The sequence below is a fragment of a genome, unplaced genomic scaffold, assembly GCF_019419815.1.
Source record: "Pyrus x bretschneideri cultivar Hongxiangsu unplaced genomic scaffold, Pyrus_bretschneideri_v1 Contig78, whole genome shotgun sequence".
Lineage (NCBI taxonomy): Eukaryota > Viridiplantae > Streptophyta > Magnoliopsida > Rosales > Rosaceae > Pyrus > Pyrus x bretschneideri.
Window position 1 is genome coordinate 869,076 of NW_025999818.1, and position 72,089 is coordinate 941,164.

Here is a 72,089-nt window from a genome sequence, read left to right on the forward strand (position 1 = left end):
CGAAAGTTCCCACGTTTAATACCATTCATCCCTTAATGGAAGAGAATATGGTTCTTCCGTCTTAATTCTATATAACAGATCGAGAGGTATATTAGTATTAGCCATTGGCAGCATATTATTATTAGCTATATAGCAATTACATGATAAGTCAAGTTGTTGCTTCTTTTTATGTGATGGTGATATCATAATATCGACATCTAAGTGTTGGCACTGCTTCGCCCCTACGTACGTGGTCCTGCCAAATTCTACCGTATCATCATTCATTCGTTTTCGATTTTGATCAGACGTACTTAAATCCAAAAGGTTAACAATTTCGAGCTGACGAAGGCCATGACTCAGGCATATTTTCCAAACTTGGATGCTCGTCACCGTATGCATGCATGTTATATACCATACAAAAAATTCCAAAAACCTATTATTTACTGATTGTTTGGTAACTTTTTAGTTTTTTATTTTTTATTTTCGATAGTTTTTTTTTCTGTCAAAGAAAAAGTTGAAATACATTGAAGAAAGAAGGAACGAAGAAGAGTGAGGGAGGGTGTTGCGAGGGAAGAGGAAGAAAAGAGAGAGAATATAAGATGCGTGAACAAATTTATAAAATTGTGAAAAAGAGTTTTTGTTTTGGATTACAAAATATTTTTAATACTAGGATTGAGCTAATAAACATTTTGTACTTTTAAGGAGAGATTATTAATGAAGATAAATTTTAGCAAGTGGTATTGATCTTAGCTGGAAAATTGTTCTTATTTACCGTAGTTGAAGAGGAGAAAATTTTTTTTGTTTACCTATGATATAAAGTGGCTATTACCTATTTATTGATCTAAATCAAATTTATGTGTGTAGTTTTATTTTTATGTATTTAATTAATATGTATACTTTAACTAGAAATTAAGTTGTGACAAGTAAAACCAATTAAGTGGTTGATACTGATGTAATTAACCTAATAGACAGATGCTGGGAGGACCACTTGCCAGCTAGTAGCGTTATTCACTAGGATAAGGTGTGTTATTGATTACAAATACACGTACTGAATGTAGAACCATTGAAGTTCAAGCTTTTGACCACCCCACTAAGTAGTTGTATTCTATAGAAAAAGGTGTTCCCTGACTAATTAAGATACATTCGACCTAACTGCGGTATTAGTAATTCACTACTCCAAAAAATATTTCCGCGACCACATCAAATTGGTTGCGCAAAGTATGGTTGAGGTATTAGTAATAATATAATCTTTGAAACTAACAACTAGTGACAAACCTCAATATCTTTGTTTTATATATCTAGATTATATAGGGCCCCAAGACTAGATTTCGGATATAGTGTAAATGCTTAATCAACTATAATCTTCTTACAATGATCATCAACATCGTAATCTAAACTAAATATTAATGAAATTTTATTGTCAACCAAAATATAATGAAATTACCACTTTAATTTTCTAATCAAAATTGAACGAAAATAAAAATTATGGACAATTCAGTGATTACATGAAAACGAATTTTACTATTTTTTACATGAACATCACAGTCATCTAATAATAACAGTCCTATTTAAAAATTAAAAAAAATTGGCATTTGCAACTGAAGTGATTGGGGCTGGGGATTGGTGGGTATAGTTAGGAGCGATGAGGAGTGGGGATGAACGAGTGGGGGAGGGAGGTGAGGGTGGGGGAGGTGTCTTGGGGTTGCGATATTTTATTTCTTTAAATTTTACAGCTAACATGATTTAAATCCAGACATCCGTTGGAACCATGGTGGCACCGGTAACTATTCAGTTGTTCGCGGTTCCTTGGCACGGTGTGAAACAACGTGGGAAGATGGAGAAGAGAAAGAAGCACGGATCATCTCTCTTTCTTTTCTTTTATTTATTTGTTTATTTTTCTTTTGTTTTTTCTACTGTCATTTCTATTCTACTCATGATAAGTTGCAATAAAACAAAAAACAAACTAATTACACACGTAAAACGTATGTGCTGATTGCTAATTTTTATTTAAAATATGTAGTTTAATTATGAATTAATTATTAAGTGTCAGGCCATCCAATTGTTAAATTATCCAATAATACGATTAGTTGGAGACAAATGAGTTGCACCGTGGGAATGTGGTGTCCATTGCCAAATTATATCTGGAATTTTGTTTGCTTGATTAATTTGACATCCGTCTATTTAATAATCGACGTGGACTGCTATTCTATTTTAGAATGGTTACGGAACCTGATTGAGATAGGGAATATTTAGACACACACATTCTATATATATATATATATATATATATGTATATATATATATGTATATATATTTGCCCTTAGCTCGAGTCCAACTAATAGTACTTAATGTGCAATATATTTGATGCCTATATCCCAACTTTTCAGTTGATACCTTTGAGACATTGCAAGTATGCATCAACATATGACCCCTTATATCAGAGAGTATGAACTAAAGAGAAAAATAATATTGAAGCCGCGCACGTTGAAACTAAACTATTATGAAAACAGCCGCAATGTTGTACTATATCACATTCAACGTTCAAAATTCACTTTTTTGTTGTTGCCTACTTATGTTCCTAGACTATGAAATTGAATAACAGGTCTATATAGAAAAACTAATACAATCCTCAATGGTTCAGATGAACGACAGCATTATATACATATATATAGGCTTTTTATCTAAAGGAATCCTCATTTTTGGTAAAAATGAGGACTAGTTGTAGAGTACATTTGACGTCAAATTTTAACGATCCAAACTGTCTATTTTGTATTTCCCAATTCATAGATCATCTTTGCAAAAATTCAATTTAATCCGAAATCATTTGCCTATTTAATTATCACGGTGAAATTGCATTGTTTCTTATGGAACAAAGTGTTTGTTAATCTCTTTAAACTCAATTAAATGTCTCAAATATTTCCGATTTGGCTAATATTTTGTAAGGATAATTTATGAGATCCAACTTGAAAAATAGACGGTTTGGATCGTTAAAGTTTAATGTGGTGTGGACCCAATAAGTAATCCCCATTTTAAGAAAAAAAATGGGAATCTCTTCCCTTAAAGGCCTTCATAACATATACACAGTTAATAAGTATTCCAAGACACATTTTTAACACCCATTTTGATACACGTTTGGGTCCACTCAAGAGTGTATTTCAATGATCCAACGGTCTAATTTTATGTCTCACCTCAATGATCAAGTTTAGCAAAAATCTCCCAAATCTGAAACCATATGAAGGTTATACTAAATTTAATGTTTGTAGAACCTTATTCTTTCCTCTTTTTTTTTTCACTACAAATAAATGTCTTACTAATTTTGAATTTGTCTAATTTTTTGTAAAAATAATTTATAAATAATGAATTAAAATATTTTCAGATGCTTAAAAATTAAGGAATAAAAGCTACAAAAATGTGTTTAAATATGTGTCTTAGAATTCTATCCTAACCTATATGTATATGTCAAATAAGTGGGCAAGAAGTTGGATCTTTCCCTTTTAAATGAAAATGTAAAGTAGCGTAGCCAACTAGTGCACAGTCTCAAATGTCACCGTGTGAACTTGACTTTAGGTTTGATGCTGCATCGAAACAGGTTACAGAATTATTTGTGGCATGGAAAGGTACTAATCAGCGGATCAGGATTCTCTCCTGATCTAAGAATGAGAATTCTCATGATCAAAAAATGTGGATCATTGGATGAAAATCCAACGGTTATAAACAGGATGATCCCTTTAAAGTTATAATAATTATAACTATTGGATTTTCATCTAACGGCCCACGCTCCTTGATCATGAGGATTCTCATCCTTAGATCAGGAGAGGATTCTGATCCCTAATCAGCGGCTTTGTGAAAGTCACATCATTTTTCTAGGGATCTTAAGACTTTCGTAACCAGAACCGTCCATCATATACCGTGCAATCAGAAATCATTTTAAAATTTAAAATTAAATATAAATAGTACCTAACAGAAACTAATCGCACATGCGATAAATGATCGTTATCACAGAACCCAAAGATTCCAGAAAAAGGAGGCGACGATCCTTTTCCTTTGTGAAATTCTTTTCTTTAAGATGTGAGATATTTTTAATCTAATCTGACATCGGTCAAAGGTCTCCTTGAGTGTTTAACAGAATAACGTTCTTTAGCTGCAAAAGTACATTGGAATATAACCGGTGGCGGATCTAGGAAATAATATTAAATGGATTAGTAAGAATAGCGTGCGCAGTATGCAATTTTTTTTATCAGAAATAACATGCATATCGCTATTTCATCGAGTCTTGGTAGGCCTGGAGTTATTTGGAAATGCATATTGCACACCTGTTAATGCATCATTTGCGAGGGTAACTAACATGTTCCAAGGTTGCTCTTATATGAATGCTTAACAAAGAAACACACTTATCTTGAACACACTAATAATGTTTGATATCATTGCATCATATTAATATGTTTGGAGGGTATGTATGAAGCTAACTCTAATCTTCAATAGGGCATATTACCTAAGATATCTATGAACATTCATCAAAGTTTAGTGGGTCAGCAACCAAGATATCTATGAACGCGAAGTTTGGGAGATCAGCTAACACCCCCACCCCCACCCCAACACCACACCCCCCCCCCCCGGCGCGCGCCCCTCAATGCATCCGCCTTACAAGTGTATTTTTTTTTTCACCCTCTTTTCAAGTAATCACTCTTCACTTTGTAAAGGTATTTGTTTTTTTTTTTTTTTTTTTTGTTTGGCAGCTGATTTAGCTGATTTTTTCACATCTTTTTATATTCTTACACATTTATTTATTTAATTAAAACAAACAAAAATAATAAACATAATTAAAATTACGTATTAGGAGAAAAGTTGTCATTCCCTTTTGCTCATTGTTTAAATACAAGAGAATGATTTTTGCACATCACTTTTTTTCTTTTGCACATATAGACTTATCTTTTTATGTTTACTTGATCTGAAGGCTGAAGGCTGAAAATCAAAAAAAAAAAAAATGGGGTAGAGAAAATGTTCTACTATATTAAACACTCATGTTTTTTTTTTTTTTTTTTTTTGTTCTTAAACTTTTGTTTGTTTTACTCGATTAAACAATCGAAAATGAATATATATTCATTTCCATATATAATTAGATACAAAGTGATAGTTTCCTTTTTTCCATTTTTAAAGTTCATTCCTTTGATCATCTTGCTTTCCAAGCCACGTGCATATGAAAAATCAGGATTCTTCTTCATATCTACCCTACTAGCTAGAATTGTTTGAACCCTTCTTCATCTCTAAAGTTTAGGTGCGTGCCACTAGACTAATTAACAACAAAAAGGTTTAAATTGATAGGCTACATATTATTTAAATGAAAAACCATAATTTTTATGATTAGTTAGATTAGGTGGTTGCTCTCTGGATGCCTTATTGTGTCAAAGATTTCTAAGGAAATATCTCTTGTAATGACTTTGTAATCCTTCAATGCACCTGCCTCGGTTTTTCATGCCCCAAAACCCTCTGCAAAATCTCCCAATTTACGACACTCAAATTATTGGGCATGCATTAGCTAGTTAAAATGTCACATCCCGGCCCGGGGCACACCACTTCCCGGGCCCGCTCTACCACCGTAGCACGATATTGTCCGTTTTGGGCTTATCATTCCCTCATGGTTTTGTTTTTGGGAACTCATGAGCAACTTCCCAGTAGATCACCCATCATGGGAGTGCTTGATTTATTAAGCCAATGTGGTGAGGATATGTAGGGTGATTATTAGGAGCATGTTAAGTTGGGGTTTGATATTCTTCAATATTATTAAGATTTTTCATATTGTACTTGTATTGTAAACGAGGGATTTATATTTGATATTAGGATAGGGAACTATTACTGTCAATCTAAATATTTAATCATGCATTCCTTATAAGAGTATTTTTCTTTCTAATTTAAAAAAAAAAATTAAACTGCATAATTAGATTTTAGAGTACCAATAACAATTACATATCTAACTATTTAACATAATTAAATATCTCCTTTAGGTGACGACACATCCTTCTAGTCAATATAAATGTAATCAGCTAACACTCAGGAGCATCCATTTCAGGATCTTACCATTTTTTATGTGTTCTCATGCTTATCTAAAACTAAAAAGGGAGGATAGATGTATCATCCTGCGTTAGTTTTCTATTTTCTTGTATTTTCTAATGTGTGGGTGCATCAAAGCATTATCAATTAAAGCACATGGTTGTTGTTTGTGTATATATACTGAACTTGAATCAGGTCCTTATCTATCTGCAGTTTGCATGAGTGAAATATGTATATGTAGTATATACATATAATATTATTGTAATTCCTTCCTTTTTGAACAATTAGCTTGATACGTGGATACATCGGCATGCTGTGCATGCATCAATGTATATCAATGTAGTTAGAGCCTAGAAGTACAGATGAAACAATATCAACCAATTAATGACAATTTATATTTGATTTACACAAAATTAAATCCTAATCCTAACAATTGTCGATGTAATGAAGTGTGTTTAACTACTGATGAAGAATTACAATCCCCACTAATCACAAACATGTCAAGTAAAGTGAAACGGAAAAGTCTAAACCCTGATCAGAGTACATATATTAATGTTCAATGGTCAAAAAGTCCATTTCTTTACAACAATATGGTTAACTTTTAATAAAAGGAAACATGCAAAGTAGACATATCGCTACGCAAAATGTACCGCGACAAGCGCCCATTGACCATTGTGCTCTAATATTTTAATTAATTGAAGAAATTCGGAACCAAGTGTCTGGAAGTATGTCGACTTTGAGAAAAATAGGCTTCCTTTGTGTCACGTCATGTAAGACCTTAGTAATAGATATAAACTCATAGTTTCTATATATGTAATTAACTACAAAGTAGTTGAGCCATATACAAAACCAGTCTTAGTTTAGTTGTGTCGACAGTAATATATATATATATATATATATATATATATATATATATATTTATAGGAAGTCTTTAAGGAAAGGATTCTCAATTTTTTATAAAAATGGAAATTAGTTGTGGGGTCCACACCACATCGAACTTTAACAATCCAAACCGTCTATTTTTTAAGTTATACCTCATAGATCATCTTTGCAAAATATTAGCTAAATCGGAAATATTTAATACATCTAATTAGGTTCAAAGAACTGAACGAATACTTTGTTATAAAAGAAATAATGAAATTTGATCTTAATAATTAAATAGGCAAATGATTTCGAATTGAATTGAATTTTTTTAAGGATGATCTTAGAATAGAGACTTACAAAATAGACTGCTCGGATCGTTGAAATTCGATGTAGAGTGGATCTCACACCTAATCTCAATTTTTTTTTTTTCAAAAATAGGAATCCCTTTGCATAAAGGGCCTGTATATTTCTATACGTTTGAGAAGAAATGGAGACATAATTGTTTGAATATATGGAATAAGAAGAGTAAAAATAGGTTGATATTTTTAGTCTAGAAAAAGAGAGAATTAGGCACTACCTAATAACCTGGTTACTCAATTTTCACAAGTTTCCGCATAAACATATTGAAAAAGGAGTGTCAAAATCGAAATCATTATTAATGAAAAAAAAATGAATATTTTTGCTCACCCATTTTATTTATTATCTTTAGATTAGTTTAAATTAAAAGATCTGTAAAGTAGACAAACACAAATAAACTCATAAATAAAATAGTAAATATTTCCACTAATTGAGCGTGATGAGCAAAAATACTTGTTATGTTGACATCATTGGAAAGGAAAATAAATGTTGAGGATAATGTCAGGGAGACTATATTTGTTAACAAAATTTTAGAAATTAAAAGACATTAAAGTTGTTTGGTTTATTATTTAAACGTTGATAAACGTTTTCATTTCTATTACTGATCCATCACTTAATTTATAAATCTTGTGTCCAACTTAACTTAATCTTTGTAACATTATCCAAATGTTGAAAACAAAAGGCTAGAAAGTTACGGGGCTGCTGCCTCATTAAAGGGTAATTACAGAGTCAGCGGTGACGTAATATAAAGGACATGCAGAGGCAGAGATAAACGAAGATGATATTTGGTGGTCAATTATGGCAGTCCATGACCCATGCTACTGCTATTGAGTACTTTCTTCCACGTCTCATCATCCATCGTGTTATGTATTTAAACAATAATATTGCGATGAAAGGACCATGAGAATTTAAGATAAGGAGAGAAAATGAATCATTGATACGGTATTACATTTCATATGGCAGTACAAATGATCGAGTTGCTAATAATAGTTACCTGAATGTGAATGGTGCAGTGTAATTCGTTATGTGCGACTGATGTTAGTACATCTCAATAAAATTTTGCAAATTATTCTATGTATTTAGTTTACACCTTAGATTATTGGATGATTTGTAATAAGTTATTCAATAATGTTAGAGTATATTATGTATGTGTGTGAGATTATAACACTTGGTAGAAGATTAGCTAGGCAGTTAGAGTAGTTGTAATCTTGTATTCTCTATAAATACCTTGTATTGAGATTACTTACTAATAAAGTAATACATCAAAGAATACATTCAACTCTATCTCTCTCTCTCTCTCTCTCTCTCTCTCTCTCTCTCTCTCTCTTTCTTCTCTATGAAGTTTCTTCTTCTTCTCTCTGTTTATACACAAAACTTGTGTTTCTCTCTCTAGCTTAACATGGTATCACGAGCCGCCATGGCTACCGCTTCTTCGATCCTTCACAAGCTTCCGCTCTTGTTAATGATTGCTGCAAAATTACAATGCAATTGCTGAATTGTGCATTGCTTCTTTGATTTCTTCTTCTACAAGATTCTAGGGTTTTGACGCTCTAACATTTTTCTGTTCGGAATTCTTCCTTCGTTGTCTTCATCGTTCTTGCACTCCATGTGTTTGTTAATTCACCGCTGAGAGTTATCTTCTTTTTTTCCAAGATTTTGTAAGTTGGTTTCTTGCACAATGGTTACTGCAAGTCAATTGCAATTGCTCCAATCTCCGATTACTGCACTTATTTCATCGCTTCCTACTTCGGTGAATGTTAAACTTGATGATTCCAATTACCTTAATTGGCACTTTCAAATGCAATTATTACTTGAAAGCAATGGTATCTTGGGATTTATGGATGGTTCTATTCCTTGTCCTGCTCGATATGCATCTCAATCTGATGATTCTGGTCTGGATTTGTCAAATTCGTCTCCTTCTCTTGCTTCTGATGAATATTTGGTCTGGATGATGCATGATAAGGCTCTTATGCAGTTAATCACTGCAACTTTATCTCCAGTAGCTATGTCATGTGATATAGGCAATACTAGTTCTCGAGATCTTTGGACTCGATTAAGGGAACAATTCTCTACTGTTTCTCGAACTAGTATTTTTCAATTAAAAATGAATTTGCAGAACATTAAGAAGGGTACTGATACGGTGGCTCAGTATCTGCAAAAGATGAAAGTTGATAGGAATTATCTCACTATCGCTGGTGTTTCTTTTGTTGATGAAGACATAATGATTTGGCTTTGAATGGATTGCCGGGTGAGTATAATACATTCTAGACTGTTATTTGAGGAAGAGAACAAGTCATTTCTCTTAAAGAATTCAGGTCTCAGTTGCTTGCTGAATCGGCCATTATTGATTCGAGTGCAGCTGCACCATTTTTAGCTGCAATGGTTGCTAATAATTCATCACATGCACCTAAAGGCCAATCTCAATCTTTTTCCAATGGTTCTGGTCAGTCTAATTTTGTTCAAAGTGGTTTCAAGCAATTCAATCAATATAAAAACAAAGGCAAAGGCAAGTTTAATCAAGGTTCCAGAAACTTTAACCCCATATCATTTTATCAACCTCAAACTCTTGTGTTTCCAACTCCTACCCCAGGAGTACTTGGACAAGCTCCACATTCCACTTATGAACCTTCTGCTCCAACATTTGTTACATGTCAGCTATGTAACAGTGAAGGTCACACATCACCATTTTGTGGTTCTACGCCCCTTACCAGACCTCAATGTCATATATATGGCAAAACAAATCATGTAACATGGTTTTGTTTTTACAATGAGAAAGGACCTAACTATATTGGTTCTAGTTCTCACTATTCTTCCATGTCTGGACAGCACTATGGCTCTCATACTGGATAGCACTATGGTTCTTTTTCTTAGAATTGTGGTTCTGCTTATAGTGTGCACCAATTTCCATCACAGCCACCAATGCAGGCTATGCACACTGTGGTTACTCAACCATCACAACCCTCTACATCACAGGCTACCTTTCATATTTGGCTTACTGATTCCGGCGCAACCAATCACATGACAGCAGACTTGAACAACTTGTCATTGGCCTCACCCTATCTATTCAATGAAACAAATCAAACAGCTAATGGTGAAGATTTGAAAGTGTCACATATTGGCAATACTATGCTTAACACTTCTATGCAGCCTATAAAGTTAAATTATGTGTTATATGTTCCCAAATTATCACAGAATTTACTTTCAGTTCACAAGATCTGTCTAGATAATAATTGATATCTTATTTTTATGCTTTTTGCTTCTAGATTCAAGACAAAGCCACATGGAGGATTCTATTCTAAGGGCTATGGAGTAATGAACTTTACCCTATTTATTCCTTAGCAACTACCACTATTGGACTTTCTCAACCAAAGCTACAAGCTAAAGCCTTCCTTGGACAACTTGTCAACTCTACTATCTGACATAGTAGATTAGGTCATCCTTCTAATTCCATTGTTTCTTTGATGTTGCATAAGTCAAATATTTCATGTGCCAAAGATTATGTACCTGTTGTGTGTCAAAGTTGTTTAGAAGAAAAATTTTGTAAGCTGCCATTTCAATCTACTGTTTATAAGTCTGTCATTCCCTTTGAAGTAGTGCATAGTGATCTTTGGGGTCCTATACTTTGTACATCGATTAATGGATATGGGTACTATGTTACCTTTATTGATGAATGTACTAGATACGCGTGGATATTCCTACTTATCAATAAATCAGATCTTTGTGCCACTTTCACTGCTTTTTATGCCTATGTGTTGAATCAGTTTTCTGCTACTTTGAAGATTTTACAAAGTGATTTTTTTTGGAGGGGGGGTGGGTGGGGGGGAGTATTGTGGTACTAAGTTTCAATCTTTTCTTGTTGAGAGAGGTATTTCCCATCATAAATCATGCATATACCCCTGAACAAAATGGGGTGGCTAAGAGAAAACATAGGCATATCATTGAAACCACAATCACTTTGCTTCAAACTGCTCAAATTCCTTCTCATTTTTGGAGTTTTGCTTGTCAAACAGCCACTTATCTTATAAATAGAATGCCTACTCCATTACTATCCAATAAGTCTCCTTTTGAGTTACTATATAGGAGTGTTCCAGTTCTTTCTCACTTAAGAATTTCTGGGTGTGCTTGTTATCCTATTCTTAAGCCTTACAATAGCACCAAATTACAAGCCAAGACAAATAAGTGTGTCTTTTTAGGATATGCCTCCAAATACAAAGAGTTTCTATGTTATGAAGTTGGTAGGCAAAAAATATATGTATCAAGGCATGTATTTTTCTGTGAACAGGAATTTCCATTTGCAAACTTATTGGCAGCATCTAAAAAGGTTAACTTACACAGTTATAGTGTTTCATTGTCCACATCACCTGTGTCTTTACCAACACCAGTTGTTATATCAAACAACTTGGTTGTTTCATCTATACCTGCCTCACATCGTTCATCACCACCAGTCACATAGTTCATTTCATCTCATATGCATTCAAATCATAGTCTGTCACTTCATACATCACAATCTAGTTCTAGTTCCTTAGATTTTGTTACTGATCCCCAATTCACCATTACCCTATTCTAGTCCCAGTTTACCTCAGTCCATTACTGTTGCAGCAAATGACAATGTTGAGATCCCTGTGGCACCTGTCCGTTGTCTTGAGACTCTTCAAGTGGTATTATCCATTCAATCTACACCCTATGCAAACTAGAAGCAAAAGTGGGATCATAAAAAAGAAAGCACCTTTATTAGCTCTTCAGTTATCTGATGTTATAGATCTTTCTCTGGTTGAACCTACAAGTCGGCTCTAAAATATCCAGTTGGGTAGAAGCTATGAAGGAAGAGATTGATGCTCTTCATAATCAGAAAACTTGGAGTTTGGTGCCTTTTCCTAAGAACAAGAATTTGGTTGGTTGTAAATGGGTGTTCAAGATTAAGAAACACTCTAATAGTACTAGCAAGACATAAGGCTCGGTTGGTTGCAAAAGTGTTTAGTCAAGAACCTGGGATTGATTACACTAAAACTTTCAGTCCTGTTGTTAAACCCACAACAGTAAGGATAGTGTTGGCTTAGCTACTCATTTTAATTAGACTCTAAGACAGTTGGATGTCAAGAATGCCTTCTTACATGGCATCTTGCAAGAAGAAGTCTATATGGTGCAACCTCTACGATTTGAGGACTCTACTTATCCTAATTTGGTCTGCAAGCTTCATAAGTCTCTTTATGGTTTGAAACAGGCTCTTAGACCCTGGAATGAAAGACTCACTACTTTTCTTCCTAAGTTGGGGTTCAAGAATACTTATTCTAATTCTTCATTATTTGTGAAGACTGTTGGTTCTACATTGGTTATTCTGTTGCTCTATGTAGATGATATTATCATCACTGGCAGTGATTCTATGGCTATTCAACAGGTTATTCAATCTTTGACTTCTAAGTTTGATATCAAAGACTTAGGACCTCTGCACTATTTCCTGGACATTCAAATTTCTAAAATTGCAACTGTTTTGTTTCTCTCTCGGCAAAAGTATGTCCATGATTTGTTGGTTAAAACTAAAATGGTTGATTCTAAACCTTGTGAAACATCTTGTCTGCCTTATAATAGGCTTCTTCAAGATGATGGTGAACCCTACAACAATTCTACTCATTATAGGAGTGTTGTAGGTGCTCTGCAATACTTAGCTTTTACCAGGCCTGATATAGCCTTCTTAGTTCATCAAGTGTGTCAATTTATCCAGTGTCTTATAGTCTTACACTATACTGCAGTCAAACTAATTCTTAGGTATCTTAAAGGAAATATGGATTATGGACTATCTTATTCCAAAACTAATTTGGACATTAAAGCATTCAGTGATGTTGATTGGGCAGGAAATCCCAATGATAGGAGATCTACAACTGGGTTGATTGTTTACTTGGATGGCAATCCTATCTCTTAGTCTTCAAAGAAGTAGCAAACTGTCTCCAAATCTTCCACAGAGGCTGAGTATAGGGCTTTGTCTTCCATGACTGCAAAACTCGATTGGATTAAGCAAATTCTGGGATTTTTGCACATCATTATACCTTCTGTTCTAGTTTTATTCTATAATAATATATCAGTCGTTGCCTTATCCTTCAATCCAGTTCAACACCAAAGAACAAAGCATTGAGTGCTCCTTTGTTTCACACACATTGTAGCAATCTCATGCTCAAATCATCCAAGCATGAGTTTGAGGAGGGATGTTAGAGTATATTATGTATGTGTGTGAGATTATGACACCTGGCAGAAGATTAGTTAGGCAGTTAGAGTAGTTGTAATCATGTATTCTCTATAAATACCTTGTATTGAGATTAGATACTAAGAAAATAATATATCAAAGAATACATTCAACTCTCTCTCTCTCTCTTTCTTCTCTGTGAAGTTTCTTCTTCTTCTCTCTGTTCATACACAAAACTTGTGTTTCTCTCTCTAGCTTAACAAATACTTGTCTGATATATAAAACACTTATGACGTACGGTTATATATTATCTCAAGTGTTAGGTATAATTCTGATGAGTGTACCTATCCAAATAACGATCGCACATCTTTTGTTCATATGACACATTTTCCCATATGTAGATTGTATGTATGGGTATGTGGGGTTTGTTAAAATTAGTGGACCACCAACTAATCATGAGCACAATGCACCAGATTAGACCCTAGTTTAATAAACAAGCTTTAGGTTGTTAATGTTAGTCATGTAATAATGCTGACTCTTGCATATATGGATTGAGATGTAATTCTTTATGTATAAATACATTTTGCACTCATTCATTCAATGTTAATGGAAATATTATCTTCAAGACTTCAACTCAATCTCTCTTTACAATCTCTATCTAACAGTGAGTTCTCACTTTCTACGGGGTTGGCTTATTTAGAAGTCTAGCTTCAATATTTTCGTAGCTCGTGGGCAATATACACATGGGGGTCCTATATATCCTGATAAGGAGGACTCAGACTCGTCACATCACTTATATAACTCACGTGGCGAATTGGCCTGCTAGTGGGATTGGTGGTGTGCAATCTCGATTAGGGTTTCATTTCGTGCAATGCATGGACGACTGATGGCGACTCTTGAGTCTTGACCACCACATGTGTCTCACCACATGTGTCTCATTCATGCACAATGTATTATGGTTTAGTAGGTATATATGGCCAGCAATGATTTCAGTCTCCCTCACCAGAAAAACCTCAGTAGGTATATGGCCAAGAAATCATTTGTCGGTTTTTAATTACTAAAAGGATAATGAAATTTGTTCTTATGTCAAATTCCCTATACTTTGTATGGCTTTGGAGAGTAAATATTTTCACTCTAACATTAAGTACCATGAGGCCCCGTTTGTTGCATGGTATTAAGTGGGAGTGTCTTTAACTGGGACTATAATCCTATATATGTTTGGTGCGGGTGTGGACTAGCTTTAATGACACTAGCTCAAACTCTACATGGACTAAGCACATCATCAATAACGGGGTACTATAAATCTGGTGCATCAGCATGGGATTGCTAATCCAGTCTCCAACACATGTGTCTTTTGCACACCTGCGTCGTCTGCAACCCCAACTCTCCACCCCTGCCCAGATCTAAAACCCAACCACGATCATGATTGGCAGCCAAATCAAACAATGGGATTGCTACACTAGATGATGATTCTAGTGACCAAAAAGGCCAATATTTCAATTCCAAAATAGTTTCTCTTTGTTGTCCGTCCCTCGACTCCCACTTGTTACTCCCACTTGATAACAAGTATCATTAGATGTTGATTTTGCGCATCTAATGAGGAATTTATTGGAAGACAAAAATATCCAGTTATAAAACTTCTCCCTTTTGAAAGATATATACAAGACTAGTCTCCGTTATCCTTCCGACTCCAAGCAGAAAAGATCAAGAAGGTAAGATATTTTATTTATTTATGCATTGTGGGCTTGTGTATTTCCAGAATTTAGGCATAGCCCAACTTTGGAACCAGAAAACTTTAAAAGCTTTTTCTTGGTTGGTTGCGATCTTATTGGATTCTTTAACCTTTCTCCAAGTAGGATCCAGCCACATTGCAAAGTTATCTACCTTCCAAAAAGTTGGAGAAAAAGCTATTTTACATAGTTGATGGAGATGATGCCACCATAAAAAGCATTGAGGATTGACAGCATATAAATTCCATCCAATTGGTAAGCTAGTCACAGATCCAAGTTGGTTCAAAATATTATGGTGGTTACTCAATATTGTCCCAATCTGAATCAATATCGATATTGTCCCAAATACAGTAACAACATCATAATTAGGCTAGGGTGAGCTCCATCCCAATGTAAAGTTTAAGTTAATCAATTTTCTGGTGCTAATTTGTACGAAGTTCATCCATTTAGTGGAAGTTACCTCAGCAAAAATTAGTCACTCCACCTAAATAGAAAAGTACAAATTATAAACGAAAAAAAGTAAAATAATAGCACAATCATGTGATAATTTCTAGCTCCACTCTTGCCCAAACATAAACACCAAACTCTACTACAGTAGTTTCGATGTGGGATTATGTCAATCCACATCTACAGCTAGTATCAAGCCACAGCCCTAAACCAATGTCATTGTTCAAACCACCATCCCCCAAAAAAAGTTTGTTAAATAAATAATTTCATATTTTGGCATAGGTCAATGGTCATTTAATTTTCTAAACATAGGTTAATAGGAATATTTTTTTTCTTTTCTTTTTTTTATAAATAGGAGATAACTGGTGGTAAGCCATAGTTATCCACCCCTTTGGGACCTAAAGAGGCTATAGAGAATTTGACCCTGCCAGTGGGCACAATAAAGCAGGTCTCTTACCACTAGACCACTTGTGTGGTTGAATATTTTTCTCTCAACTTAGGTCAAAAAAAATGATTTTCTTCCCCAACTACGGTCAATAATACTTGCTAAAAATTTTCTTTGTTGACCTCTAGCAAAAAAAAAAAATTTCATTGACCCAATCCTAGTATTAAAGATATTTTGTGACTTCAAACAAATTGCCCCTACGTGGGCAAAGTTTGTGTTGGAAGTATGCCCACAAAGCCACTTATTTGATGTAATAGCTTTTGGAATACTTATTGTGTTAAACTACTATATGTTTAATGAAGGGCAAAACTTATTGTTAATCACTATTTATTGTATTATGTGCTTAAGTAATAAGGGAATCTAATGACTGTATTTAATCTAAGAGAGAAGTGATCTAAGTAAGTTAGATTAATGAGACATTTCTCTTATATTCATTCCTAAAAAGTTCCTAGCCATAGGATTACCAATTGGGCATTGACAATCCGCTAAGGTTAGTATGTGTTATGTTAACTCAAGCATGAGTATGACTAGTCTCAAGTCATTTAGTGTTGGACACTGAGACAAACACATAGGTGCTCAAAATGGTAATCGAGTACACTGAACTACAATCAAAAGAGAGTTCGAACATACATGCCATGTAAGAACTCGTAAGTTGCAATATGCAAAGTAGTCCTTTGACCTAAGGCATCATAGATGTCTAATGGTTAGGTCCTTGATCTTTGATCATGTCAAGGGCATTCCATCGAAAATGTCCACGACATTGTTGGGGCTAAGCTATCTAGTCATGTAGGCATATGAATGCACAACAAGGGATCTCTAACCTTCCATGGTGGAGGGAGAATACTCTGAGATATGATTCGGAAGTCTTTGGCCAAAGCATATGAATATGACTTAGGAAGTTGGTTCCAAATCATATTCAATTGAATCATATAGAGAAGTATCACATTGGATGGTAGACATGAAACAAACTATCACTCAAACAATGTGATTAAGAGTATTGTATTAGAGAAGGACCATATCGCATTGTAATTGTAATTGGATAGGTTCTCTAACCACTTCTACTTAGTTTGGGTAGCCATGACATACTACTAGGTGTCACTAATGGTTTGTGGAAGCCCTGAAGATTAGCAAACACTAATCTTCATCAAAGGGAGCATTGAAATGTAGTTTCAATTCACAATCGATTGTTAAGAGTAACAATCGCCCACTGCCTCATTAATTGGAACCTAATGGATCGTACATCGAGTAAGAATGAAAGTGAAGAAATATAAATGAGATGGATAAGCAATTAAATGGTTTAATTGAGAATAGTCAAGATTAATTAATTAGTTAATTAATTATATGAAGGGTTTGTATTGAGCTTTCAAGTTAGTTTCAGGTCTCGAGGCCCAAAATGGGCAATTAGCCCAATAACTAAAGGATGGCCGGCCATAGGATGAGTGGTACTAAACTTGGCATAATTGCAAGTTTGCCACACTTGGCATAATTGCAAGTTTGTCACTCAAATGTGGGGTGCTATAAAAGGAACTTTATAGCTTTACCACATCAAGGGTTTTCTTTGAGGCAAAAGAGCAAAACTCTTTCTCTCTTTGTCTTCCAAAGAAGCCGGCCACACTTAGAGAAAAATAGCTAGCAATCTTCCTTCCTCTAAGTCATCCATTTCATCTTCACACCTCATCCTTGGTGTGGAGACTTAGAGACACCAAACTTTTGGTGTTCTTGGAGTTCCTTTCCTCAAATCCTCAAGGAGTAAAGGAGAAGCAAAGAAGCAACCATCCAAGGAGTAAAGGAGGTGACTTGAAGGCCCTCCACTTGGGTGAATCCCTTGTGTAAACAAGGATGAGCTTCAAGGGTAATGAAACTCAAACTCTCTTTTCTCTTTAAGTTGTTAAAGAGTCTTTTGGTTCACCATTCACTAGTCTTTGAAAGTCATGGGTTTTAGAATTGTTTTTTGAATGCATGTCTACTTTAACGTGTTATTAGTTTGCTTATGTGTTCAAATGTTTTCACATGTTCTTATCTAGGCCAATTTTTTTCCTTCGGTTTGTAGGTAAGAGAAGTTAGAACTTATTTTTGTTATGAATCACAGTTTAAATAGATGCAAGCACAATATTACAGACTTCATAGTCGTCCATGATAAAACAACAAGAAGTTAACAAGTTTAGTTTTCTGTCAATTTATCTACCAGCAAGTTAATTGCAGAAATCATATGGCAGACTAAAAGATAACATCATGTCTTTTTTATTAAAGGCTAATTGGCATTGATAAGTCGATATTATACTATATATTTTACACTAATTTTAGAATTAATTTATCGGTTATCTTGTAAGAAGTTTCATACCTTGAATTATATTTTCAATGTAAAACATTCGACTTCCTCTTAACAAAAAGTGATCAAACAGATGAATTTTGGAGTGATTATAATTGGAGGATGCTTGTGAGTCTCTCAGCTTGTTTTATCAAAGTTTTATATTTGTCCAAGTGACATTTTGGCCTATTTGGGCTTTTTGGCATCCAAGATGGTGTCTTTTGCTATTGGGTTCTTCGTAGAACTTGGAGAGGATGCCCTAGGGTTTAATTCAAGTAGTTTTGGGCTTGATTTGGAGCTCTGATGGTCCAGAACATGGTTATTTTGTGGCTGGACAGATTTCCCATTATTGATTAGGATTATGTTTCCTAGTTTCTCTTAACTTATTATGTTTCCTAGTTTTTAGAAGACCTTTCTAGGAATAATTTTATTTTGTAGTAGTATAAATAAGGCTAATTAGCCATTATGGTTCACTACGCATCAATTAGGGAGAACGCACTACTTTGGAGAATTCGATTTAGAGAGCTTTTGACAATTCAAGTTTATTTACAAGGTGTTTCCTATCCATGTTTTTAATTATTTTTGTCTTAATGATTGTGCATAACTAATCTTTTTTGTTAGGGTGAGGCCACGAACCTTGGCAAGAATATGTAGTTTCTTTTCAATTTGCCTATGATATTATGCATGCAGGTTTTGAATTATTAATCACCGAGTTTGAAACTATCTAATTGTCTTGATGCTTGATCACCATTAGGTATTTAGAAAAGTATTGATGCAATTTTGGTCGGAGGTTGGTCCGTGAAATGACAAAGGCTTCTTGTGGTTCGTAATTGTAATTTCACTTAGGATGAATACCACGTCTTAAGGGTTGCAATATGGTTTTTCAAATGGTTTTCACAAAGCTTGATGAGTGTAGCATGTTTAGATTTGATTTGAATACCACAAACAGTTGCATGTTTGATATACGTTCTAAATGGGGGTCTAAGTAAAGCATACCTTAGGAAAACCTAACCTTCAAAATATGCATGTATAGGTAATAAATAATTAGAAGAACTACATAGAATTGTTAAGGTGATGACGGAACCACAGTGCTTAAATTGATTTTCAAAACCGTTTTCTTTTGTTTTCTTTACTTTGCTGAATTCTTTCATTGTTTTTATTTAAATTTGTTTTTATTATTTTAGGTCATAAAATCAACTTTTTCCAAAACTTTGTTTTAAATAATTAAATTATTAAGATTTGGTTTGACATAAATTGTTTTCAATAATCTATGTGGGAACGACCTTGCATGAACATTCTTACTACAACTACATTGTTCTTGTACAAGTATTTTTAAGTGTTTCTATCTCTACTTTTTAGGAGGTAAAAATCCTATCGAAGTCACAAGTCGGAATTGAGCACAAAATCTCAGCAATTTGCATTCCAAGTATGCAAGACACATCATGTATTTTTTATTAAAGGTTACGTATCTTCCGATGATGTTTTTATGGGAAGGGGTCACCTACTCATAGAAGACACTTCAAAAATTTTGCAAATTTAGAAGACAAAGAATGCAATTCGTGAAAAAGGAAATGAGAAAGTGTGACAGACTCAAGTTTGTAGCAGAAGCTGCATTGAATCTGTTAAAGTCAATGATACAAAATAGGATAGTAAATATTGTATATTAGCCTAGTTATTTACTTGCCTTTCTGGTTCACATCAAAGCTTGATTATAGGCTTTAGTTTGGGATTTAAGTTGTATAACTAGTACATGAGAAGACAGCAGCATTGTTACTGAATATATTGAAAAGTTATTCACCAAATATTTTCTCTTGATGGTACTAGAGCAAAAGATCTTGGTAACCTAAAGAAAACCGTAGCCTTCATCATGGGAGACATTATAACCAACATCATCGGAGGCAACATCGATCCAAAGAAGCCAACTCATTCGAACATGGCTTCCAAACTTGATAATCCTAATCACCCATTGTATCTACATCATTCAGATCAGCCTCGGTTGGTCCTTGAACCACACTTCTCACTAAGGAAAACTATAGCACATGGAGTCACTTCATGATTATGGCCCTAACAATGAAAAACAAACATGGCTTTGTCGATCGATCTGTAAAGCCACCAAGTGACGATGCAATTAATGAATTGCTGCAATGGAACCGTTGCAACAATTTGGTTAAGACATGGTTGTTGAGTTCGATCTCCAAAAAGATTGCAGCCAGTGTATTCTATTATGTTGAAGCTCAAGCAATCTGGACTGAGATAACCTCCCAGGTAAACAACATTTAACTGTTCCATATTGAGAATGAAATACTTGATTGTGTTCAAGGAACTATCTCTGTTGGGTCATACTTTACCAACTCAAAGGATTGTGGGACGAAAAGGATGTTCTCTGCCTTATCTCATCCAGTCATTGTGGAACTAAAAAAGAAAAATTATCCTATCAAGAAACCCAGAAGACCATCAAGTTTCTCATGGGATTAACTGAATCATTTGCCACGATACTTGGGCAAATATTAACAATGGATCCTTTTCAGAAGGTCAGCAAGGTTTATTCACTTGTGCTCAGACATAAACGGCAGCGAAACGTATCTACTGAAAAGGGAACGTCTCAACTTGATGCAGCAACCGTTGCAGTCAAAGATCTAAGCAAGAAAGGTGGTCACTCCAAATGTTTATTCCAGTTAGACTTTAACCAAAACAACTTGATGTTACTTTGAGGTTAAAATTGGATCGTTTCACAAGTTCAAAGTGTTATAGCTACGGAATTATCATTTTATATTCCAGGGAGAAGGAGTTGTTACTTAAAACATGCATTGCAACATGCATGTCTCATGTCTGTCAAGGAAAATTTGTAAGAATTTCCGTTGTTGGTCATAGTAATTTTCCAATTTTTGTGAGAAGAATTACTTGAATAATTACAGCAAAGGGAAATTCAATGATTTCATAATATAATTACTTGTATTGAGTAACAAGCATTTAACCAACAATTAATTTATGCCTCGTGTTTATTGAAAAACTAGTTATGAAAGGCAAAATAAGAAAGCTGCTGGAAGTTGTGTCATCACTTGAGGCAGTACACTGAAACCATACATAAATTGCTCATTTCCAAATCAAGTTTTTTATTTTTATTTTTTAGTCAAAGGGGAAGCTTCATTAGGGACAAGCCAAAAACAAAAATATATACAAGGAAAGGGAAATAAACAAAGAAACATAACAAAGCACCAGACAGAAAAAGAAGACGGAGGAAACCAAAAGAGATCTCGCCCAGAAGCTAAGACGTGGGAGAAGAGTAGATGACACACCGTGACCCTAATAACACAAGTTACGAGGCCGTGATGTGCTGGCCATCACCAAATTAACCATATGACCTCATCGGAAGATGACATCACAAGCCAGCTCAATGACGTAAGCCATTGTAAGATATTCGTGATGTGCAAGAATTTGAACCAAAACGTTCATTAATAATTAAATCCAAAGCTGCTACAAAGTTGACTTATCAACCTCCCAACTTGGGGACACATGCTTAGGGATAAAATCTTATTATTCACATCACATCAGACCATCTAAAAGTTTTGCATAACAGTAAACACATAAAAGTGCAGTGTCGTAAGTATCATCATGCAATTGTTACAAACTAGCATAAACTGCAGTAAAAGAATCATCACCCAAAGTCCAAAGGATGGATGCCTCATTGCTAAGCCCACTCGTCACCACTGAGGTTCTCCTTATTCTCGCTACGTCCTGAAGGGGTTAAGGAATAAAGTGTGAGTGGATCAAGTTTATCTAGTTAAAATTGTGTGAATATATTAATCCCCGTTTTAAAATCACAAATAGAGTGAAAAACAACATACATAATAATACTACACAACAGTAATCATATTCATATCACATAGCTCGTCATCAAAAGACGATAAGGGGCTTCCCCGAGCTCCAATTTACAAGTTTTCAATCCAAAATTGATCTCAAAGATCAACAAACTCACCTAAGCACTTTCTAGGCGGAGTGGAGGTAGAATCCACCTTGGATTCGAAGATTTTTGCTTCGAAAAACTCGTCAAAAACTGCAGCAAAAAATGGAAAGCATGCATGCATCAAAACAGAGGCTAGCAAAATGAATTTCATCTCAAAAATCTCACGATTAACTTTGGGAACTACGAAATTGCATTGCATGAGGTTTTGGGAAGAAATGAGCTTTGAAATCGCCGGAGTTTGTCTTCCTTCTCTTGGCAAAGACTAAAAACAGAGATGAGTATGCATGCATGGATTATAGTTGCATTAGTGCACCCGAAACCCTCTTATATTCATCAATGACAAGATAAAGGGAGAGTAGAAGTACTGCAAACCCTTACCGACTTCGAACAATTGCCAGAATTCGTCGCCGGAGATTAACATGCATGCACAGATGAATTACAAAGGTTAGAACCCTCGAATTTTAGTCCAAAATAACAGAAAATCATCCCCAATCAGGATGGAAACCCAGAAAGGAAGAAACTTACCTGAATTTAAGGTTAGAGCTCAGAGCTCTCATATTTCAATGGAACTGCACCTCAGCGTTCACCGATGGCGCATGAAAGACCATCATCAGGTTCCCTGAGTCTCATTGATGTCAAAAATGTAGGTTTGGAATTGGAGTTTGATTTGTGAAGAAATTTGGGTGGAAGTAAGGGTTCTCTCTCTCCCAGTGTTATAGAGAGAGTTAGTTCGAGAGTGCAAAGAGAGTTTAGAGAGGGAGAGAATGTTTTCAGTTGTGGGAAGAGAGACCAAAAATTAATGTAAGCCCACTTAAACCCCATGTAAGTGAAATTACAAAATCACCATCCATAATTGTTAAAATTACAATTATGCCTTCATAACTTCGATTCATATTTCATTTTGGACGATACATTCACGTATATGAATGTGGTTAGGAAAACTCAAGAAAATATAAGAATTTGGTGTTCAGTCGAGGCTCAAAAACTAATTAGGACACCCACTCAGGGGGTTAAATAGTCATTTCACATGTCTCGGGAATAAGATCCAATATTTTAAAGAACAGGTTGTAATAGAAGAGCACGACAAGAAGCTGAGCTATGGTCTAATTTGCTATCCTCATCCATCTCAACTAGGCCTGGCAATTTCTGACACGACCCGATAACCCGACACGACACGACACGAAATTAACAGGTGTTTGGGTCGACACGATAACGAATCGGGTCGTTATCGGGTAACCCGATAAGCACCTGTTAAGATAACGGGTTGGTTCGGGTATACACGTGGGTAACACGATACACGATAAGCAGAATATTATTTTTATAATTTTATAACCCTAAAAAAATACTATAATAATTATATACATTAATTTTACAATTTTATACCCCTAAAAATTATAATAAATATATATATATATATTAAATTAACTATAAAATTTATAATAATTATAATAATTATATATACTATAATAATTATACCCCCAAAATATTAAGTCTATCTATAATAATTATATATATATATATATTAAATTTTAAAAAAACTATAATAATTATTAATTAATAATTTAATATGCATGATGCATTGCATGATTTTGCATCCATTGAAATTTGATGTGATTTTTTTCCATTCAAATTTCAATAATCAATTTCTTGCCGCCCTTTTCGAAAAAAAAATGGAGGGAAAATGAAAATGTTAAGAAAAGTTGAAAATGAAACAAAAAAGTGAGGGAATTAGGGAAAGATGTTGGAGGGAAAAGTGAAAATGATAAGAAAAAGTTGAAAAGGAAACAAAAAGGAGAGGGAAAAATGAAAATTAATAGAAGTGGTGAGAATTTTTTTTTTTTTTTAAGTTATTAACTTTTTATCACACACATGACTGTCATGACATATCTCACTATTTTTATAATGACACACGTGACACGTGATGTATGTACTATTCCGTGTACCAGTCAATTATAATTTATACGTACAAAATAAATAGATTTAAATCTACTTAATAAATATATATACACACACACACACGGAACTTGATTGATGGCATACGAATTCTCCAAAACTAATTTCAACGATCCAAACTGTCAAAATTGTTTGTATATACTTGGAGATCACATCAGCAAAAAATCACAAAAAAAAAACATTCAGAGATCAAGTAACGGGACAAAGCTTTTCAACGGTTATAAACGAAAAATCACGATTTAACGGTTATTTTAACTCCGATTTTGATGATTTTTTATAACTACACTCCTTGACCCTATATGAATACAATGAATGAATTCGATCTTAAATTTAAAATATTTACATAAGTGGATACCACAAAATCTTATGTTATACTTAATGAAAGTATAAATAAACTCTAAGTGTTAGTCAATCTATCGTTTTACGAATTCTCCAAAACTAATTTCAACGATCCAAACCGTCAAAATTGTTTGTATATGCTTGGAGATCACATCAGCAAAAAATCACAAAAACAAAACATTCAGAGATCAAGTAACGGGACAAAGTTTTTCAACGGTTATAAGCGAAAAATCACGATTTAACGGTTATTTTAACTCCGATTTTGATGATTTTTTATAACTACACTCCTTGACCCTATATGAATACAATGAATGAATTCGATCTTCAATTTAAAATATTTACACAAGTGGATACCACAAAATCTTATGTTATACTTAATAAAAGTATAAATAAACTCTAAATGTTAGTCAATCTATCGTTTTACGAATTCTCCAAAACTAATTTCAACGATCCAAACCGTCAAAATTGTTTTTATATGCTTGGAGATCACATCAGCAAAAAATCACAAAAAAAAAACATTCATAGATCAAGTAACGGAACAAAGCTTTTCAACAGTTATAAACGAAAAATCACGAATTTTAACTCCGATTTTGATGATTTTTTATAACTACACTCCTTGACCCTATATGAATACAATGAATGAATTCGATCTTCAATTTAAAATATTTACACAAGCGGATACCACAAAATCTTATGTTATGCTTAATGAAAGTATAAATAAACTCTAAGTGTTAGTCAATCTATCGTTTTACGAATTCTCCAAAACTAATTTCAACGATCCAAACCGTCAAAATTGTTTGTATATGCTTGGAGATCACATCAGCAAAAAATCACAAAAAAAAAACATTCAGAGATCAAGTAACGGGACAAAGCTTTTCAACGGTTATAAATGAAAAATTACGATTTAACGGTTATTTTAACTCCGATTTTGATGATTTTTTATAACTACACTCCTTGACCCTATATGAATACAATGAATGAATTCGATCTTCAATTTAAAATATTTACACAAGTGGATACCACAAAATCTTATGTTATACTTAATGAAAGTATAAATAAACTCTAAGTGTTAGTCAATCTATCGTTTTACGAATTCTCCAAAACTAATTTCAACGATCCAAACCGTCAAAATTGTTTGTATATGCTTGGAGATCACATCAGCAAAAAATCACAAAAAAAAAACATTCAGAGATCAAGTAACGGGACAAAGCTTTTCAACGGTTATAAACGAAAAATCACGATTTAACGGTTATTTTAACTCCGATTTTGATGATTTTTTATAACTACACTCCTTGACCCTATATGAATACAATGAATGAATTCGATCTTCAATTTAAAATATTTACACAAGTGGATACCAAAAAATCTTATGTTATACTTAATGAAAGTATAAATAAACTCTAAGTGTTAGTCAATCTATCGTTTTACGAATTCTTCAAAACTAATTTCAACGATTCAAAACTAATTTAAACTCTAAGACTTACAATCTTAAAAACAAAAACTCTTTATCTTTGCACATTTAATATTTGTAATATATTAGTAGTGTATGTATTATTTTTTTTATTAGGCTTTTATTTTCGAGTGTAGATATAGTACTTGAACGAGAAATGTTTTAATGTTTTGAAGTAATATTTATGTGGCAATGTGTGGTATGTGCAAATTTAAAAACAATATATTTTTTTCTTAACGGGTCATAATGGGTCATAACGGGTCGGGTCACTTTACCCGTTGGGTAAAGTGACACGACCTGTTAAGGACCCGTTAAGATAACGGGTGTGACACGACACGACCCGTTAAGATAACAGGTGTTACACGAAAATGACACGAACACGATAGACACGACCCGTTTGCCAGGCCTAATCTCAACCGCCCAAAGCTTAAGGGAAACCATCTTTGGCTAATGTTGAACTTTTGGGGTGTATATTTCATATCTTAACCATGTACATGAAGGTGACTTAATATAGGAGGAAAGAATGAAGGAAACAACCTTCAACCCATTCCGATAATCACTCCTTAAATTACTCCTAATCTATTTACAATAACAAGAAGAACATGGTTCCTTAATTGTAGGTTAAACACAACAAAAGAAGGTATTTGGACAAAGTACTAAACCCTAGCCTTGTATTGTATACTGGGTAAAACCCTTAAGGACTATGACAAATGAATGAGTTGTATCAATAGGACTCCCAATAGCCTCCAACTTCCAATACTCCCCCTCAAGTTGGATCGAGGAGATTCCTTGAGCCAAACATGGACCAAATGCTAAGAAACTGAACAATCGGAAGTGACTTGGTAAAAATATCGGTTAACTGATCATGATTTCTTGTGTAGTGTGTGTTGATGACCTTTGATTGCACTTGTGCTTAAACATAATGACAATCTACTTTAATATACTTTGTTCTCTTGTGAAAAGTTGGATTTGAGGCAATATGCATCGTAACTTGATTGTTGTAGAACAAGGACATGGGTTTCCTATCTTTGAATTGGAACATGAGATGGTGGCTCTAGGAGTTGAGATGTAGGCTCAGGGGATAAAGCTAGAGTGTCATGCATTGTTTGGTTGTCTTGGCAATGAGGAACACTAGGCAAAGGAAACAAGTCATGTAAGAACTCACCCTGACCTTCATTAAGAAGTAGGGAGTTGTTTCATCAAACCAAACATCCCTTGAGACCATAAGTTTTCTAGTGGCTAGATTGTAACATTTATACTTTTAGTTGCTCTAGGATCAAGCTTGTCATGGTGAAGTGATTGGGTGTGAACAAAACATTGTTGGAAATGTGCCCTAAAACCAATCATATGATGATACTTTATGGACATTTTACATGTTAAACTAATCTAGTTTAATATTAAGGGCAAACATTATTGTTTGAGCCGTCTCATATAAATGTTATATGCTTAAACGATAAGTTCAAGGAATATGTGATTGGAAGAATACGATTTAAAGAAGTTAGATTCATGAGACCATTCTTTCGTTGACACATCCTAAACGTTCCTGATCATAGGATTGTCAATTGGGCATTGACAGTCCGTTAAGATCAGTACGTGCTATGTCTTCTCTCAGGGAGAGTGACTAGTCTCGAGTCATTGGTGTGTGTGACATCAAGGCAAGTACGTAGGTGCTCAATAGAGAATGAGTTCACTGAACACGATCAACGAAGAGTTCTCATATTCATGTCACATGAGAACTCATGGTTGGGATAATGCAAATTAGTCTTTTGACCTGAGGCATCACAGTTGTCTTGTGGTTAGGTCCTTAATCTTTGATTATGTCAAAGTCACTCCATCAGGAGGGTGTCCATGGCATCGTTGGGGTTAAGCCACTTAGCCATGGAGGCAAGTGAATGCGCAACAAGGGATCTCTAACCTTCAAACTGTTTGAGGGAGAATACTCTATGATATGATTTTGAATCTTTGGGCAAAGTATGAATGAGATTTAGGAATGTGTTCCAAATCACGTTCAAGGTAATCATATAAGCACAAGACTCACATTGGATAGTAGACATGAATAAACTATCAAACCAAACAATGTGGTCAAGAGTATTGTATTAGAGAAAGACCGTATTGCATTTGTAATCCTAAAACTGAATAGGTTCTCCACCTCTTCTGATTAGCTTGGGTAACCATGACATGCTGCTAGGCGTCAACCATGGTTTGTGGAAGCCCTAAAAGTGTATTATCACTAACGGGAGAATTGAAAGTAAGTTTCAATTCACAATCGATTAGAAAGAGTTTTAATCGCCCACTGCCTCGCTAAAAGGAACCTAATGGATCGTTCACCGAGTAAGGTAGAGTTTGAAGAAACAACGGAGATGAGTAAGAATAATTAAATGGTTTAATTATTTATCTAAGGCTAGGATTAATTAATATGTTAATTAATCAAACGAATAAGTTCGTTAAAGACCTCGGGTTAGTTTTGGGCCACAAGGCCCAATGGGATTTGAATGTCAAGCCCATTAACTCAAGTTGTATGACAACTTGAATAAACAAATGGCTTGAAAGCCCAATAAACCCTATAGGCTTGCCATGTTAGAAGAATAGGGCTTTTGGTCCATTAGGTCACTTATTTGAAGGGACTATATAAAGGACTTTATAGCCTAAAATTTACATATGGTAATTTTTGGGGAAAGGATGAGAACACAAGCTCTCCTTTCTCTCTAAAATTTAGGCCACCTTGGAGGGATCATCTAGCAATCAAACTCCTCCAAGGTCACTCATTTCTTCTTCATTATGCCTTGGTGATGAATCATTAGAGGTTCTCAATTTTGGGAACTTGGAGAAACCTTTTCATCCATCCAAATCCATGAATCTAAGATGCAAGGAATGAAGGCCCTCTCTTTGGGTGATTAGCCTTTGCTTATGCAAAGAGGAATCTACAAAGGTATTGATTTCTCAACTCACTTTGTTTTGAGTTGAGTCTTGGTTCACCTATCTACTAGGCTTTGAATTTCATGGGTAAATGTTTTGTTTTTAAGTGCATACAAGCATGATTCCGCCTTTAATTGTTAATTGCATGCTATTGATGTTGCTTAAATGAACATGTTTTTCACAAATTTTCCTTCAAACATGTGGATCCAAACACCCTTAAGTGAGCGAGAGATCAACCTTTCTATCCTTCAACACTTCATATGGAGATTTGGAACCTAGCATTTTACTAGGAAGTCTATTGGTAAGATAGGTGGTTGTAAGTACTCCTTGTGATCAGAATTTCTTTGGTATATGCATATGAAACATGAGAACACCATTGTGTTGGGGTATGCCAACACAAGATGTGTTGATGTAAGATGCCATGGGTGCTTAGATATTGAGATATGTTATGGGACATATATTCAATGCCATTGTCGGACCTTAATATGTGAATTTTAGATTAGAATTGAGTACCAACAAGTTCATGAAAATCTTAAAAAATAGTTGCAAGTACTCCTAAGTTTCAAAAGATACAACCAATGATCCTTGTAAAATCATTAACAAAGGCTACAAAATTCTTATATCCATCAAAGGACTCAAGTATTGGACTCCAAATATCTGAGTGAATGACTACAAAAGGATTACTAGCTCTAGACATAGAGGAATCAAAAGGCAATCTAGCAAGCTTAGACAAGTGACACACATCACAATGTAACTAGTCTTTATACATTTTTTGGAACAAAAAAGACATCACTTTCTCAGAATGATGTATTGGTGCCAAAGGTTGTAGTCTTAAGATACAATGAAACTAACTTGAAAAACCTTGGGGTCTTTGGAGTCTTTAGCTATGTAATAGAGTCCACTAAAAAGGAAACCTTCACCAATCGCCCTCTTGGTGATGTCTTGAAAAACAACATAGTAAGGGGAGAAAATGGCTAGGCAATTTATAGAGTTTGTGATGGTTCTAACTGATAACAGTTGAAAAGGAAATGAAGGAACATAAAAGGCTACTAACTCTATGTGGTTTGAAAGCAAGTTGATTTTTCCTTTCCTAACAATTGAAGCACATTTCCCATTAACTACTAACACTTGAGATGGATTGGACAACTTTTTAAAATCATGCAAGTTAGTGATTTGGTTTGTCATATGATTTGTGGCACCTGAATCTATAATGCAATAATCATTTTCACCACTGGCATTAAGGGCAGTTAAGAAAGCACTTAATATACCTAGGATATCTCCATGTGGGACATGATCATTCTCAGCCAGAAAGCAGCAATTTTTCCTACTAAGGTAGTGTGATTCTTTCCTTGACACATATGAGCTTCTTCATAGTCATTATGCAATTGCTTTTTGCGAAGATAAGTTGTAAACTCATTGATCAATGCAATAGGATTGGCTGTGAAGTTCAACATTCCCTCAATTGAAGAAGTTGCTGCATGGTTAGCCTTATAAGGAGAGTTACTCAAACCCTTCTAAGGACCCTTAGTCTCCTTTGAGAACTTGGGTTTTAACTCTAGGTGAAAAGACCATCACCTATCTCTGGTGTGCCCATTAGTATCACGATAATTGCATTTTAAATCAAGTATTTTTTTTTTCCTTGTAGACCCTGCCTTCAACACAATTGTTACTACAAACATAAACTTTAGTTTCAAGAATACTAGCCTTAGTCTTTAGGCTCATCACTTTCTTCCTTACTTCTTGTGCTAGTTCTTTTTCACTAGGAAGAAGATCCAAGCAAGGTTATGTCAGTGGTGCTATTGAGGTGCATGAAACCACTTCTCTTGCCTATGAGTCGTTGTTGTGTAAAAACCAGTTGATCATGTCTAGGTTGCTTAATTCCATAGAGCGTAGAATTGCTAAAATCTTCAGCTATTCAAAATCATATATGGAACCAATTCAAAGAAATGTATGGCAATGAAAATAATGTTGCACGTGTCTTTCAGCTCAAGAAAGACATCTCAAGTTTACAACAAGAAGGGAAGCCTTTTTTTCAACACCTTGGTAACCTGATAAGCATGTGGAATGAGCTCAATGTTTATCATCCTCATACCACTAATGCTACTATTTAATAAGAGAGTCGAGGATGATAAGATCTTTCAACTTTTGGCAAGTTTGGGTACAAAGTTTGAAGATATTAGAAGCCACATTCTAATGAACTCTTAGCTCTCTTCCTTCTTTCACATCTGTGCGAAGGAAGATAATTGAATTCATTCAACAAGACATAAATGAGGAGTTGGTTAGGGTTAACTTCAACATGAAATTGAACTAATACAGCCAATGAGCTTTCATCTTCAGATGAATTTTCTTCAGCCATCTTGGCATGAAGAGAAAAGAAACATAGCTAAAATAACAACAGAGTCAAGAATTTAGGATTCCCGTTCTGATACCATGTAAAAATGTTTAGGTGTGTATTACATATTTTAACCATTTTTCATGAAGGTGACTTATATAGGAGGAAAGAATGAGGGAAACCTTCAACCCATTGCAATAATCACTCCTTAGATTGCTCCTAATCTATTTACAATAACAAGACGAACATGGTTTCTTAATTGTAGGTTAAACACAACATAAGAAGATATGTTGGACAACGTACTAAACCCTAAACCCTAGCCTTGTACTGGGTAAACCCCTAAACTGTAAAGGACAATGACTAATGAGTGATTTGTATCAATGAGACTCCCAATAGCCTCCAACTTCCAATAGATGTAATGTGAACTAGAGAGGATGGGGGTCTTATGACCTAAACATCTAAATTAGGGATGGTTCGGTATGGGATCCTAAACCGAAAGTGGGATCCCGAATTCCAAACCGAAAATTTTCAAGATAGGAATTTGAAGACCAAATCCAAACTGAAATTTCGGTATTCCCAATTTTCGGAATTCCTGAAATATTTTTGGTATGTCGGGATGGATAGGGATTGGATTTTTGGTTTTAGACTTTTGGGTTTTTGGGTTGAAATTTGAATTTTTTTTTTTATGTGGGCTAAAATTTGGGTTTTTGGCCTAAAATTTTGTTCTCCAATTTCATATCAATTGAAATTTAAGTTTTTTTACCTCATATTAATTTGAAATTTCATACCAAATGAAATACCAGTTCATTCATACCAAGTAAAATTAGTGTTCCATACTACTTCATGTTATACTTCTATGTCTAATATAGTCTACTATCAAACTATTTAAATTCAATATTCAACTTGCATGCAACCAAAATAAATATATATATATATATTTTTTTTTTCGGATTGGTTCGGGATTTCCAAACCGTTAAATATGTAATCTTGATTCCCATACCGAAAGGTTCGGAATCGGTTTGGTATGGATCCCGAAAATTTTGGTATTATTGGTTTGGGAATTTTTTGATTTGGGATCGGAAATTTTTTTTGTTTGGTTTGGAAGTTTTGGGAAAAAATTCCAGCCCTGCAAAATGCATCCCTCTCGTACAATGCAAAAACCCAACCCGGTGCAAAATTAGATTGACATGGAATCCACCACAAGCTAATCGAATGAAAGTGATGAGTGAGATTCCGTATTTGGATTAACAGGGGAAAGATGGCCTACTCTCCTTTCTTAAAGTCTGGCTAAACAGCTCTAGAGAATCTGATTCAAAGTCCACACCCTGGAAATTGTTATCGTTCGCTGAACAAACAGTAAGTAGAGCTGCCTTAGCTTCAGTTTGGAGAGCAGAAGAAGACAAATAAGGTTTGATGCACCCACAATAATAGAACCGCTAGAGGTAAGTAAAAAAACTCCCGAACCAGAATCATGGTTTTCCTTTGACCAGGCTCCATCAAAATTAGCCTTTATCAGACCAAGCGGGGGATGAGACCAGAGAGGTGGTGAAAGGTTGTAGTTCGGAAAAGGTAACATCATAACCCTCAGGCCTTGAAATTGCTTGGTGGAAATCCGAAACAGCTCAAGAACCTTCGCACTAGTATTTGCATCTTGATTTCCATATTTCCCAGCATACGAAAGAATATGTAGTGGTATATACCCAAGCTTGATTATTAGAGGGAGACCAAATTTTTCAAATCAAGTTTGCAAACTAAATGATGTGGTTGTAGATAATTAGATTATTAGTTAAGGTCGATAAACGTGCTTGTTTTTTATTGGTAACACATGATTTGGTTTAAAATTTTAATCTCCCTAGCATTACCCATGAAAAAGGGCCAGCTGCACTCCTTAAAGCCAAAAACCAATCATCAAAAGTTGTGATGCCAGCAATGTTAATTCCGTAGTTCAGTAAACATGCAAACTAAACACCGATAGATTTCGGGAACTCGTTACAAACAAGTTGAGCGTAAGCTTTTTGTTCAGCTTGTCTACACCAATAATGGACAAACAGTCTAACATATTACAATTTTAATATTGTGAATTTTGTCATGTTAATTGTATATAATACAGAATAGAAAGACTTGAAAAAATCACACAATCATTCACCAAAGTAAACAAAAATCAAACAAATTGAATAAAATTTCAAGTCTCAAGTGAAAAATTGTTACGTGGGTTTATGCCGATGATGAATCCAAACAAACAGACAAACAGTGGGCCCACTATGAAAATGACTCCATCTGCTACCCACGTGGCACATTTCACTCCTCTCCCCTCGGATCCTGCGTTATCTCCAAAACGCCTCCAGTAATTTGGACAACAAGAACGCTCAATCATCACTCATCACTCTCTCTCTCACTCGAATCCCGATAAATCAAGCAAAACATGAATCCCAAATCAGTTATCTGTTTGCTGCTCCATTTGGCGGCGCTCTGGTTGTGTACGGCGGCGGACCACGACGGCTCGAGCATCGTCTTCACCACGCTTGGCCGATTAGACTACAACTTCGACATCTTCACCCTCCCGATTCGGGGCCCACCGTCCTCCACCACCGAAACCCAAATCACAGATGGCAAATCCGTCAATTTCAACGGCAACTTCCCCAACAAAACCCGAATCCAATCCCCCACGCGCTCCGACCCCTACCTCCAGCTCATCTACGTCACCGAAAGAAACGGCTTCTCCAACATATTCTACGACGCCGTTTATCTTAATTCCCCGACGGCGAGCAGCGGAAGACGGTCCACCCTTGAAGTATCGGACCGGGTTCAGATCCCCTTGTTAAGTTTGGAGCAGGGGCAGAATCGTCTTTCCATGAAGGACAGGCCGACTTTGACGGGGGATTATTTGGTTTACGTCTCCACTCACGAGGACTCGGGTGTGCCAAGGACGAGTTCTGCCGCGGTGTACTCGACGCACCTGGACTCGGGTGTGACTCGGAGGCTCACTCCTCGCGGCGTCGCTGACTTCAGTCCCGCCGTGTCACCGTCCGGAATCTGGACGGCGGTCGCTTCGTACGGACCGAGAGGCTGGACCGGCGAGGTCGAGGACCTGAGTACGGACATCTACGTGTTTTTGACTGGGGACGGGACTAGGCGAGTCAAGGTGGTCGAGCACGGTGGCTGGCCGGGTTGGGTCGACGATTCGACGATTTACTTTCACAGAAGAGGCGAGGATCAGTGGTGGAGTGTTTACAGGGCAATTTTACCCAGAGAGGGTCCGAGCTCCACCAAGTCGGTGGTGGTTCAGCGAGTCACTCCGCCGGGTCTCCACGCGTTCACACCCGCCACGTCACCAGGAAACCACGACTTCATCGCCTTGGCGACCAGAAGACCCACCTCGAGCTTTCGCCACGTGGAGCTTTTCGACCTGGTGAGGAACGAATTCAAGGAGCTCACTCGGCGCGTCTCCCCCCATACCCACCACTTCAACCCGTTCATCTCGCCCGATTCGAGTCGGGTCGGGTACCACAAGTGCAGAAGCAACAGAAACAAACAAGAAAAGTCCAAGCTTTTTCTTCAAAACATCCACAGCCCAATCCCGAACCTGTCAATCCTGAGAATCGACGGTTCGTTTCCTTCGGTTTCACCCGGGGGTGATCTCATCGCTTACGTGAACTTCCCGGGAGTGTATGTTGTGAACCGGGACGGTTCGAACCGGCACCAGGTATATCCTGGAAACGCCTTCTCAACCTCGTGGGACCCGGTCCGTAAGGGCGTCTTATACACTGGTGGCGGACTGGAGTTTGCACCTGAGACCGCGGAGGTGGATATCATTGCCATCACCATTGATGATGTTGACCGAGCGACCTTTAAGAAGTTGACCACAAATGGGAAAAATAATGCTTTCCCTTCACCCTCACCAGACGGGAAACAAATCGTGTTCCGGTCTGGTCGTACAGGTCATAAGAACTTGTACATAATGGACGTTGAAGTTGGCGAGAGTGGCGGGCTCTACAGGTTAACGGAAGGTCCGTGGACGGACACAATGTGTAATTGGTCTCCGGACGGAAATTGGATTGCGTTTGCGTCGGACCGAGAGGACCCGGGTAGCGGGAGCTTCGAATTGTACGTGATTCGCCCGAACGGAGCCGGCCTCCGGAAGGTGATCCAAAGCGGGACGGGCGGGCGGACCAACCACCCGTGGTTCAGCCCGGATAGTAAGAGCCTAGTCTTCACTTCAGACTATAGGGCCATATCAGCTGAGCCCATCTCAAACCCACATCACTACCAGCCTTATGGGGAGATCTTTACTGTGAAATTGGACGGCTCTGATCTTAAGAGGCTGACACAAAATTCTTATGAGGATGGGACACCGGTGTGGGTCCCCCATTTCATTAGGCCCACGGACGTAGAGTGGCCCATCGATAGGCCTGGGTGTGAGTTTGAGGACTTGCACTGGCTCAGTGAGGTTCCTAGCTACGGCGTCTTGAACATGCGTCAATGTGGTGTGTAATTACAACAGCTTTGCTCACTTGCACATTTTATTTCACGTGTGAACGGTTGAGATTTAAATAAATCTTATTTAGTTAAATCTTAATCGTGTGAAAGAAAATGTGTTGTGGTTTTATTACTACTACTGTTACGACTGTGTATAAAATGTAGTGGATTTACCAGGCTACTTTAAACCATGTAAAGAAGAAATAAATCCATATATTCCGTACCGTCTTTGTTATGTGTACGGTGATTGTAAAAGAAAAACGTATGTTGTGAAAATAATTTGAAAATAAGTTGTGAAAATTTGGTATTGACAATTTGGTATTACTACTAGTGGTTCATTTAGAGTCAATTTGGTATTGACAATGAGTTGTGAAAATAATCACTTTTCGACTCTGTTTTAATTCGCTGAGATGAGAAGATGTTGGAAAGTTAAGACGATCAATTTCTACTAACCACAATACAACAGTAAAAATACACAAAACTCATCAACTACATTGAGCCTTTTTGTTAACTAAGACTCCCAATTACCAATTACCAATTACCATGCACAAAGATTCCCAGATAAGGTAAAAAACATCAAAGATTCCCAGATAAAGTAAAAAACAAGGAAAAATTTACATGGCATGGCTTGAAACTAGCTCTGCTGGCTGCTGCTACCACAAGTTAAGTCACCAGAAGCCTCCCATCCAACAAGAACATTGGAGTCGAAACGTAAAGGTCTCCGATCCAGCGCCATTAAGTTTGGTACTTTGAAGGGATTGTTGGCGGGCAGTGCATCTTCGCGACGTATTTGTACTGTGACAGAAATCAACAATAATAAATGTCATTTACACATGAACAAGTAGGCATGTGAGAGAGAGAGAGAGAACGTTTGATAAATTTTGCTTATACCTTATGCTGACTGTATTTCTCTCTGATAGCAGGTAAACTAGAAGTCTGGCTATCGCAACACAAGCGATGAAGAGCATTGATGCAGTCGCGCAAATCAGATGGCTGGTAGAGCGTGTAATGATGCAAGGTGGCATTCTGTTTCCGAAAACAACAGATGGAAACCGAAAAGAATGGATGGATAAGTGTACGTTGTATTGGAGTTTAATCAGTAAACTCGTATAAAATATTAACAGGACACATACCCACGGTCTCTTCGAAGGAAGAAGTATGTAGTTGGCCAGGAAAATCGCAGAAGCAGCTATAAGTGATGGAGCATAACAAAGCATGCTGTACTCGAGAAGGGATAATTCCGCAATGTAGTTTGCTAAGCACTCCAACTGCATCGACGTAACCTAGTAATACAGAAATAAAATCAGCAAAAAGAACCAATGTTTCTCATAGAAGTAAACAAACGGACGAACGGGACATTCAAAAACTCCAAAAGTACCTCATTGGCGCCTTGAGCAGCCCGCAAGAATCGCCTTAAGAAACATTTAGTTGTTGGGGCTGTCATTTCAAACTTCAAGTAATTCAAAACATCGGATTCCATTTGCAAAACCTGCAGCAATGAAAGTTTATGTTTATGTTTATGTAGCTCACCGAAAAATCTTCTAAAATCCAGAGTTCAGCAGAAGCAGGATGAAAACCAACCTCGTCTTTGAAATATGTGTTGTCAGTAATGTAACAAAATTCTTCCACCTGCGGTGCACATATCTCTTCATATTTGCTGAAATGTAAATAATTTTTCTTGTCAGTAATTCAAAACTGGTGATCATGAGAACAGAGAGAGAAATAATAACATTACACGCTACAAATCGGAGGCATAAATTCTTACGATGCAATCATCATACAGGCAACACCGAGTAACTGTAATCGTTGCCTATTCATTGGATTCCCCGAAAGATATCGATCTACATAGTTCACAGTCAGATATAATGTATCGGGTACAAGCCTGTATTCTTCAGCCACCTGCAGTTGGAATTAGAAATTTAGCCTCACAGGATTGAAAGTAAACATTTCAAAAAACATAGAGACATAAGACAATGGTAAAAGGTACTAAATATGTGACGCTTCAAGAAACATCAATTACCTCCACAAGCCAATCAATTAGTATAGCGCGCATGCTGGGATTGATGTCTTTCTGAGTTTTCTCCATGAAATCTGTAGCAGGCCTTTTCTTCACCTAAAGTTCATGGTAATTGAGCATACATCAGACACAGATAAATCAAAACCAATAAGACGGTGGACTTCAAGTACGAATCCAGAAAATGTATTGATGTAGAATAATCTCAACACAAGAAGCTTTGATTATATGCGTATATACGTGCCAGAAGAAACTGTATGTTAAGTTTTCTGCAAAACATAAAAGTTCCAACAACATTGTATTTTATAGTGTCAGAGATATGAACAGATGTCACAAACCTCAGATGAGCGCAAGTGCTTATAAATATCGCAAGCAAATGTTGCACAAAGCTGTGGATCCATGAAATTGTTATCCAGATCAACAACTTTATCATTTTCCAACTCCGCAAGTACTTCTCTTTTGCAGCCAATCCCTGAAAGCAGAAACAAAGCAAAAATGGATTATTATAGTTCAAAATGATGGACTTAAATACAAGGGGCCAGGACAAGGGAAATGCAAAATCTAGCTAAAATATGCCACCTGTTGTTTCTGCATTGTCTGAAATGTAGAGGTTGCTGAATGTCGTCCGGTTAATAGAATCAATTGCAGGAACATCATTGTTGTCGACGTACTCAATGTCCGGACTCTTAAAAGAATCGCACGTTGACATTGTCTCGTCCATAGAAACTGAGTTGCCATCCGATTTACTTGGAGAAACATCCATGCTGCACGGGCCAGGTATAGCGAAAGTGCTAGGGACATTGCTTGGAGCAGCTTCATCCCTTCTCGGGCAAGATGTAACCTTTGGAAGAACAGGTAGATTTGGTTTAACACAGAAGGGTGCAGGTGGGTTACTCGCTGACACGCCTTTGTTACCAATGCAAGCAGGAGGTCCCCTTTTCACTTTGGCAATCTTATTTGTGGATGGCACCTTAAGATATGAAATCAATTGATCAAATTCGGGAAACATTAACGGTTAAGACCAAGTGAAACTTCAAATTACATGTATGCGGATTTTGTTCAATGCAATCAGCATTAAGAAGGGGAAGTAAAATCTTCTGAAATTTTACTTCCTATCATTTACAAGCACACATCCAGCACATAAAATAGGACGATTAGAAGATCGAACGAGATAGAAATACACACGAACCGAGCCATCACTTCAAGTCCTAAGCATTTTTATCTTGCTATTAATCCAATTACTGGTAAACTTTAAGAAAACAACAGAGATAAAAGTAGAGAGATATACATCAGTCAATGCATAAAAAACAAAAATTTAAAATTTTATCACAAAACGAAAATACAAAAAGCGAAACCAATTATTAGCACATACCAAAGCGCACAATGATCCTCCTGAGCTCCGTAGACCATTGTTAGGCACGCTGTTCCTATTCGTCAGGTTACTCAGAGGCGCTCGCTTCTTTCCCAAATGCGGCTCAGCTGCTACAGCCTTCCCACCATTCCCCGAAGCCGAAGACGACGATGACAAAGCCTGCCGTTTCGCCAGGGATGAGGGGAACGCTGAACGACGGTTCTGGTTCGACATTTCGGATCAAACCCAATTCAAATTTTTAGTCCAAGAAGCTCAGACCCAAGAAAAAAAGGGGCTTCTTGGAGAGAGAGAGAGAGAGAGAGAGAGAGAGAGAGAGAGAGAGAGAGAGAGAGAGTTTTTGTGGCTCTCTGGTTTTCAGCAGAGAAAGTGTGCGCGAGACTGATGTGTGAGAATTTGAGTTAATTATACTTTTCAGGCGGGGAGATTGGATAATTTGAATTGGGAGACGATCTGGGCCGTCCGTTTGGCTCGGTATTCGTTAGGAGCGGACAAGGGTGGGACCATGTGAGTTTTGAAACTTAGACTTTTTGTTTTATTCGGATGAGCCTGATTCGTCCGTTATTTGCGATGTATGTCACAGGCTGTCGATTTTAGGTTTGTTTGTGCTTTTTGAAAATTCAAATTCAAACGGTCGTCAAGGCTTCAACCCTACAAAATAAAATGACCTAATTCGCCATGTCATAGACGTGAAACAGTGTACCGGATTTCTATCTTTGTCACAACAATTTAATTTGTGTACGGTCTCCAAATTCAAATTGTAGATCCATTTAATTTGGATGGTGTATTGTCCGACACAATAAAAAACATGATTCAAAACAAATATGAGATTAATAGGTTTGATTGAAGTTGAATGATAAACCAATGTGAATAAACTTATAATAGTCTAAAGGCAAATGTGACCTTAATTGATAATCAGTTCATACTCAATGGTTCCATACGTACATGTCGAATTTTTTGTATATACCATAATGAGAAAGCTTTACAAGTTACAATGAGATGTATATGAGATTGAGAGTGATTGAGGGAGTCCATGGACTAACGAGCAACACACCTCAACCTTCTCCTCAAATCAAGCCCTAAATTAGGGGCCTAGAACACCAATTACAAGAAACAATCAGCTACTCTAAATCATAGAAAATGTGGTAATCACAACTCACAACTAGACACTTACAAGGAGATATAAAGGCAACTTTATAGCCTTAACCTCATTAGGTTTTTTTTAGTAGAGATGAGAGAACACAAGCTCTCTCTCTCTCTCTAAGGGGCCGGCCATGTGGGAGAACACATCTTCTACCTCCCACATCACTCATCATCTTCCTTCTTCTCATCCTTGGTGTCGAAACTTAGAGGTCTCTAACTTTGGGGACTTTTGGAGAATCATTCAAGCATCCAAATCCAAGAATCCAAGGAGGCTACAAGATGAAGATGAAGGCCATGGAATTCAACTCAAAGAGAGGAATGAAGGCCCTCTCATAGGTGATTAGCCTTTGCTCATGCAAAGAGGAACTCCAAAAAGGTATAAAGAAATCTCAACTCTATCTCTCTGATTTAAGTTGAGTCATGGTTCACCACCACTACTAGCTTTGAATTTCAAGGTTTAAGTTTTGTTTTAAAGTGCATACAAGCATACTATACTTCCGCCATTTAATTGTTAAATGCATGCAATATGTTGCTTAATGAACTTAGTTTTTCAAATATTTTCCTTCAATTCTAAGTTCATCAGGATGTGACTACAAAGATTTTCATATTTACATTAGTACGTTATATATTTATATGAATAGTTTTGTTTTTAGGTGAAACGCATTGCAAGGATCTTCGATGCCGCGAGGCGGGTTCGACCCGATGACATGATTTGTGAGTGGGTCTTTACTTTTAAATATTACATATTTATTTATTTTCCATTTATATATTTAATAACGAATTTTCTACGCACGCCTAAATTATATTAACGTTTATAAGAATTAGCGTATTGACAGAATTTACGGAATTTTACTAAATCCTACGAGATGCACAGGTAGACGAACTATTATGGGATTTTATTTACAATCATGATTAATATTTTATTGATTAGTATTATGTCTATGTGAATTATTGATTTACCGTTGCATGATAGTATTTACGTTATTTGCCCATCGTGTGCTGCACTGGTGTTAGTACTCATCCGGGCTAAGGCCAGGCTTCACGTGTATGTTCACATCGCATCGTATGCTCACTTTGGATTCATTGTAGGTGCCAGTCCTATCCTAGATTGCTATAGGCAATTGGGACTCGTATGTGATGCGCATAGCACCATTCTTCATGTAATTGTAGTACTAGAGCGTAAGTCACTATTTCACCCAGTCATGTTCATGTTAGAATACCTCTGCATGAACTTGTGTGTCAGCATATGTCGATGAGCATCCGATATTATATCTTTGTTCATTCGAGTTATTGTGATTACCGGTTGTCATGCATATTATATGCTAAATATTGTGAATTGTTGCATTCTAGTGATATTACGGTTTAAGATAAACGTTTTCATACTATATGTAATATATATATATATATATATATATATTTGGAAACTATACTTGTTTTACGATGAGGGATTATTACATTTTTGAAAATGTTTTATAAAGCTTTTTGTTAAGGCCCACTCATCCATTTTTTCACCCCTCCAGGTTTTAGTGGCAGAGCTTTCGTGTCGACGAGGATTCTTGACAAATCTTGGTTTAGGAGATTACCTTCGACGGTATAATTCTCATTCTACTTTACTGTACTTTACTTATGCTCTGACGTTACGTGTAAAATGAGTTCATTCCCGCTCACAAGCGCAGTCTTACATTTAGGCACTTTTAGTTTTAAATTTACTCACATTTCCACACTTTATGGCTTCGTCACCTTCCTAGTGTTGGCATGCACAGCTCAATTCAGAGTTCAGGTGGACATTCTGGGTCGTGGTGTGTCAAATTTGTCATCTCTCCCTAACTTCGTTAATTTTTCCATCCAATATAAGTCATGTGCCTCGCACATTACTTGTGTTTAGGGTCATTTCAGTCATTCTAATACCTTACTTCCCTTTTATTAATTGTATTCGACAAAAAACTGTAGGGTTTCTTAGGCAATGGAACAATATTTTCTATATGATAGCAATGAAATGGTCATGCAATGCACTATCTTCTGGTTATTCCAAATATGCAATGATACACAAGTGGGAGTTTGCATTTTAGCATGTCACGAAGACATAATTTCATACGGTCTCTATAAATGAGAAACATGTTGACGTTTTGTGCCATAAATGGAGTTGTAGATGCACATGCGCTAAAGAAAAGTAAAAAAATTAAGGGTTGAACTAAGTAAAAGTAAAAAACTTGTGAAAAATGCTAAAATAACCTAAATAACCCTACACACAAGTCATGTGCGAGGCACATATAACTTATATTGGATGGAGAACTTAACAGAGTTGGGTTGAGATGACAAATTAATAATTTTGTAAAGTTGGTATGACAAATTGCTTAAAATTTTAGTTTTTATGACAAATTGAAAAGTACGAACAAGTTCATATGATATTTCAAAATTTTTCCCATCATTTTAATATGTAGTGTGTTTATATTTGGTAATTAATCAAAGTAAGCCCTTTTAGTAGAACATCTTATATCATTTTGTCTTAAGAATTAAACATACAATTAAAAAGGAGGAGGACCCTTGAACAAAATTATGTAAAGAAAGAATTAAAAAAAGAATAAAAAGAGTGGCAAAATTTGGCTCAAATGAGTAGCTATTTTTCTTGTGGGACCCACTGCTTATTGGGGCTTGTTGCCTAAATTTTTGCTACCAAATAAAGGAAATTGCTAGCCCAAGTGGTAAGTCTAACCCTATTTTCCAGCTTATTGGAGATGAAATTTACTTGAGCTTCATATGTAATAGCTTCATAGAGAATAAAGCCCCCATTAGCATCGGCCTGTAAGGCAAGCACATCAGCATGGCATACAAATTCATCACACAAATTTGGCATACAAATTCATCACATCCATGTCTCGACCTGAGACGAAGAAACCCAACGATAAAATCAATCGGTGTAGTAATGCTTTATCCAGTCCAGACCAACAATCTTTTCGTTCTAACTCCTAAGCAAAACATAATACACAAAAATGAATGGATTTCCTCCCTAATTTGATCTTTGAAGTAGAACAAAGTATCAAACAAGAACTACATTTGTACAAAATTCTACAGTTGGCACCGGCGTGGAAATTATAGAGCATTGGAGCACTCATGTGAGCTTCTAGTTGCTTAAATCCTGGAAGAACTCTGGAGGTATTGATGGGGGACAGTACTTCTTCGCCACAAACTTGTACTGAAACAGATAGAAATGTCTCAGATTGGATCAAAATATTTGAACATGCCAAATTGATTCTCAAATTCACTAAAATGCCATAATTGTTTCTAAAATTCTAAGATATTACAATTTCATGAAAGTAATGTGGTTCTCAATTATAAGGTATCCCTACTTAAAATCGTTTTCTACTAATATATAGATATTCAGTTTAAATAATACACTTTGGTTTTTTATTTCTCGCTTATCTCGTCATTGCATGTTTGTAGAAACGTGATCATCAAAGGAAATCTAATTTGAAAGAAGACAGAGAAGCAATCACAAGGGGCAGTGCAACATGTTCTAAACTTCTTATTGCGACTTCACTAGGAGAGTTGAAAAAGGAGAGAGAGGTTCTCGTCATACCTTATGTTGACAGTACTTCTCCCTAATTGCAGGTAAGTTTGAACCACAGCCATTACAACACAGTTGATGCAGCACTTTGACACAATCAAACAAATCAGAGGCTTGGTAAAGTGTGTAGTGTCTCAACGTAGAATTCTGGAACATAAAATAAGTGTACAAGACACGACAGTTAAAAATGTTGCAGCAAGAATAGAAAATAATTTTTTTCAAATACTCTCATACGTAACAGCATACCCAAGGTTTTTTCACAGGGGAAAGAATATACTTTGCCAAGAAGGCAGCAGAAGCAGCTATTAGAGATGGGGCATAACAAAGCATGCTATATTCTAGAAGAGACAACTCTGTGATGTAGGAGGTCAAGCACCAGAAATGCTCTGATGGAACCTAGGAAAAGTTGCACATTCAACAATACACATTATCAGGATTTTATCAGCACCATAAGACAAAAAGTCTCAGTAGTACTAAAATTTAGTAAAACTAGGTATATAAAACACAATGACATCAAAAGACATCAGCAGACAAAACATTCAATTATCCTGCGTTCAAGTCAAATTCAGATGAGAAAACAACTTCAATGGTCAATGAATAACGATTTGTAACAAACTTCATAACCTAAAGCATGTTCGGACATCTTATGATTGAAGGAAATTAAACAAAAAAACGCAAGTCGAAGACAAATACCTCACTGGTCTTTTGAGCAGCAAAACAAAATCGCCTGAAAAATTTATGATCCAGAAATCAATATCCATAGGGAAAAAGAAAAATAAAAAGAAGCAAACTCTCTCGTTTGAGTGAAAGTAACAAAGCTACACATCACCTCAAAAAGCACAAGGCAGTTGGAGCTGTCATTTCAAACTTCAAGTGATTCAGGACAGAGGATTCCATTTGCAAAACCTGCATCCCGGTAATTGATCAGTATTATTTAGAGTAAAAAGCCAACTCAAACAAGCACCTATCACTCCATCTAAGATTAGCAAAAATAAAATCCCAACCTCCTCTTTGGTGTATGTGTTGTCCGTGATGTAACAGAACTGTTCCACCTCGGGAGCAACAATCTCCTCGTATTTACTGGACAGATTGTCATCATTAAGTTATAATGCATCATTCATATACTTTTATATATTTATAGAGTCAAACACATCCGCATGCCCAAAGACAATATGAAGTAAATGAAAATCTTACGCTGCAATCATCATGCAGGCAACACCCAGCAACTGCAATTGTTTCCTATTCATCACATTGCCAGAAAGATAACGGTCTACATAGTTGATAGTCAGAAATAGTGTTTCTGGTACAAGCCTGAACTCTTCAGCAACCTATAAGTCATGATCACCATCAATCAGACAGAAATTCATGATATTGACAGACGAGATTTTTTTTTTATAATGCAAGGAAAACTCACTGTTCAAGATATGCAATGGTTGTTTCACATTAAACAAATCCAGACAGTGGGTTTACCTCTACTAGCCAATCAATCAGAATAGCACGCATGCCGGCATTAATGTCTTTCTGGATTGTTTCCATAAAGTCCATGGAGGGCCTTCTATTTTCCTGAAACCCAAGAAATCGAACCAATCGCATTACACAAGTGGATGCAAGAAAGGGGAAGTTATAAATAATTTGATAAGATTGTTGCAAGAACTTATTCTACAGACAAATTTCTACATAAAATGTGCAGACTAATATCCAATTTGGAGATGGGGTTCAAATTAAAGAAGTTAGCTAATTCACTAATTGGATTTTAATGCAATAATACTACAAGAAAATAGGTTACCAAAATACAGGACTATGTCCTAGATCATGAAATTCTTGTCCAAGTGAATACTCATTTCATCCATCCATACAATTTTCCGATTATGTCAATTTTTTTCCTTTTGACATTCTGTAGACATAATTTCTTAAAGTAGCATAGACAAATCTTATAGTGAGATTTAACATTATTTAACAGTTAGAATCCACCAAAAAAAATGACAAACAAAATGACCATGTATCGGAATAATTGACAACTAGTTTATAAGATATTGATAAAGTTTGTCGGTTTACAATAATAACTAGAATCTTAATTTGTTAGGAAGCAAATAATATGATGTCTATTTTCTGAAAGATCTCAAGAGTGGGGTTCTGATCTCCCATGTGAGCCTCTTTCCACCGATACAGAGACCAAAGGTGGAAATTAAACATTTTATAGAGAGGTTGCAACTGCACTGACTAGAACTCAAGATCAACTATTCCAGTAGCATGTTAAATGATTTGTTAGGATGTAAGCCAACTACTATTTTTTATACTTTACCTAAAAAGAAAAAAAAGTCATGCATGTACAATTTAATGCAATTCCATAAAAGTAACCTATTGCATACAAGCATTTCATATCCCACTTTAACAGTCAGTTAATCACGTTGGCTTCCAAATAGCTGTTACTAAGGACATGCTCTAATTTTTACAACCAAAAACCAATTTACCTCTTAAGATGTTAGCTTCGTTAAAGTAATTTACAACATCATGCTTGTTTAAACTGGTTGTGCTTACAATCCAGAAGTAGTAAAACTGACAGAATGAAAACTATGCTGCTGCAACTACAGAAATCAAATTGTGTTAACATGTTTATGAGACCCTTGTCCAACTGCAACCCACTAAGAATAGCATGTAGTAAGCATGTCATTTCTAAACGACCCAACAAATATTAGCAGATTCAAAGAAAAACTTCATAAGAAGGTAAGTAAATGTATAGAAAGTGGTTACAGTAATATACAGGAAGCTCACAAAATTATAAGCAATTTTTATATACAGGATCATTCATACTAGTTCGGAAAGCAGTGTCAAACCTCAGCTTCACGCAAGTGCTTGTATATGTCAGGAGCAATGGTTGCACAAAACTGTGGATCCATAAAATTGTCATCCATAGCAACGACTTTATCTGTTGCCTCCATATCGAAAAATATATCTTTCTTCCAGATGTTGGCTGAAATCAAGATTCAAAAATGATATATTTTAGAGGGCAGAAAATAATTTTCTTGATAAAAAAAGGTTAAGTAATGTATCATGCTAACAACCACACCGATCATGATGTATACCATTTCTCTTTTAACAAATTAAATGAGGGAGGATCCTCAACTAAAACAAATAGCAGAGAGAGAGAAGAAGAAGAAAACAACGTTTAAAAGAAGAAACCTTCTTTTCCTGGAGAGTTCGAAATGAATAGGCTCTTAGTTGTTTTCTTCTCGATCCATTTAACATCTGAAACATCCTCATTGTCAATATATTCAAATTCTGGACTCTTTAACGAATCACATGTAGACATGCTCTCATCCAAAGACACGGAAGCACTAACTGATCTGCTTGGAGATGCATCCCTGCTTCTGAATGCATGATTTACAGTACCACTGCTGCTTGGAGAAGGATCAGTTCGAATTACTTCGATAGCCAGATCAGTTCCTGAGAATGATGTATCACTGAAAGGAACCAGGATGTTTGATTTTGCACTCAATGATGCTTGAAATACATTCCCTGACAAGCCAGTATTATTCGTGCAAGATGACACTTCCTTTGTCATCTTAGCAGTCGTCTTATTGGCAATCGTCTTAGCAATTGTATTTGTACATGGCACCTTCAAGTATACAACACAGTCAATCTCTTTATCAAAAAATTATTGTCAATACACCTATATACCCGGTAGTAAGGTCAAAAAGCATTGACTTCTCCATGTTAACACAAATTGAAATATCACAAAACTTTGCTATATCCATAAATTGAAGGGCAATTTGATGTAATCACTCTACAAACATTTTGTGTCGAAAGTAGACAAAGATAGGTATTTAATTATTTAACCAGCTGCTGAATGGCATACCAAATTTATGCATATATGAATGAATTAAAATTATACATTAATCTCTAATCTGCATTTCGAACATTCCTAGAAGAATTACCTTGACCTAATTTATGTGATTTATGCTATCAAAATTGATTAAATATACATTAAAATGAAGATTAAGCATCTTGAACTAGATACTGTTTTTTTTTAAGAAATCAACGAACCCATTTTACTAAACCAATCAAATCGCCCCAATTTCCTGTAGAAACTCAAAACCACTTCAAATAATTTATCAAAGAACAAAAAATAATTCAACATTTGGGTTACGTAGAAAGCAATATTCAAGGTTCAGGTAATTTCAACATTTTCTTTTTATTTTTTATTTTTTTGGTCGAAGACTTTATTTCTAATTCTGAGTAAACAAGAAATTCAACATTTCAAGAAACAGAATCAAATAATAATTAATATATTAATTAATCAACGTAACGAGGACGAAGAGTAGACGAACCATGGGCTTCGACGAAGCTAGAGTCGGTGGAACGCTTTGACACCTATTCCTCTGGTTCGTGACGTCAGCGAGAGCAGTTCGCTTCTTGGGCACTTGGGTCTTGGCCGCCATGGGCTTCTTGTTCGGATGATGCGAAATCGAGGGCTTCTTTGTCTCCGACAACGAGGATGACAATGGCGGTTGACGGCGATTCCGGGTCGACATTTTCAGGCCAAACCCTAATCGAATTGCGTTGCAAGGAAGCCAATGTGGTTTAACTTCTCAAAGAAGTCAGAGAGAGAGAGAGAGAGAGAGAGAGAGAGAGAGAGATTTAATTGAAGCGCGAAGTCGTAGGGATTTCAAGGGCGGAGTAAAATGCTTTGAAGGTCAACGTCTTTATCAAATCTTTTTTTAAGGGAACTTTAACTCGGTACTGTTTACTTTAACGAAAAATTATATTTTTACATTAAAAAATTAATTCTAGTACTATTTATTTTACCCTTTATTTTTTCCTTATCATTAAAACTCAAAGTTTTCAAGCTTTTTTCTATTAGCTTTCCTTTTTTCAACTCTTTTTTTTTTTTTTTTGGTTAAAAAGAAAAGAAAAGAAAAGCCTGAAAACGAGAAACCTCGAGTATAGCTAGTTCTAGTACAATAAAAAAGAAAGTATTCCTATACGACTCAATTGATTTTTTATGATGTCAGAGGCATTCCAGTACAATAATGTAAGTAGTCATTTGACCTAAGACATCATAGTTGCCCAATGGTTAGGTCATTGATTTTTATGGTGTCAGAGGCATTCCATTCGAGAGTGTCCACGACATTATTATGGTAAAGCTGCCTAGTCATGTAGACATGTGAATGTTCAACAAGGAATCTCTAATCCTCAGTATGAGAGGAAAAATACTCTAAGATATGATTCAGAAATCTTCAGCTGAAGTATCAAGTGTAATGATGGAAGGCATTCCTGTACGGCTCAATTGAATCATATAACAACATAGTATAATCACACTAGGGTTTTGACAAAAATTATCCATACCCTAGTAATGTAATTGAGAGTATTGATTTAGACAATGATTGAATTAAATTGTAAATCCAACTGAATAGGTTCTCCGACAAAATTTTATGTTAGCTTGGGTAGCCATGATATATGGTTAAATGTCACTCATGGCTTGTGGGTCCTTCTAGATGATTAAATAAGTAGTCATCAAAGTAGAAGAAGAATTAAAAGTAAGTTTTAATTCACTAAGTGATTGTATAAGTACTATTCAATTAGATTGATACCAATCATCTCACTGCCTCACTAATTAGAACCTAAAATGATTGTACACCAATACACCCGTGTGACCCATGTGATGAGATAACTAAAGGATGATGAAATTAATTAATTAATTAAGTTTTATGATTAATTAGAAAGTCTAAATAAATCATAGAAGCGATGAAAGATCATGTTTGGGATTAAATATAGTTCGGGTTCTTTCGAGCTCATTGGGCCCAAACCACAAACATTGGATGACTTGGAAAAGAAAAAGGCCCAAGAAGAAAGCCTAGCACAAGGGGCCGGCTGCCTTAAGACAAAAAGAGTGAGAGATTGACTTTCACTTCACCTTATAAAAGGTGTGTTAAGGGACCATGTGATGAGATAACAAGGATGATGAAATTAATTAATTAATTAAGTTTTATGATTAATTAGAAAGTCTAAATAAATCATAGAAGCGATGAAAGATCATGTTTGAGATTAAATATAGTTCGGGTTCTTTCGAGCTCATTGGGCCCAAACCACAAGCATTGGATGACTTGGAAAAGAAAAAGGCCCAAGAAGAAAGCCTAGCACAATGGGCCGACTGCCTTAAGACAAAAAGAGCGAGAGATTGACTTTCACTTCACCTTATAAAAGGTGTGTTAAGGGAAAAAGTTCCTTAGGGTTTTTGTGTGTGTCTTTCTAGCCTCAAAAGAAAACAACTCTCTGTCTCTCTTTTCCCACACAAGGTTGGCCACCAAAGGGAGAGTTAACTAATCATCTATTTTCCTTTTGGTTATTCATTTATCCATCTCACTACACTAGTGGGTGTGGATCTTTAGAGGTCTTCTACACTTGGAGGGTTAAGGGTACCGTTTGGTACGTCCCACGTTTGGTGCGCCAAATTGCTTGGAACGCATTGTCCCGTGGAACGAATTATAGTTAATTTTTTGTACCACCCTCCCCCTGGAACAGACTTGTTCTAGCCCATGGAACACAAAATGATGGTTTTTTTGGACAACAATACCTGTTCTCTTTTTCATTAATTCCACTGTTTACTCTATCTCTCCCATCTCCTCCCTCTGTTTTACCCTTTGTTCTACCATCTCTCTCATGTAGCATTTTCCTCCACCACAAACCCAGCAACCCAACCATGGCTAACCCAATCCTAGAAAACCCATCTGAACCCAACCCCCACGTTCCTCTCACCGCCTCCCTCATCCCTGCCGCCACCCACTAAAAAGACGTGGCCGACACCGTCGCTCGACAATACCCCGCTGCTTCTCCAACTCAACACCCCTTGAAGTCTTGATTCAACATCAAGAGATGAGGTATATCTATATCTATGATTGAGTACCTAAACAAATAATTAGAAATTTTATTTCTTCAAAAACTCTCGAATTCTACTCCAATGAAGACTGAATTGAAAGTTTCGATTCGATGATAGAGGTTGTGGTTTCAAGCCAGTGGTCGACATTTTTATGGGTCGTGGATCTGGTCCCTTGATGCTAATAGAGAATCTAGATAGCCGGGGAGAGAAGGAAAGAATATTGCGGTCCTGCAGAGGAAGAGAATGGAGAGAGAGATCTGAATAGGTCTTAGTTCGAGAAGCTAAGATATGGGGATCAAATCCCTGGGGTTGAGAGGATGGATACGCTTGTCATTTAATCCTTCATGCCATTCTGCCATGCGCGTACCAAACACGGAATAGAACAATTGTCCAATCCCGTCTTGCACATACCAAACGTAGCATGGAACTTTCGTTCCATTCCATTCAATTCCGTCTCGTCATTGTTTGTTTAGCTCAAATCATATTTTACAATATTAGGAATTAATTTTTGTAAATAATAATTTGTTTAATAAAAACAAGTAGCATATGTTGGATTCAGTTTTGGTCAATTATCCGAGAACACACAACCATGAACCAACAGGTCATGTTGACACATAGTTTATAACTTAAGTAGTTAGAAATATTTATTTTGTACTTTTATAGACTTCAATTCTATTTATCTTATTTTGATATCGCGCATGTAACATTTAAAGGCTAAATATTTACCTAAAAACATGTCGTGTTAATCGAACTGACTACAATAATTATAAGTAGTATAATCTAATGGTGTAATGCTCACTCAATGAGGAAATTTGGAAAATAAGCATATTTTGGATTCTAAATAAAATTATAACCACATTTTAAAGTTTACTAGCATATGGGCACACACAAAAGTGTGTGAGAAAATTTTTTATTTTTGTTTTTGAAATAGAAGGAGAGAGGAAGGATGTGACAGCCCGTCCCAGAAATATTACAACGTACGTGTGAAAAGACAAAATTGCCCCTAGTTCGTTTTCTTTACGTTTATTGGTTGTTTTGAGTTTTGGTTGGCATGTTTGGAGCCACACACACCTTCCCACACACCACAGCCTTTTCCTCCTGTTTCCTGCACCTGTCCCGAGCCCCATTCCTTCCCATTCTCCTTGAAACGTACGGACACACCCACAAACCTATCAAACCTCCACAGATCGAAGGAACTAAGGCCATATTCGAGCTCGTGAGGCTTGTAGGAGTCCAACTATACCATTTTCAGGTAAGAACACCATCGTTTTCACGTCGAATCCACGATGTCCGATTTCGAGTACTGTTCATGCAAACGTGATTTCTCACGTTTTAGGGAATTTCAAGCTTGTAGGTAGCTTGGTGAGGTCCCTAGGAGGCTCGAGGTGGTTCGTTTGAAGGATTTGGACGTCGGGATCACTAGTTTTGAAGTTGGCCGGAGTTGGGTTGAATTTTCAGGTGAGATTTCGTGGTTTTTAACCCTTGAAAGTAGTATGATTGTGTTCCCCTAGTTCTAAGCTTCATTTTGGTACCAATTTTGTGAAATTTGGATGAAAAACGAAGAAGATATTGAAGTTTGAATTTTTCCCGATTTTCCGGCGCCAGCGACGGCGTTGGAGGCTCGCCGGAGAAGACGACGGAATATTCCGTCAAGTCTTACGGAATATTCCTGACGCCGTTGACAGAATCTGTTAAATCTGACGGAATATTCCCTACGGCGTCAGTTGACGCTGTCAGCGTGCTAGGCACGTGCCTGCGCGTGGCCGGCGCATGGGGGCGCGTGCGGCGGTGAAAAATTATTTTGAAAATATGGGGATGTTCCTAAGGTTGAGTAGATCACGTTGGTGTATTCATACACCCCATTTGAGCATTGTATGAGAAGTTATTTCTAAAGTTTGGTTATGTGCTTTAAAATTAATGTTTTTATAGTTATTTCGCATATAAGTGAGACGTATCCCGAGGACGAGCGTGGTCACTCGAGGCAGGGGGTTACGACCCTTCCACTTACTAGTGAGTGGGCTTTTGGTTTTCCGTATATACCTATATACTTATATTTTCCCAGAAATTGATTTGAATTGTCATTTGCCATATGCCATACATTAGATTATCGTTATTTATGCATCGTTAGTTGCATTATTAGTTGTATATATATACATATGCATATTGGGTGCTGCAGACGCACATGTAAGTGCCAGGTAAGTGTTATTCATGTTTACTTTCAGTAGCTATTCGAAAGGCTTAGAGAGCTCATAACCTGCACCCCCGGTGTTAGTGCTCCCGCCCAGAGTAGGACACAGTCCTTCACGTGTTGTTCACCTCCCGCACCACACGCTCAGCTTGGATCCAAGTTAGGTGCACAGTCCTGTCGTACAGACCACATTAGGTGGTTCCGACTAGTAGGTGACCCGCGATTATTCGCACAGCCTTCATATGATCGTAGCACTAGAGCGTTTATATGTATTACACCCAGGCCTGTCGTACAGACCACTTTAAGTGGTTCCGACTTGTGGGCAGGTTTAGTTATTGAGATTGAGATTTGAGCTCTAGATGCAGCCGTACAGGTCACGTTAGGTGACTCCGTTGCCAGACTATATGTTATTGATATGATTTCTACCTGAGCACTTGCATTTCATTCTGAGGTTCCGACATGGCATATTCTTAAGCATGATTGGTATATATATGTACATATGTTTATTTTCTGGGAAGTATACATGTTTTACGGCGATGGGTTAGAACTTATTTGTTAAATGGTTTTCGAAAAGCTTTGTTTTGCCCACTCACGCTTTTGTTTTGCGCCCCTCCAGGTTCTAGCTGTTTAGCAGGTTTGGTGGTTTCCCAGAGGACTTTCCAGGCATTTCTGACAGACGATCACCAGCGTAGGGTCACCTTCAGGTGTACTGTTGTCGTGTCATTTTAGTTTGGACTGCTTTAGGCGTTAGGCTCTGAACTTGTGTCTCACTTACGCTAGCACTTATTACTATTACCTTATGTATGCTAGTTTTTATTTATTTGTACTTCTTCTATTACTATTTTATTAGCTTCCGCACTGTGCACATGGTTACAATAGATTGAATAAACGACATTAGTTTTAATTTATTTTTTGCAAAGATGTTTTTTACAATGTGATTCATAGTATGAATGGTTCTTGACACACCCCGACCCAGAAAGTCCACTTGGACCTTGAATCGAGCTGTGGTGGCCGACACGTGGAAGGTGACGAAGCCATAAAATGTGATAGAGTGTAGAAAAATGTGAATAATTTGAACCTAAAAATTTTTAATACCAGAGTGCGTTGAGAGTGGGAGCGAACCCATTTCACGCACGATGTCAAAGCATAAGTAAGGCACAAGAGTGTGGGTAAGAATCATACCCTCAGAAATATCCATCAATACTAAGATTCGCCACATATCCTTGTCGATACAAACTCAGCAGCTAAAACCTGGAGGGCACCAAACAGAGAGTGTGAGTAAGCAATAAAACCAAGCTTCCCAAAGTTATTACCTCTCTAAAAGTAATGCCCCTAAATGTAAAACCTGTATCGTTTTCCATAAGACAATACAACATATATACATATGTCCAAACTATACTTAGAAATGGCCAGAACCACGGTTTGCCATCAACTCCACCATGCAATAATAAGTAGGCCAAATGAACTTAATCAATACAAAATGTTATATCAGTCGGAGTCATCTAATATGACATGTACAACTTATCCATATCTCATCAATCATGGCTAGCATATAAGTCAGAGTCACCTATAGTGACCTGTACGACTTATTCATATCTCATCAATCATGGCTAGCATATAGCTCAATAAGTATACCTGCATACGAGTCGGAACCACCTAAAGTGGTCTGTATGACAAGACTGGGTGTAAATAAATACACTCAAGTGCTACGATCACGTGAAGACTGTGCGAATAATCGCGGGTCACCTACGAGTTGGAACCACCTAAAGTGGTCTGTACGACAAGACTGTGCACCTACCTTGGATCCAAAGTGAGCGTAAGGTGCGGGAGGTGAACATCACGTGAAGGACTGTGCCCTGGCCACGGGCGGGAGCACTAACACCGAGGTGCAGGTTTATGAGCTATATTATATCTCAACACAATCATACTCACTAACATCACTAACATCAACGTGTACTCACATGAGGCTTACCTGGGCGTCCGCGGCGTCATATAGCACTTCAAAGCATTCACAATAGTCAGGTCCAGGTAATATCCATATGAATATGCCATGATGCAATCTAAACCCAAACATTTCATGATATTCCCAAAATATATATAATACGGCATAACATGTACAATCAATAACACCATACTCCCAAACTATTTACTTTTGAGGGTAATCATTAGTGATAAGCCCAATTAGACCCTAGTTACATTAACTACCATACTTACCTTTCCTTACTTCAATTTCTTGATTCTTCACGCATTGATTTATGATCAACATTTAATCACCAAATCATAAAGCTAAATCTCACAATTCCCACCAATGTCCCTCACATTGCTCAATTCACTAAACAAGGCTATTGTCTCAATTATTTAATCTCATTTATTATATGGTTGCATCTAACGTCTTGTTAAACTGCCTACGTACCCTAAACAGGGATCAAGCCATTCGTAGTTCGAAATAATTAATTGTAGGTAACAAGCATAGATCACTATAGAAGTGCTTGTGGAACTATCAATTATATGCCTATGAAAGAAAAAGGCCCACTCACCTGGAGTCCACGCTATGATTATCTTGCACGCACATCGAGACATCACGATCTATCGTCGCCTGCCACGAAGTCCAAAAGTGAACAGAAGATGGTCAATTTTGCCCACAAAGCCGGCGGGTGCCTAAAACTTCCTGATGTCGATTCGTCGTCTATGGTGGTCCAACGGGGTCAAGGTTGGTTGGGTTTTGCTCCTGGGATGATGGGCTACAAAGCCCAAGTGGTAGCATCGGCCATCGCTTTGCCGATTTGCCGAAAAATCGAAAAGGGTGGCCGGAGCACTATTGATTTTCGTCAACTTTCGTGGCCTCAAACTGCCACATACCATGGTTAATCAAGGTGGTTCTTGGGTGGGTTTTGTAGAGGGGAATGAGAGCTTCAAGATGGTGATGGTGGCATCGAAAAACTCCACCGGAGTTGGCCGGAATCGGCCTTGGAAAATGGGAACTTGTGGTGGGTGTGGGTGGACGGGAAAGCCACTTCCCTTCTTTTTTTTTTTTGTTTTTTCTTTTCTTTCTTTCCTCATTTCTGATTTGGCTTCACCCCACAAAGTGGGGATTTAATTTAATTAACACTAAACCTTGAATAACCAATTTCGAACGTTCGTAACTATACTGTTATAATCCGTACTCGCAAACGGCTTTCGCCTATACGTTCGTACCAACGAGTACTACGAGGATATGCTAAAAGAATAAGTCCCACATCTCTCAAGTCGATGGTCAACGGAAGTCAAAGTCCTTACCTCTAGGGCAATTTCGTAAATTCACGCTTTTAAAGTAAAATAAAAACGTAAAATTTGGAACGGGTTGTCACAGTTCTGATTATAAGCACAAAGCTCCACTATTAAAACACTAAGAATTTTGAGTAGCAAAGTATTGTTCTCCCCAGTCGCCGCCATGACTTTAATTATTCTGCAACTTGAAACTGAATTTTCATACAGTTAAAGAAAAAGAGGAGGAAAATGGTTCGTATTTGGGCGTTGGAGGATAGTAGGAGAAGGTTGGTGTTTGGAAATAATACAAAAGGTTGGGGTGGCAACGGCATTAGGTGTCGTGGCGGTAGAGCACCAACCAGACTCAAAGGGGGACTCAGATTCTCTCCAAAACTCTTCCAGACCAATCAATATCAACCGATCAAGACTAATTGTGCAGTCAAAATTAAAACTTTTGTTTTCATAAGGGGTGTGATATCCACACACCCCTTTTTATTTTTCACACATCCTTCTAATTTTCACCTGTCAGATCAAATGAAACGAAGAAGATCAACATACAGAAATTAACAAAAGGCGTGTGAGAAGTAAAAAGGGGTGTGTGGATAGCACACCCCTTTCAGAGCAATTCCATCCCTAAAGGCTTTGTGCCAGCACCCAGCTCATTTATCCACTCAAATGAACAGTAATAGACCAAAGCATCTCCACCTCTAACAAAAAATAGCCTAATCAATTTTATTAAAATATTATAAATTTTTATTATAAAATAATAAAAAATAATTATTTTATTTTTAATTTTTGACTTTAATCTCTGTAAGCACTTTGCAACTTCTTCTTTCCCAACCTCACTCCCACACTCCAAAACCCAAATCAACGGCGTGATAATCCCGACTCCGATCAGAACAACCTTGTACGAACGAAACCTAGAAATAACAGAAACAATCTTTGCAGACAACCTCATGTCGTCTCTGCAAGCTTTGTTGCTGGACCTTGAAACGACTATCGCGAACCGCTGTGTCAAAACGCCGACGTTCTAAACCTTTGATAGGTTTCTTGCGTGAATATCGAGTCTTGCGGAAAACATGTCCAAGTCGCTATGCATCAGGAGCTTCTCGCTGTACCAAAGATTGACGCAGCAACGAGCTCCTCTCCCTCCTTCTCCCTCCGTGGCTCCTTCCCCTCCGACACCACGCTAACGTCTGCAGGGCGTCACTTGGGCCGGTCCCAAGGTCTGTCAATTTCGGGCAGGCCTGGAGATCAGCTTGAGCTGGGTGCCAATCAATAGAACGAGCTGGAGTAGATTGGCTGAGTGCCAGCCTTATTTTTTGGCAGAGTGCCGGCCTAACCACCCCCGGTGGAACTGCTCTCATTAAACTTTTGAAGGACCTGGATCCTCTTCGGTTCCTTATCTGCGAATCTCGTAGTGATCAATTCATCTAAACTGTTGGCTACACATCCTACGGGCATAATTCGTTTTGAATATTTTATTTTGTTTTCCAGCTTGCACGCACCAAGCAAGGTTTCTTTTTGTTTCATCATTTTGGTCGGTTGGTTGCCTTCTTCATCCCCATACGTCTGCATTCCTTTTTATTTTGTTTGCACCGCCTGGGGCAACATAGATCTTGGTCAAGGGTCGTAATGAAGTTTCCGGTGTTTTGGCCATCTAGGTAAATTTCAGATAAACTCTAACTGCGGGGCCTTCTCCCCCCTTGACCCATGCCTTGCGTTCTCAAGAACAATTCGACTGTTGGTTCAATTTTGACATGGAAGAACTTGTGCTGCTTAGTTTGCTGTGTATTTGAGATTTGGGGAGAGAGATGAGAAGGAAAGAGAACAACATGTGTTACCGGAAAAATAGAGAGCAGCGGGAAGCCACGATTGCTGGAAATGAATTAAAAAGAGCAACAACGTATCACCAGAAAAAAGAGTGCCTCGTTTTTGTGAGGAGCAACAAGAGAGCCGTAGAAATCCCATGTCAAATTATAATAGTCAAATTAATATTGATGGTTAATGTAACAATCTAAAGTCTTATGTTAAATTTGATACTTCTTCAATCAAATTGTCAAATGTTATTTTCTTATTAAAATATAGTTTTAAATGGTTCTAGTTATTAGAAAATAATTTGAAACAACATTTTTATGGGAGTTTTTATGAAAAGAGTTTGGGTTAAGTTTATTTTAACAAAAAAATCATGTTATAACTTTATTTAATGAAAAAAACTTAAATATTAATGAAAAACCCTTAAATTTCAATAAAAGGACAAATGAACATAAATTTTAATGAAAATAACACAATTTTAATATAATTTTTTTAATAAAATCTTAACGCTTGGGTTCCGTGCGTTCATTCATGAAACTGAACACTATTTATGAAACTGAACGGTACTATACTATTCATGAAACTGAATAGTACTACACTATTTATTGGTTCAGTTTTATAAATAATGTCTAGTTAAAGGTCAACTTTCATAAATAGCGTCTAATTCTTGGTCATATTTCATAAATAGTGCCTAGTTATTGGGTTCAGTTTCATAAATAATGTATAGTAATTGGTACAGTTTAATAAATATTGTCTCTTTCTTAGTCTAGTTTCGTAAATATTGCCTAGTTATTGGTTCACTTTCATAAAGAGTGTCTAGTTCTTGACCATGTTTCATAAATAATTTTCACCTATTGGTTTAGTCTTAGAAATAGTGCCAAATTCTTGGCTTCGTTTCATAAATAGTGGCCACTTATTGGTCTAGTTTCATAAATAGTGTCTATTTATTGGTTTAATTTCATAAATAGTGTCTATTTATTGGTCAAGTTTTATAAATAGTATCTCATTCTTGGTTCAATTTCATAAGGTTTGAAACTTAGGCCATGTTTGGTCATGTAAAACTACCCATTGCGCCGGAAATGATGAGCCCAAAAGTGATATTTTCAATCAAAACCTTGAGAAGATTACGTTTTCAGTAATTATATTAAAAAAAACTATTTTCAATTGCCAAATTAAAATCCCCTCACATTTTTTTACATATCTACAATAATTAAATGCAGCTCTCCATCAAATTTCTTGAGCTTGGATGTCATCTTAGAGAAATTTTTCCTTATACCCGTAAGTGGGGGGAAAATTTTATTTTTTATGTTATTAATTTTTTAACACAAGAATCTCACCATTTGTATAGAGACACGTGGTGTACCGAGTTCCGAGCACATTGAAAAATCTCTTGTCATCTTGGCTATTATTGGAAAACAATATCACAAAAATAAAACTAAAGAATGTAATTCAATTTGAAGTCTTTTTCTTATTCTAAGTCTTTTTTTTATTCTAAGCAACAAAGAAAAGAAAAAAAAAAATCTCTTAATAATAGTTGATAATTCAAGAGAAATGCAAGTGATAATTAAAAAAGAATTTGGATCCCATCCAAATTCAAATTGTGGGAATCCTAGGGATCTTCATATATTAATCATTCATCTGTATCGTGTGATTATAAATGATTTAACTTTTTTATTTTAAATTAAACATAAATAGTACCTGAGAAAAACTGACTGCACGATATATGATGAATGATTAGGAAACAAAGTGAATCTGGAGAGGATCCACTTCTATTAAAAAAAGCGAGAAGTTGCAATGGTTGTTTGTTTCCACCAAAGAAAACATTGGGCTTAGACCACTCGCTAGTCCCTCACGCAAGTATAGTAAGGTTTTTTTTTTTTTTTTTTTTTTTTCTCTTGTCTTTATAATTAAATAAAGTTATTAGATGATTTTTGGTTAAAATGCAAAGTTTTAAATCTATTTTCATTAGTTTTCTTAATTTTTATTGGTTGAATTATTAGTGGAATAAGGAATCCAACATTAAAATTAATTAAAAATAAATTTGACTCTAATCACAAATGCTTCAAATTCAATTAGCAAATAACACTTCTATTGAAAAGATTTTTTATGCCAAATATGCACAGTGATATTCCAGCTAGAATTTTGACATCTCATTTGAATATGTTCTAGGCAGCTCCTTTCTGTTTGTGAAATAAATTAAAAAACTTAATAGCCGCACGATTTGCGTCCACTTTGAATTAACGGCCACGATGATGTGGTCAGCAGGCTCCCCATAGAAAGATCCGGAGAGGATCTAGACCTAATTAAATTGGTTTAATTGGACCTTAAAACAGTATCGTTTGCTGTTCCTCTTCCGTCCCCAAAGCGGGAAAAGCAAAAGCCCTACTGAGTATTGACGCGGGACTGCCTTTCTGAAAAACAAGACATCCATGGCGCCACTGGTTCAGAGCTCTCAACCATGGGTCGAAAAATAGTACAATTCCTCTCTCTCTCTCTCTCTCTGCAATTACATTCCAATTTAGGGCTTAATTTTGTTGATTTCAATTTTGAATGTTATGTAATTTGTCAGTCGGCCGAGGCAAGTGAAAGATGTGGCGCAGCAGGACGAGGTGGTCCGAGTCCTCACCAATACCCTCGAGACATCAAATGTAACATCCGTGAAGCTTCAATTTTCAAAACCCTAATGCACTTACTCCTATTTCTTCATCTGTTTAGTTCTGTGACTTGGGGTTTTTTGTTTTGTTTGCAGTGTCCTCACATGCTCTTCTATGGTCCGCCGGGTACCGGAAAAACCACCACCGCTCTCGCCATCGCTCACCAGCTTTTCGGGTTTGCCTCCTGCCCACTTTATTATTTATCTGAAATTCCAAAGATTGTGTATTTATGTGCTCTCAGCTCTTTAAAACTTGTTTTCCCAAATTGCATTGTATTTTGATGCCATGATTCTCGAAAGTCTTCAAATGGGTTGAGTGATTCTGAAATTCTTTCGGGCTGACTAGATTTAGATGGTACTAGGAGGGACCATGATGACTCTAGACATGGCTTTATGGTTTCTTATTATTTTCGGGTAGTTAAATTGAATGATGTTATTTGGGGTGTTTCAGCATACGACTGAGCACTATCTATCACATTTTACTCTGAATTCAAATTCTTTTGCATCGGGTTTTATTCATTATACGCATTGCTATAAAATTTTCACTGTTTTAATCACAATCTTTTTGCAGACCTGAACTCTACAAGTCTAGAGTGCTGGAGCTCAATGCAAGTGATGATCGTGGGATCAATGTTGTTCGGACAAAGATCAAAGATTTTGCTGCTGTTGCTGTGGGTCGTAATCAACGTCCAGGGTATATTCTCATATCCGAGAACTCTTATTTTCAATTTTACTCATATATTCTCCGTTTCCATTGTTTATGGGTATGTATTCCCTTTCCTCAATGCTGCAGGGGTTACCCGTGTCCACCATTTAAGATCATAATCCTTGACGAGGCAGATTCAATGACAGAAGATGCTCAGGCACGTTTGTTATCTCTTCATTGCCTAAAAAGTACTAGGAATGCCCTCTCACTTACTCTCTGCTATGCAGAATGCCCTAAGACGTACAATGGAAACTCACTCCAAAGTCACCCGATTCTTTTTTATATGCAATTATATCAGCAGGTGCACCTTCCGTACTTTTTTATTTGTTTAATTAGGCAATATGCAATTCCTTTTTATATGTTTGGTTCACTTAAACTTTTGGTAACCCAGTTTCTTCCTTTATTTTATTTTGGGGCGGGTTTGATAAAATACAGTTGAAACTTGGTTTTGTTTGGAGGGGTTTAGAAACCTTGATCATTTTCACTCTTGCATTGTAAGAGTATCCTGAGATGTCTGAGGGAACACAATTGTTTTTTAAAATACCTTCTTTAGGAACTGTTCGTGTATAATAATGTCTATGTAGGAAATGTCACTGAAATGCAGTGAAAGGAAGGTTTCAAATAATAACAGTTAATTTAAAATGTCTTTAGGTTCTGTCATTAAATTGTAATATACATGAATCAAGGGCAGGCTTTGCACTTGATGATCAATGAGTTTGTTGTTTTTGTAGGATCATAGAGCCACTTGCTTCGAGATGTGCAAAGTTCAGGTTTAAGCCACTTTCAGAAGATATCATGATCACCCGCGTATTGCATATTTGCCAAGAAGAAGGCCTTAACCTGGATCCAGAGGTGTGTACATCATAGCTGAAGTAGTGTACTGCATATTGTGGTTTGTTGAAAATGGAATCTTTGAATCAGTTTTGGGGTTTTGACATCCTCATACAAAGTGTTGATCTACATTGTAGGCCCTGTCAACACTAAGCTCTATCTCACAAGGTGATCTTCGTCGGGCTATTACATACTTGCAGGTAATTGGGGGTTAGTCAAGAAAAATTGACTCTTTTCTTGTTCATCTATTTTCTTCCGAAAGACTTGTTAGATAACCACCATCAGTATCTATTAAGGCTGTACTTCAGTAGTTTATACATTTTTGGCTGCTTAATTGATGATGTGTTTTTGTGAAGCATGATGTTAATTGAAATTGTGTTGGAAATTCTTTGGCTTTAAGCATCTTGAAAGTTTAGCACCCAACTTTTGGGTGTCCGGGAATGATGATATTGAGGAATATTGTTGAACTGATCAGTGATCACATTATCCCTAGTGCAAGTAAAATGCTTTGGTATTTTTGTTGTTTGTTAAAATGTTGTAGTTATATGAAATGCTCTTGGTTAGCCCAGTGTTAGTTAAACTTAATATATCCAACTACTTTGAGATTTTTCTCCCATTTCTGCGTTCATCTAAATTAGACCTTTACAGAAGTTTCGTGCTTCAAATTTTTTTCCTTTTTTTTTCCTTGTTACTAACGGACTTGTCCACATTGGTAAGGCATTAACATTAGATCCTGCTAAGTCTCTCATTGTTGAATTTTAAGTTGTACTTTCGAAATATTGCAGTCAGCTGCTCGCTTATTTGGATCTTCTATTTCTTCAAAGGAGCTGATTAGTGTGTCTGGGGTAAGTAACAAGACAGTTAAATTTGATGATGATATAGAAACTTGTTTCTTTATTTTTATGCATGTTAGGCAGTAACGTTAATGTTATATAGTTATAGCATACAACTATATGTAGTTGCAACAAATGAGAACATAGGTTTGCTTTGAGATTGAGCACAAGATGCTTGAAGTTATTTATTATAACTTATAACTTGAGCAACTGAAGAACTATATTGTAGCGGGTCGTTTATGTTCTTCTGACGTCTGTCATTTCCCACTGTTAGTCTCACGAAATTGGGGACTTAGGTACAGTGGAATCCTATGTCGGGAAATTTGTGTTTGATTCTAGCATTGAGCATTAAAATGAAATGGCCCCTCTTAAGGTTGAATGTGTTTGGCATCCCAAGGGGTTTTTGTTTACATCAAATCCCTGCTCCATCCTGATGTCCAATAATTGCGTTCTTCAGGTAGTCCCGGAGGAAGTTGTCGAGGCATTCTTCTCTGCATGCAGGGGTGATAACTTTGACTTGGCAAACAAGGAAGTCAACAATGTAATTGCAGAGGGATATCCAGTCTCTCAAATGCTTTCACAGGTTTTAGTTTCACCCTTTTAATCGAATCACCTATTAGTTCAATATGATTGTCGTCATCCATATGAAATACAGCAAAAGTAATACAAGATTGCTTCTAGTTATTTGAGGTGGTGGTTCAGGCAGATGACATATTAGATGAACAGAAGGCTAGAATATGCAAGAAATTGGGCGAAGCAGATAAGGTAAGACAGGTTAACTACCTTTCATAGGCATGTCATATGTTGTGCAAAGTTTTAATTTAGCTTATTAAGTTCGATTAATCAGTATCTTAATAAATTAAGGCAGGCCTATCTTGTGCAAAATTTTAATTGAGCTCCTATTTATGATGCAGTGTCTTGTGGATGGGGCTGACGAGTACTTGCAGCTGCTTGACGTGGCCAGCAGTATGATGCGAGCTGTTTGTAACATGCAGGAAGATTTCTCTTAGGAATGCTGAGCTAGTTTTCGGGTTAGTTTCAGAACCCAAATGCAGATTGATCCGTATGCGGCTAGATCTGGTAGAACCAAGATGCTTAAATTCCGAAAAAATTGTTATGTTGTGAAATAGACCAACCACTTGCTGATAGTTATTTTCGGCTTAACACGCCATAGCTAATTAATTGGAATTAGCAGAGCATTAGGTGGAAAACATGATTAAGGGGTAATGATTATGATTTCTAGAAGAAACATGATTTGAGTCCTTTCACGTTTGGACAATGAAACGGCCGGTCACCCTTATTGGAAATGTACACCATCTTTTGTCCGGGAAATTGGACCGAGATTGCGGGGCAAAAGGAGAGATTTTCACGTACTAGAACACGGTCGCGTAATGTTATAGTTTGAGTGGAATAATAATTCCATATGATGGTGTTTCGAGCCGATCCAAATATTATTCAGGACAAAAATCCGTGAAGGAGCTAAAATTTACTTAAAAGAGTCGCGTAATGTTATAGTTTGAGTGGAATAATAATTCCATATGATTGTGTTTCGAGCAGATCCAAATATTATTCAGGACAAAAATCCGTGAAGGAGCTAAAATTTACGTAAAAGAGTCACGAGAATGAATATCATGGAAACGTAGGCAACTTTCTTCCATGGCTAACTGTGAACCCGTGTCCCAAAGTGTCACAACCAACCATGCGTCAATAAATTCTATCCTCAGCTATTTGCCCGTGAAGTATCTTCTTTAATAAATACAAGAAAGAATAGGGAAGGTTGAAATCAAAGGACCTGGCTTCTCTGCCTTCTCAATTACACTCATATCTTCTCCTATTTGTGCAGTCATGGTTAAGCCACGTTAACATTTTATATCATTATTGCCTTTTGTTTTATTATCTCTATAAAATAAATCAATATAAAATATCGACGTGGTTTAACCGTGACCGCACAAAATAAGAGGGGATGAGAGTGTATGGGAATTGGGAGGGCAGAGAAGCCGGGTTCAAAATCAAATACTCACTTTAAGTGTTGTTTTTAGAAGTAGGGGTAGAACTGTTTATGTTTTTTGAGATCCATGATTTTGACAATTTATTTATTTATTTACCAAACACAATTTTAGCCCTAGCTTTTTTAAAAAGCTATTTTTAAAATAATTTCAGCAATACCAAATCAAACTTAAGTTACAAAATTTTAAGAGTAATGCTAGGTAGATCAAACCAAACTTGTAAACCATATGATGTGTCACTAATAGAAAATGAGCATGTTAATCAATACTTAAGTAATAATTCAATTGTAAATGACCACATCAAACGGTTTAACAAATTTAATTTAAAAGTTTGGTCTCATTAACATTCATCATAAATGTTTTCTTAGTTACCAGATGACAAATGAATGCGCACTCCTATTAGTGTTCATTTAATTGACATCAAAGGAAGGTTGATAATAAAAATATTAAAAAAAAATACATCTATATTTCTCCACTTGAGATATCAAATTTAAAAGTGATGAAGTGATCACGGAAACGGAACTCGATGTGGTTTTATGAGAGTCGATAGTGTTTTAATTTCCCTCCAAATGCGCCTGAAAATGGAAGCACATGTTATAGTGACTCATTCAATTGCGTGGTGGCGATTTTCTCAACTCCACATCAACAAGCAAAAAAGTCAGAGCACGATTGAATTATCCTTTTGGCATTTTTCCAATTTTCTTGGGTTCTATAATTAGAATTCTCAATTTATTTGATATATTTGGATAATTAAGTAATTTTATATTAATGATTTTTCATTTATTTTTTTATTTATGAATGATATTCAAATACATATTAAAGACTTGTATAATTCTAGTTATAAAATTTATTCACTAAAAACTCGATATTGGTAAGAAGTGAGATATGTGCATTCTCTATAATACACAATTATTATCCAATTAATAATATCACGTGTCGTTGTGAAAGAATTCATTTAAAGTCAAGTACGTGATTGGATTGGACCCTCCTTAGGATGGCCCACCTACCCAACTTAATGCCTCTGATCCCGGCGGGACCAACCTTCAATTTTCTTCAATTCCCCGCACTCCCTCCTCTATATATTCCTCTCGGTTGCAGAAATTTATCATAGAAAATTCAAAAAAATGGCAGTAGATGATTACGATGACCATTCTTTCACTAAACCAGGAGCAATCCCATTTCAGTGGGAAATTAAACCCGGCGTCCCCAAAATCCAATACCAACAACAAAAACAATTACCGCCACAGACGCCGCCGCCGTCACGGTCGCATTCTCACAAACACCTTCAGCTCAAACCCCCGCCATCTGGGTCAATCTTTCTGCCTCCGCCGGAGCCCCACACTCGGACCCGCTCCTTCCGCTCCCCTTCAGCTTCTCGAACCCGGTCCGAGCGCTGGCGGTTTGAGCAACCCAATAACTTCCTTTCAAGACGATCAGAAGCCATTTCGTCGGCCGGTTGCTTTATGTCTCCTCTTCTGAGGGGGAAACCGAGCAGCAAGAGCAAAAGGGGGAGCGGTGGTGCTAGGACGGTGCCTGTACCCGAGTCCGAACCCGATTACACTTTGGACCTTGAGACACTGGCGCGGTGGTCTGTGTCGTCTCGGAAAACGCTGCTCTCGCCGTTCCGTTACTCACCCGCGTCGACGTCGTCTTACTCGTCTAACAGGTCTTCCCCGCGACCCGTTAGTGACGCTGAATGGGCCGGGTTCGGACTCTTTTGAATGGGCTATAAATGGGATATGTAATATCCAGGGCAAGGTGGGTATTTGGCTGTTGGGTAGCTTTAGCTCTCTGGTCATACAAGACTAAGAAGAGTACTTTGAACTTTTATTTTTCTTTCCAAATGTTCTCAAATATCACTATTAATGTAATAAATAGCGCTATTTCTAGTGAGTATGTTTGATTGTGGTCATGAAGTATGATAAAATTCTCATAGACTGGGATTGGAAGAGTTAGATAATCGTGATTTGTCATCAGTTATCTCTTTTTTTTAAATAAGTAAGAAAAAAACAAATAGCGCTATTTTATTATGTATATCGGTAATTCAGTATGTTAATGACAAATATTTTGTTGAACTTAAGATCTCACTTATAAGTGAAGAAAAATGCCATTAAATCGTAATATTAAATAATTTTTTTTTTCTTATTAGAGGCAAAGATCACAGGTTTTGTTGATACTGGATCTTGGATGTAGTTGTGTGGATTGGAATATGCGAGGGAGGACTTTTCTTTATAATTTTATAATTTTTTTTACAAATAAATAGATAAAGATGAAAGATGTTTTGCGAATAATTTAAGTCATTCAGTATTATGGTTTGATAATATTCTTCTTCATTTATAAGTGAGAGGTTTTAGGTTTGAATCTTGTGAATAATGAATTCGATGCCAAATTAAGTTGTTAATTGTATGACTTTGCCAAATTTCTCTTCCCCTTACTGTAAAATATATTATTGTACTAAATTTTTTTTAAATATTTTCAAGAAAATTCCCACAATCTGTGCAAAAGATGTTGGGTGTGAAAGAAATCGATGGAGACACTAAGTTGGCTTTGTTTGTAAAGATAACTTTTGCTTTTGGATTTAATAGCATTCTGCCATTAAGAAAGAGGGAACTTCAAAGAAAAACTTCGGGTACTATTTACTTTAACAAAAAATCACATTTTTACATTAAAAAATCGATTATGGTACTATTCAATTTACCCTTTATTTTGTTATTATCGTTAAAACTCAAAGTTTTCAAACCCTTTTCATTAGTTTTCCTTAATAAAAATGCTTATAAATGAGTGAGGCAAAACCTACGTCATAAGCATGATCTATATAAGGCAAATTTAGTAAATAATAACACACAATTAGAGAGGAAAAACAACTCATTACTTGAACTAAACATATGCTCGTCAAGGAATTTCTGATGATGAGCTTTATTGCAACATGTCGAAAGTATAAGGCTCGTCTTCGGAAAAGTGATGTGGTAAAAACTAGCACACAAATTAAACCTTATAATTTTAGATGATTGTAGTATGAGCAAGTAGGGATCGTTCTAGGCCGGGGATTAGGAGGGATTCTAATCAACACAAATTAAACTTAAAAACTGAAAACTAAGCTAGACTAACACAAAAGAAGAATTGAGGGGGCTTTTTGACGAATTTTAAGAAACAAAAGTAAATAGCAGCAATTAAATTGAATGCAACATATGCACATGAAACATATGCACATAAATCGATTTCTCGTTATTCTTTCTATAAACCATGAATGACAATATCCCAAATTAATTGTGAATGCACTAATTAATTCTCAGACTTTCCTAAGTTCATTGAATTGGACTCAGCGACGCAACCAAATTATCCTTCTCAAGTTCCCTAACTATGAAAAGCATGATAGAGACACATATCAAAGGTCATTAAATTCTGTGAAAATCATAAGTATTGACAAAACATTCGTAACTATGAAAAACATGATACTCATGCCAAGAATTTACTTAACTCAATCATGACTAGTGACTTTTACTACTTATAAATATAAGTTCATAACGATTAGGTGAAATTCCCTTATATTCTAGCATCAAACCCCTGTATGCAAACTAAGTATGCATCCTTAATAAACATACAAGAATAAGTTATCTATAAAGTAGATAAGTAAATCGCATTCGTGTTTTATGAAACAATAACTGGATGTAATCAATTCATATAAAACATATGTTCATGGCTTCGGATTCTCCTCTAGCTAAAAAGAAATTTAGTTACGCATGTTCAACATAACTGAAAAACAATCTAAAGTAAACATTAAAACTAAACAAGGATAGAAAGAACTTTGAAAACTCCAATGGTTGAATGGTAGGTTATGGCACAATCTCTCCCTTTGGCTCTTGCAGGTTGCGGCACCAATTTGGAATAGAACATGTGACACCAATTTTTCTCCCCCTTAATTGCTGCGGTATAAATACATATATATAAGGTAGGGTTCAGCAGAAACCAAGGAGAAAAAGGATTAGGACGTTTGAATGGATTATGACTCCTATAATCAGATGGGAAGTATTTAGAATAGGATAAGGACTCATTTTGCAGCTGGAGATAATATGAGATAATGTTGGATAAAGTGGAATAATGTTTGGATAAGATAAGATAAGTTTAGATAAGATAAGTTTGGATAAGGTTGGATAAGATTATGTCTTTCCTTGTCTTCCAAGCTTCCAAATTTGATTCCTCCAGATTTTAGCACATATTTAGCACATGTTAAACACCAAAAACGTCCAACCCCACTGCTCCACATGCATGCTATCCAATCCAAATCCAAAACTGCTCCAAATTGCTCCATTTAGCCATTTATTGTCATCTTTACCAATTGGACCTACAATAATACAAAATTAACTTAAATCACTATAATAAATGAAAATTAACTAAATAAATGCAAAGAAATAAGATAACAAAGTCGCAAAAATATGCTCCTATCAAAAAGTCCAATAACCTCGCAACCTAGGGACCATCGAACTCGAATGCCACATTGGCAAATTTTTAGCTTTGTATTTTACTCGAGTCTTTTTGAGATATTTTATCAAACATCTTGTTTTAATATGGTTACGTACAACTGTTGAATAAATATTAGTCAATTTCTTGAAGTAAGCAATTGTGGGAAATTACACTGGACTCTAGGCAAAATTACATGTTGTAATTGCTAGGGCCCGTTCCTTTCACTTAGGAGAGAGATGTATATCCATTGTCATAGTTCCAAGTCAGAGTGAGTCAATTATCACAGAGGGATTGAGTCTGCAAAGTATGAACTCTCCTTGTCCTCCTTAAGCTTTGTAACAGCAGTGTCGGGGGCGACCCCTTAGCATTGTTGCAGCGTCTTTCTTCTTGTACCTCCCTACACTGCTTGGCCTCAATTCTACCTAATCATTTGCTTGCTTCACTGTAGGTTTTTATTGTACGTTTGGCATTTTTGCCCTGGTAATGAACCTTCCAGTTTCCAAACAAAAAAAAAAAGTACCAACTCGCCGTACAAGCTCCAACCATGATAAGATCCAAATCTTAGTCCTTATTCAACCTTAACCGATATACAGAAATGGGGGTGGAAGGAAGAAGAAGGAGCAGAACTTCAACTTGTTCTCATGAGAAAGCTCCAAATACCTAGTAATAGGGTGTCAACTCCCTCCCTTGACTGATGGATTCAACTCTTTCTCACGAGAAAGCTCCAAATACCTAGTAATTGAGTTGATGGCATACTCCAACAAATTATCCATATTTGGTGGATTCAGGAGAAATGCTTTATCTACCACAGTTTCTACACCTGCTTTTCTAAGAAAGATTACTCTTTGAATTGCCATCAACCCATCTTTACAACATCTTCCAAAGGTGTAAGGGGAGGAAGCAAATCTCAGTAGCGATTTCTAGGAACCAGTAGTGACAATCGATTTGGATCTCTCCTTTTGAAATGAAAATATTTTAGAAGGCTGCATTGTCTTAGACTGCAAAAAGTGATTCACTGCTTCCTCAAAATGTAAGTCAAAAAGCAAGGGAAACCCCACTTGTGATGATCAAATGAGAGCATCCTTTGATAATTCGCCCTCGCACTCAAGATCCTCCACCAAGAAGATGGCTTCCTTGAAGTTCTTTTTTCTCAATAAATCTTTAATTTTCGATAGCAAACAACCTTGGCGGCGGTTGTAACAACGACAAGTTTTCCACTTCCATCTTCCTTATCTACAACAATGCAATGCCCTCCTACCCCTCCACCACCAAAAGTGATCTTTTGAATATCCTTTGCAAAACCCATATATGAAGATATCTCCCTAATAGAATCCAGGTTATTATGGAACACCAAGCTACCACCAACTGGCTGCCCATGTGCATTAGCTATGATGCCAACAGTGTCAAACTGCAAAAGCACATTCCATCCTTTACACAACAATTTATGCTGTGGCAGACTAGAAACATCCGGTAGTGAAAATACACTCTGTTTGATAACACATGATGTCACGCCTTGATCCCGACATATGTCCAGGATCAACACGCAACTGTCAGCTGTAGGGGGTGCGAGGAATACAAACATTATACACAAGGGAACTGATACTGAAATTCTTAAATACAAGTGGTGGGTTCTCTGTCACAAATACAACAAAGCTACACGCTCATAGGCTCTCAAAAAGAAAGTCCAAACGAAATACAATGAAGGATATACGAGCAACCTAACACTCCAAGCTTTCTGACCTCTGTCTGTTACCCCAAGGGCTCCTCGTATCAACTAAATTCTGTCACCTGCATAATCGCCCTTGCGCTGTGGGAATTGTGCATCGGGCAAATCAACAACTCGGATAAGCTGCGAAGCTCGTAGAGTGACAATAATGTGACAGCTCGTCTCAGATTTTTCATACCGTAGAGGTGAAATAACGGTTTTGCCCCTAATGGATAATTGTTGTTTATGTGGTTGCTTTGAGTATTTGGTTGGCTGCATCTCAGCCACACATCCATCATCATTCTCATCACCCTCTCATGTTTACCCTCTCTATCCCGTATCCTTGTCTCTCTCTCTCTCTCTCCCCCTTTCCTTTCTTCCTTGTACGGACAAGAACCAAAGGGCTCGAAAACATTACGGATCGTGGAAGAAAATGGTACCTTTGTGCTCGTGAGGTTCTTAGGAGTTCAACCATACCCATTTCAGGTAAGTGAACCTTCGTTTTCATGTCAAACCCGAGAGGTTCATTTCGGGGTACTATTCATGCACACGTAAATTCATGTATTTTTGGGAATTTCAAGCTTGCAGGAAGCTTGGTGAGGTCCTTAGGAAGCTCGAGGTGGTTCGTTTGAAGGTTTTGGACGTCGGGATCGTGAGTTGCAGGTTTGGCCGGATTTTGTGGAGTTTTTCCAGCAAGATCTCGTTGGTTTTAGTGCTTGAAAGTGGTAAGGATTTGTTCCTCTAGTTGTAAGCTTCATTTTGGTACCAATTTCGTGAAATTTGGGTGAAAAACGAGTGAGATGTGAAGTTTGGAAAATTTCCCGATTTTCCGACGACGGCGACGACACCGGAGGTTGGCTGGAGAAGATGACGGAATATTTCGTCCGTTTAGAC

General features: G+C 36.6%; 5 protein-coding genes across 5 annotated transcripts; 3 read left to right on the forward strand and 2 right to left on the reverse strand.

The window, feature by feature from the left end:
- The first annotated feature begins 33,714 nt into the window (after positions 1–33,714).
- LOC103935890 lies at positions 33,715–36,097 on the forward strand. The gene has a single exon (XM_009345705.3). It carries the CDS (start codon positions 33,730–33,732, stop codon positions 35,797–35,799), a length of 2,070 nt encoding a protein of 689 aa, XP_009343980.1. The 5' UTR covers positions 33,715–33,729; the 3' UTR covers positions 35,800–36,097.
- A 193-nt stretch (positions 36,098–36,290) lies between these two features.
- LOC103935889 (cyclin-A1-1) lies at positions 36,291–39,530 on the reverse strand. Its single transcript, XM_009345704.2, has 10 exons — positions 39,170–39,530; positions 38,377–38,767; positions 38,136–38,269; positions 37,804–37,896; positions 37,549–37,682; positions 37,365–37,440; positions 37,162–37,272; positions 36,917–37,066; positions 36,675–36,809; positions 36,291–36,578 (listed from the first exon to the last, which is right to left on the reverse strand). The coding sequence occupies exons 1-10, from the start codon at positions 39,380–39,382 to the stop codon at positions 36,519–36,521; spliced, it is 1,497 nt and encodes a 498-aa protein (XP_009343979.1). The 5' UTR covers positions 39,383–39,530; the 3' UTR covers positions 36,291–36,518.
- Positions 39,531–43,112: 3,582 nt separating this feature from the next.
- On the reverse strand, positions 43,113–48,543 carry LOC103935888 (cyclin-A1-1). Its single transcript, XM_009345703.3, has 11 exons — positions 48,203–48,543; positions 47,055–47,490; positions 46,709–46,845; positions 45,345–45,437; positions 45,069–45,202; positions 44,879–44,954; positions 44,704–44,780; positions 44,568–44,601; positions 44,121–44,270; positions 43,887–44,021; positions 43,113–43,502 (listed from the first exon to the last, which is right to left on the reverse strand). Exons 1-11 carry the CDS (start codon positions 48,404–48,406, stop codon positions 43,431–43,433), a joined length of 1,548 nt encoding a protein of 515 aa, XP_009343978.1. The 5' UTR covers positions 48,407–48,543; the 3' UTR covers positions 43,113–43,430.
- Positions 48,544–60,323: 11,780 nt separating this feature from the next.
- Positions 60,324–64,334, forward strand: LOC103935887 (replication factor C subunit 2). Its single transcript, XM_009345702.3, has 12 exons — positions 60,324–60,473; positions 60,570–60,648; positions 60,750–60,829; positions 61,225–61,347; positions 61,447–61,516; positions 61,587–61,660; positions 62,091–62,211; positions 62,328–62,390; positions 62,976–63,035; positions 63,481–63,606; positions 63,705–63,788; positions 63,938–64,334. Exons 1-12 carry the CDS (start codon positions 60,430–60,432, stop codon positions 64,031–64,033), a joined length of 1,020 nt encoding a protein of 339 aa, XP_009343977.1. The 5' UTR covers positions 60,324–60,429; the 3' UTR covers positions 64,034–64,334.
- Positions 64,335–66,096: 1,762 nt separating this feature from the next.
- Positions 66,097–66,925, forward strand: LOC103935886. Its single transcript, XM_009345701.3, has one exon. The coding sequence runs from the start codon at positions 66,154–66,156 to the stop codon at positions 66,748–66,750; it is 597 nt and encodes a 198-aa protein (XP_009343976.1). The 5' UTR covers positions 66,097–66,153; the 3' UTR covers positions 66,751–66,925.
- The last annotated feature ends 5,164 nt before the right edge of the window (positions 66,926–72,089 follow it).

What these genes read in the sequence shown, in the direction of transcription:
- LOC103935890 (XM_009345705.3), top strand. Translation starts at nt 33,730, where the DNA reads ATGAATCCCAAATCAGTTATCTGTTTGCTGCTCCATTTGGCGGCGCTC.
- LOC103935889 (XM_009345704.2), bottom strand. Translation starts at nt 39,382, where the DNA reads ATGTCGAACCAGAACCGTCGTTCAGCGTTCCCCTCATCCCTGGCGAAA. An exon ending in AGCACTTGCGCTCATCTGAG is followed by an intron (nt 37,897 to 38,135) that starts GTTTGTGACATC and finishes CATGAACTTTAG; the next exon opens with GTGAAGAAAAGGCCTGCTAC. An exon ending in AGAAATACAGTCAGCATAAG is followed by an intron (nt 36,579 to 36,674) that starts GTATAAGCAAAA and finishes TTTCTGTCACAG; the next exon opens with TACAAATACGTCGCGAAGAT.
- LOC103935888 (XM_009345703.3), bottom strand. Translation starts at nt 48,406, where the DNA reads ATGTCGACCCGGAATCGCCGTCAACCGCCATTGTCATCCTCGTTGTCG. An exon ending in TGATTGATTGGCTAGTAGAG is followed by an intron (nt 45,203 to 45,344) that starts GTAAACCCACTG and finishes CATGACTTATAG; the next exon opens with GTTGCTGAAGAGTTCAGGCT. An exon ending in ACACATACACCAAAGAGGAG is followed by an intron (nt 44,781 to 44,878) that starts GTTGGGATTTTA and finishes ACCGGGATGCAG; the next exon opens with GTTTTGCAAATGGAATCCTC.
- LOC103935887 (XM_009345702.3), top strand. Translation starts at nt 60,430, where the DNA reads ATGGCGCCACTGGTTCAGAGCTCTCAACCATGGGTCGAAAAATA. An exon ending in TCTCTCAAATGCTTTCACAG is followed by an intron (nt 63,607 to 63,704) that starts GTTTTAGTTTCA and finishes GATTGCTTCTAG; the next exon opens with TTATTTGAGGTGGTGGTTCA. An exon ending in AATTGGGCGAAGCAGATAAG is followed by an intron (nt 63,789 to 63,937) that starts GTAAGACAGGTT and finishes TTTATGATGCAG; the next exon opens with TGTCTTGTGGATGGGGCTGA.
- LOC103935886 (XM_009345701.3), top strand. Translation starts at nt 66,154, where the DNA reads ATGGCAGTAGATGATTACGATGACCATTCTTTCACTAAACCAGGAGCA.